The sequence below is a fragment of the Rhinoraja longicauda genome, chromosome 7, assembly GCF_053455715.1.
Source record: "Rhinoraja longicauda isolate Sanriku21f chromosome 7, sRhiLon1.1, whole genome shotgun sequence".
In the NCBI taxonomy this organism is placed as follows: Eukaryota; Metazoa; Chordata; class Chondrichthyes; order Rajiformes; family Arhynchobatidae; genus Rhinoraja; species Rhinoraja longicauda.
The window spans coordinates 32,128,809-32,200,897 of record NC_135959.1 but is presented as its reverse complement, the minus strand read 5'-3'; positions in this window follow the sequence as shown (position 1 = coordinate 32,200,897).

Sequence of the window (72,089 nt, the reverse complement as noted above, 5' to 3'; positions counted from 1 at the left end):
CTGATCCAGGATGGGGAGGAATCTGCCTACAGATGGAATGTGACAGAGCTGGCATCCTGGTGCTATCGCAACAACCTGGAGCTCAATGCTCTCAAGACAGTGGAACTAATTATAGACTTTTGAAGAGATCCCCCTCCCCTCCCCCCACTCACCATCAACAACAACATAGTCACATCTGTGGAGTCATTTAAGTTCCTTGGAACTATCATCTACAGGGACCTTAAATGGGGGCCCACCATTGACTCCACAGTCAAAAAGGCCCAACAGAGGATGTACTTCCTGCGGCAACTGAAGAAACACAATCTGCCACAGGCAATGATAGTCCAATTCTATACTGCTATCATTGAGTCCGTCCTCACCTTCTCCATTATGGTCTGGTTTGGCTCAGCCACCAAGCACGACATCCGGAGGCTGCAACGGATCGTTTGCCCAGCTGAGAAAGGTTGTTGGCTGCAGCCTTCCTCCCATTGACGATCAGTACACTGCAAGGGCCAGGAAGCGAGTGGGCAAGATCATCTCTGACCCCTCTCACCCTGGCCACAAACGTTGAAACACTTCCCTCTGGAAGGCGACTCCGGACTGTCAAAGCAGCCACAGCCAGACATAAAAACAGCTTTTTTTCACGAGTGATAGTTCTACTCAATAACTAAAGTCTGTAGTCTCTTTTTTGCTCTGGTTTATTTTCACCCATGTGTTTAGACCGTAATGGTGTATCCTTATTGTTTTGCTGTGTTTATGCTTTATTCTTAATTGTTAACTGTATGTTTGTGTTGTCATTTGTGAGCGGAGCACCAAGGCACATTCCTTGTATATGCATACTTGGCTAGTAAACTTATTCATTCATTCATTCATTCATTCATTCATTCATTCATTCATTTATTCATTCATGCATTCATATTCTAGAATGGGGTTTTTTAAGTATATGAATGAATTTTACTAATGCTGGCATGTATGTTGGTGTGAGAGAGTGACCCATTGGCTGTCAAGTTAATCAATTGGAGGAGGGCACCACACTACTGGGGAGCTTGCCAATCTTTATCAGCCCAGACTGGGGGTTGGGGACGGGGCTTCAAGTTGGACAAGAATTGGTTCCTGGTGGTGTCAAAAACGTTCTGTGGACGTTTTGGCCTGTTATATTAGTTTACAATGTGCACCCATAAAATGCAGCCTATTGGGCCGAGTTAGGTTCAAACCATTTGTTGTTGGATTCATTCCCATGTTTCTAATCTTTCCACCATCAACACACAACCACCTCCTCTCAAATCTCCGCAGCTGCTTTAACATATATTAGCCAACCATTCTGTTGCTCTCTTAATATGCAATTTTCCCAGACTTGAGTCACATCCGATGATGAACAGTGTAGGACAAATAGCTTATTCTAGCTGATAACCTTCTGGTTTTGGGGTCTGATATTGAGAGTAAACCCTAAGCTTTTATACAGTTCCAAACTGGTTTAATAACCATAGAGGAATTCTGCAATAAAGTGTCTTTGGAAAAGCTGTTATCATACCAAGTACATGTGATGGTGACATTTTGGATATTTCAGACCTCAGGGCATGCTTCTTGTGGCCTTTGTCTGCTCCCTGAAGAGATGTTGAAGCAGCACTGCAGATGGATTGACAAAAGCTGCCCTGTTTCTGCTGTCGCAAGTAGTTTGTTCCTGATCCTTCTGACAGTTCTTTGACACCTGCCATTGCCAATTTGATGAAAAATGACATTTTCCATTGAAAAGCTGTTCTGATGTTGTCCTCAGCCAATGGTGACCATCATTTGAGCTTTTATTTTATGCTGCTAGTTTAATAAATGTGTTTTGATTACAAAAAAACAGCAATAATAAGTTTGGTTTATTTAAACTTACATTAAAATGATGCAGGGTAGAAATCGCAAAGAAAATGCATATTCTTTTCAGAAAAGAAAGCAGATTATTTTGGAAATAAATAGCAATCCAGGCAGCATCTGTAGAGAGAGAAACAGGGTTAATGTTTCAGTTCCATGACATTTCATCAGAACAGTTCCAACGAAAGGTAAACAAAGTAAAATATAAGTGTATAGGAAAGAACTGCAGATGTTGGTTTACACCGAAGATAGACACAAAATGCTGGAGTAACTCAGTGGGACAGGCAGCATCTCTGGAGAGAAGAAATGCGTGATGTTTCGGGTCGAGACTCTACTTCAGACCTAAATCTGAAGAAGGGTCTTGACCCGAAACGTCACCCATTCCTACTCTCCTGAGATGCAGCCTGACCCGCTGAGTTATTCCAGCATTTTGTGATACGTTTGATTTGAACCGGCATCTGCAATTATTTTCCTACACAAAATATAAAGTCTGTTTCTTTCCTTCCCTGCAGATTCCACCTGAATATTTCCAGAATGCTGTGTTTTTATTATGGAATATATTATGATGAGTGCATAACTTGGGTTGTATTGAGTGTCTGAATATTGGAAAGCAAAAATATAGTGGAGTAATTGAATAAAAGGGAGAGAAAGGATTGTTGGACATTCAGGAATATGGTGAGAAGTTTTCATAATAAAAGTCTCTGCAATCTAAATTGCAGCATGGAAACAGAATTGCAATGAATGTTCTGCCAGCCATTTATAAGATCGTAAGGAAATAAGTATATTAAAAAAACTTTCTCTTACATTAGGATGAACAAAATATATTTTGTAATAAAAGAGAAGCAAAAGTCTAAATTACTCTAGACTTTAATATAATAAATAACTATTTCTCCATATGGTTGGGGAAGTAAGACTAAGTTAAATGTGAACTCCATCTCAGTGCATAAAGAGACCCAAACACTTATTAATCACCACAAATTGCTGAATGACCAATACCACTTCAACATTCGCCCTCAGTATCAAGCACTTACCATTGCCCTTCTCTTGAGAGTGTAAAAATCGCTTGGTTTCTGATACAAGTACCAATTAAATTCACAATGGAGAGATGATGGTGGCATTTAAATAGAGTAAAGGTCCTTGTAGTGTTGAGTTTTATGTTTCTGCAATGCTGGTCAACCTTCATTATACAGAACAGGGATAGATGACGCAATGAATTTTGATTCATATAAGCAGCAAATTGCTCCCAGAGTGTATTTAAACTTAGTTTATTCTTTCACTTTCCCTTACTTTCCCTTACTTTGTGGCGCGTCGAAAACGCCCGAAATAAAGGCGAGGAGCAAATGACTTTCAGTACCATGGGCAGCATAGAGCATGCAGACATGAGTGACTGCATCAATGTCTGCAGAATTTCACCACAGGTTCCAGAGACATTACATCGCACAGTATCGTCGCTCCTCCGGGGCCGAGAGAGACATCCTCAAGGCAGAGGCCAGAGATGGCAGTCTGGTAGGCGGGCATCTCCCCGTCCTTTAGCTGGGCCTCCGGCAGGGCAGAATAATCAATGCCGGGCGCCACTTCGGAAACGGCATCGATAGCAGGGCGAGACAGTGGGTCAGCCACCTGGTTTTCCTTCCCCTCGATGAAGCGAATGGAGGTGGCGTACTCTGAAATATATGCCAATTGGCGCTGCTGTTGGGCGGACCACAGGTCGGAAACCTTTGCCGAGGTGAACGTGAGCGGCTTGTGGTCCATGTACGCGGTGAACGGGCGGCCCTCCAGGAAGTAGCGAAAGTGGTGCACCGCCAGGTACAGAGCTAGGAGTTCGCAGTCGAATGCCCTGTATTTCCTTTGGGCGTTGTTGAGGTGCCGGCTGAAGAAGGCCAGGGGGCACCAACCCCTGTCAGTTGCCCCAGCACGGCACCAACCGCCAATTCTGAGGCGTCCACCGTAAGGGTTGTCGGGGCATCCTCTCGTGGGTGAACCAGCAGCACAGCCCGAGCCAGGGCCTCCTTCACGCCATCAAAGGCTGTTACCGCCTCGTCGGTACACACGATGTCCTTATGCCTACCCGCCAGCAGCTCGTACAGCGGCCGCATGATGTGGGCCGCGGATGGCAGAAGCCGGTGATAAAAGCCACCATGCCGATGAACTCCTGTAGGCCTCGCACAGAGGATGGACGGGGAAACCGGCGGATGGCGTGGAATTTGTCCAGCAGGGGAACCGTGCCTTACGAAGTCACACGGTGGCCGAGGAAGTCAATCATGGTCACACCAAAGCAGCACTTGGCGAGGTTGATAGCCAACCCGTGCTGGCTGAGCCGCTGAAAGAGCTGCCGGAGGTGGGCACAGTGCTCCTGCCACAAACGGCTGGCTACCAAGATGTTGTCAAGGTGAATGAACAGGAAATCAAGCCTGCGACACACTCCATCCATCAACCGTTGGAATGCCTGTGCAACGTTCTTAAGGCCGAACGGCATCCGTACGAACTCGTACAATCCAAATGGCGTGATGATTGCCGTCTTGGGCACATCCTCCAGGTGGACCGGGATTTGATTATAGCCCCACACCAAATCCACTTTCAAGAAGATTGTAGCCCCGGCCAAATAGGTGTTGAAGTCCTGGATGTGGGGCACGGGGTATCGGTCCGCGGCTGATGCGACATTCAGCCGCCAATAATCCCAGCAAGGTGTCCAGCCCCGTTTGCCTTGGGGACCATGTGGAGTGGGGATACCCATGGGCTGTTGGAAGGGCGGACGATCCCCAAGGACTCTATCGTGCGGAACTCCTGCCGTGCCAGACGTAGCTTATCGGGTGGCAGTCAGTGTGCTCGTGTGTGGAGGGGTGGGCCGGTAGTTACTATATAATGGACCACCCCGTGCTTGGGGGTCGACGACCAGAATTGCGGGGTAATGATTTCCGGGAACTCTGCCAGAACCCGTGCAAAATAGGAGTCCACAGACGACAGCGGGCGTGCAATGGGCTCATCCAGCCGCAACGCGATGGGCTCCATTGTGGTGGCATGGACCAAGCACTGCTGCCTGACGTCAACCAGGAGAGAATGAGCTCGCAGAAAGTCGGCCCCGAGCAACGGCTGGGAGACGCCGGCGATTGTAAACTGCCATGTGAAATGACAGGAGCCGAAAATGATGTTAACCATGTGGACCCCATAGGTACGGATGTGGCTTCCGTTTGCAGCGGTGAGGACGGGCCCCCGTTTCCCGGAACGAATATCCAGCAGCGAAGGGGGCAGGACGCTCTGCTCCGCCCCGGTATCCACGAGGAAGCGACCCCCGGAGCGCCGATCCCAGGCGAAGAGGCGGTGAATCTGGCCGGCCACCACGGGGACTATTGGCAGCCGGCCCTGTCGTTTCCCGGGAACGTGCACGGCTGGCGGCATTGTCGAGCTGCAGGACCACAGCGCTGGTGGTAATAGCACCTGTGCCTCCTGCTGGTGCTGGCTGGAGCTTGCTGGTGCAGGTGCAGAACCCGCAACGGCCAAGGGGGGGCGATCTCGCAGGCCTCCGGGGAGCAGCTGTCACTCCTTCCACAGCTCCCCCATCCGACCGGAGAAAATCGGGCGCTGCTGGAGTGACGGCCAGCGCGCTGACGTCATTCCGGCGCGCCATCCACAGCACGTCCACGCGCCTGCCGAGGGCCCGGGTGTCATCAAAGGAGGCGTCTGTGACCTGTAGGCGGATGTCGGCCGGCAGCAGGTGCAGGTAGGTATACTCGAACATCAGGCACGGCCTGTGCCCGTCGAGCAGCGCGACCATCTCTTTGAGGAGGCTTGATGGGTGCCGGTCGCCTAGGCCCTGCATGTGGAGGAGCCTTTCAGCCCGTTCCGTTCTGGTAAGTCCATACGTTTGGAGCAGCAGCTCCTTAAGGGCTTTATACTTATCGGTGGTCAGGGGGTCCTCGAGGAACTCTATGATCTCTTCGGCTGTGTCCTGGTCAAGGGCTCCCACCAGGTAGAAAAAGCGGGTGTCATCCATCATGATGCCCCGCAGCTGGAACTGAGCCTCAGCTTGGTGAAACCAAACGCGAGGCCGGGTGGTCCAGAATGTCGGCAGTTTGATGGAAACCGCGTCGACAGATGTGGCGTGGTCAGCCTGTGAGGCGGATGAACGGTCGCCTTTCCATTTTGAGTCCATTATGTCAGCAATGGACCGTCAGGGTTCACCAATTGTGGCGCGTCGAAAACGCCTGAAATAAAGGCGAGTAGCCGGGTATTTCTGGAGGGATGTGTTTAATACTTTCGCTAGACCAGTCGAGTCTGCCAGAGAGCGATCGCGCCTAAAACCCCGTCCTTTATACCCATAGATAAGGGCCGCCCCCCTGGACCAGTCAATTCCCGTGCCGAGGGGTCGGTAGTGGTATGGCCCGACCCTTGGAAGCCGCCACAACATGTTATTTTTGCTCTATCTCTTTCTTAAATGTTCTTTTCCCTCTTATTTTTCATCTTTCCCTCTTATTTTTCATCTTCACCCCACATTCTCTCAGCCATTTATTCTGATTCATTTTCTCTCGTTAAATCTCAATGTTTAAAAAGCTGGATTAGTTGCCCTATAATTTTGCCAAGGACTATGATACCCTAGACCTTAGCAGCATCATTACTGCCTTCCATTTCCTTCAGTTTGCACCACAACATCATTTTTGAGTTGTGGGGTGAAAAGGCTACATTGGAATATTAGTATAGGACCTTACTATGAGATAACATACTCCAGCAAACCTGTACATTATTGTTTCCACCAAAAAAAGTATATTTTGAAAGAAAAGTAAACGGTGTTCAATGAAGTTCAAAAACTTTTCAAGACTGAATAAGAATGTATTTTCAATAATTATTACTTTTATAAAGATTGTCCTTTTTAATGTAGAATCAATATTAATTTTTATAATTAGATTTTATTATAAATGACATAACTCTGATTGATTTGCTCTGTGCATGTCAGCTTTATGTCAAACTGATGAAGCAATGTCTTTAATATTGCCATTATCATGACCTGGCTATCTTTTAACAAGTATTTATTTTAATCAATCTGATTAATATCACAGCATTAATCCACTATAAAAAATGCCTTGATTAATGAATAAGCTCATGAATCACTCCATTTATGTTCAGATATTGTTCCTTTGAACTGACTTCTGCACATTCAATGTGCTTGTCATATGAAACACATGCACTTCACTGGCCTAACTTTCTCTGATCTATTTACTTAGTTATTCTATCACTCCTGCATTGGAATACAGATAGGGTGGTGGAGAATTTGCCTGCACTGATTTATATCAATACAGTGGTTTTAGATTGCAATACTTAAGAATGTAGGTGTTTTCCCACTCAAGGAAAACACAAACTCCCGGAGGAAGTCAGCGGGTTAGACGGCATCTGTGGAGGGAATTAACAGGTGATTTTTTTGGGTTGGAACCATTCTTTAGACCTGAACACAATCCTGACACAAAATATTGCCTGTCCATTCTCTCCATGGATGTTGCCTGACCTGTCGAGTTCCTCCAGAACCTTGTGTTTTGCTCCAAATTCTAAGCTTATTTCCTTGACTGGAGAGCATTAACAAAAGCTTTAATTCTGCTGGAGAAGCAAGATGTAAGGTACGCCTGTATTAATCCACAAGGTAGGAGGTTCAAATGACTTTCAGTACCATGGGTAGCATAGAGCATGCAGACATGAGTGACTGCATCAATGTCTGCAGAATTCCACCACAGGTTCCAGAGACATTACATCTTGGACAATGGAACATGGCTCCCTGTTTACTTTCTTGGGTAGGGTACAGTGTATGAACACGAGACCTGCTTGTCTTTGTTCCCAAAGTTACAGGCCCACAATTGACTTGTGTTCAAACTCATACCATACACCCTGCAGTCATCCAATGAAGCACTGCTCCAAAGAAATCCAGGGTGAATGAGAAACCTAAATAAGAAGGTGGAGGTGGAGATAATGGACATAGATGGGAAGGTGCAGGGATAATATTTCTTTGGGTTGGAGTGTAATGAACCAATGGGTCACTATCTCAGAATAAGGGGTCAGCCTTTGAGGACAGAAATGAGAAGATGTCTTTTCACCGGGAGGGTAGAGAACTCAATCGCTGAATACAGTCAAGATTATTCCATAGATTTTTAGATATTAAAGGAATCAAGGGCCCTGAGGTGAGAACAAATACAAAAAGTCGCTAAGATAAAAGATTAGCTTTAAGCTTATTGAATAGTGGAGCAGTCATGAGGAACTGATTGCCCTTTTCCTGCTTCTACATGTTATGTTACCTAGTGCTAGGAGGTATTTACTGTGGGTGGTGAACAAAGTGTTTGGATAAAAGTCAATCTCCACAGTGTTCTGCAGTAGACTGCAGTTGTTTGAGCACTACATGTGAGTGACCCTTTAACTTGTTTTGCTGTGTTTAATATTACACCATGAAAACATGCTTCTGTTATGACTAGTCCAATTTGGGAACAATTTTTTCCCCTCCCTCCTCAATACTGATGTAAATTTCCGTGTGTTCTACGATATAAACAGGTGCTTCATGATGGGAGGTTCACAAAGATCTGTGTTATTCATTCCATTTAAAAATATATATTTTTTAATGTTAGCCAGTTAAGTAGCCAATTAAAAGGCTCCACTTAACACTAATTTGGTTACTAGTTTCATCAAGAAGCAAGCTACAGTTATAGCTGAGCATTTGCAAATTGCTGAATAATCAATATAAACAGCAGTAAACTTCTCTGAGGAATAGTTATGTAAATAGCCAATCAGCTGGATAGTAATCCCTAAAGGAAAAGAAAATGATTGTAAAGCAGTATGGTTAATTAGTTGGTACTTTAAATGAAACAATAGCTGATTCTCGCTCGATAGAAATATTGTTTCATGCGCCATTGTTGTCATCATTAATTTTCCTTTATTAATCAATAGCCATGTGACACATTTTAGTGCCTGGTTTCTAACCTGCAGATTTGTTTTACTGTAGTGCTCAGTGTGACTGCTTTTCAAACACATTTACTCTTCTCTCCCAAAGGAAATTCTGAATACAATGTCTCTGGGACAAAAAAATACTTCTCCAGAATCTATAATCTCCAAATTGTGGTGGGCACAAAGAACTATGCTGGCGGAAATTAAGTGAGAGGTACAGAGCGTTGTTTGGTTTATACACATTTCCCATTCTGGAAGTTACTTGTGTCAAAGAGTAACTTTGGACAGCAATTTGTGGAGAATTTTGAAGTCAGTTAATTAAGGAACTGGGATAAAGTTGGTAAATGTGTTCTGCACAATATTGCTGCCAGAATGTATCATGTGTAATGTATTCAACGCATTTAGTTTGATCAGCAATAAAAAAATAGCGACCAAAATTAATCTGGGGCATTTATTTAAAGGTGACATGACTGAATAGTTGTTCTGCAGCTTTTAAACCTCTATTCTTTTTGTGAATAACATTCAAATTTCTGGATTGTGACAAAGATTATGCTGACTCAACGAGCACATGAACTGTATGTGACATCAGTACAGCACTGAGCATATTGATCAAAGTCAGCCCAGCAGCCAATATTGAGTACTTCCCAAACTAGCACAGGGCAACTTCAATGTCAAATAGTTTGCTGCTCATTGACATTGCTGTCCATTGAACAAAAAGATCAATGTCTTCAACAAATCAAAAGCAGCAAAATGAGAGCAAAGTGACACCCCTCTTAACAGCTTCATGTTGCAGAGTCCATTCAATAGTTATTATTATACAGGCAATTGGTCCTTCAGTGTCCTTATATGAGACAAAATACAATGTTTCTGAATTGTGCAAAGTATTTAAGGCCTGTTTCCTTGAAAACACTCACTATTCTTTAAGGACACTCCATCTGCAACATCAATATATAGAGTAAACAATGCAAGGATAGCAAAAGGCTAACCTATAAATACGAATGTCACAATACATTTATCGCACAATATTATCGGCCTTTTAGCAGAAACATAAAACAAGGGAAACAAAGTCCCTGTTCTACCCAGATTTAACAAACATATCATTGGTACCCTCACAGAGATGTGCCAGTTGTCGATAGACTTACAATATATTTCCCATTCCTTCAACAAGATAAGTTGCTCCAATGTCCTCAACATCACCACAGGTACTGTATGAGATTATCTGGTAATAGAGTCATAGAGTCAAAGAGTGATAAAGTGTGGAAACAGGCCCATTAGCCCAAATCGCCCACACCGGCCAACAATGTCCCAGCTACACTAGTCCCACTTGCCTGCGCTTGGTCCATATCCCTCCAAACCTGTCCTATCCATGTAGCTGTTTCTTAAACGATGAGATAGTCCCAGCCTCAACTACCTCCTCTGGCAGCTTTTTCCATACACCCACCACCCTTTGTGTGAAAAAGTTACCCCTCGGATTCCTATTAAATCTTTCCCCCCCTCACCTTGAACCTATGCCCGCTGGTCTTCGATTCCCCTACTCTGGACAAGAGACTCTGTGCATCTACCCGATCTATTTATCTCATGATTTTGTACACCTCTATAAGATCAGCCCTCATCCTCCTGCACTCCATGGAATAGAGACTCAGCCTACTCAACCTCTCCCTATAGCTTACACCCTCTAGTCCTGGCAACATCCGTGTAAATCTTTTCTGAACCCTTTCAAGCTTGACAATATCTTTCCTATAACATTGTGCCCAGAACTGAACACAATATTCTAGATGCAGTCTCACCAACATCTTATACAACTGCAACATGACCTCCCAACTTCTATACTCAATACTCTGACTGATGAAGGCCAAAGTACCAAAGCCTTTTTGACCACATTATCTACCTGCGACTCGACCTTCAAGGAACCATGCACCTGCACTCCTAGATCCCGCTGCTCTACAACACTACCCAGAGACCTACTTGTACCATTTACAGTGTAGATCCTGCCCTTGTTTGATGTCCTAAAATGCAAAATCTCACACTTCTCTGTATTAAATTCCATCAACCATTCCGCCGCCCACTTGGCCAATCGATCTAGATCCTCCTGCAATCTTTCACAACCATCTTCACTATATGCAAAACCACTAACTTTTGTATCATCAGCAAACTTGCTAACCTTACCCTGTATGTTCTCATCCAATCATTGATGTAAATAGCAAACAGTAACGAGCCCAGCACCGAACCCTAAGGCACACCACTAGTCACAGGCCTCCAGTCCAAGAAGCAACCTTCCACCATCACCCTCTGCTTCCTTCCATGGAGCCAATTTGCTATCAATTCACCAATCTCTCCATGGATCCCATGCGATCTAACCTTCCAGAGCAGCCTACCATGCGAAACCTTGTTGAACGCCTTACTGAAATCAATGTACACAACTTCTACAGCTCAGCCTTCATCGACCTTTTTGGTCACGTCTTCAACAAATCAATCAGATTTGTGAGACACGACCTCCCACATACAAAGCCATGCTGACTATCCCTAATCAGCCCTTGCCCATCCAAATGCCTGTATAACCTATCCCTCAGAATACTCTCTAGTAACTTTCCAACTACAGATGTTAAACTCACCAGCCTGCAGTTCCTAGAATTTTCGCTGCAGTAATGATCACAATTATATTTATTATACAGAAGTTATACAGAAGTTAGATGAGTTGATGGCGTGAGCCACAGGGTGTTGCATGTGTCTAGTGCCCTGGTATAAATCCAGATACCGTTGGCTAGCAATTTTTGCGAAAAAGGGAGTCGAATGCGTAAGCCTCACCCTGCCAGTACATAAGACTCTCGCAGAGCCTCCTCATGGCAACACATGGTAACTGGGGCCACCTTCGCGAGGATCTCGGAGGAACTCTGGTCCCCAGAGATGCGACGTGCAGGCCCACCGGCGTGTGGACACGTCCTGATGTCCATCAACTAGGTCCCAACTATGGGTTAAATAGCACCCCGCTGCCTTGTGGGTAAGGCTCGGCAGAGCCAAAGGCACTGGAGCTGGAGTCCCTAGAGACGGTCGGCTGATCCCTCGTGCATCTGCCTTCTGGCAACTCCTGCAACTGAGTAGGCCCCAGAGGTAGCACCCACTCCATTCCTCTAGAATCAGCCTAACAGGTCGAGAGGGGAATGCATATCCTGGGCAAGTTTGTATTCCCATTTACCTGCCCAGGCTCAGCGGAGAAATCAAATGGAGAGGACACTTCATCCTTGCTGGGAACAGTGAGATGTAACCACAGATGAAAAAAACCCTCTCCAAGCAGGACAATGCCAAGCCGCACCATCATCTCTTGCAGATGGACGGATGCCAGTACAAAACAGAAATTAGACATTGTATTGACAATAACTCAATAATGATGTTACCTCATAATATTTTATTGGCTGTGAATCACCTTGGGCTATCCTGAAATCAGAAAAGTTGCTTTAGAAATGTACTTCTTTCTCTCCACACTATGGAAGGTTGGAAGCAAAAACTTACTGCAATTAGAAATCCAGTTGTGCAGAATATAATACCATAAGGACATTCTACACAGCTTCCAAAATTCATTTCCACTGAAGTCGACAGTGCTGAATTTTGGAAGTGGAATTTGTAATGCACTTAGCCCGTAACTGCAGGCAAACTGTTTTTGGATGTGTTATATATGCAAACAAAACATTGTGAAAGAAATGGGAAAAACAAACAGTATGTATGTAAAAGATTAGTGTTGCTCAGTTCTCACATGTTGGCTGCCTCTGTGGGAAACAGTTCCAGAAGTTTTATCCACGAATTGAAAGCATCTATATTGTGAATACATTAAAACAAATTGCAATTTACCGTTTATAGCTGAACAACACACTGAAAATCTTTTCAAGATTTGTGTGCATGGTTTAATTCCAAATTGCTGAAGTTTAAAGGCATGGTTCACATTTCACCATGCATGCATAATTTAAAAAAACATTGTTGGCTTCGCTCCATCTGCTCCTTTATTACTTCTTACTTTGAAAGTGTCCATTATTTGAATCTCGCACTCCTGCATGTATTGCTATTCTGTGTCTCCAAGGCAACGAATAACATTCCGGGGCCGATCACCTTTCCTACACTCCGAGAGATGACACCTTCCCAAGAAAACAGCCCTAATAATTAGGCAATCTGTTCATTATTGAAAAAGACCACTGTATAAAAGTTTCAGTTTAGCAATTCATGTGATTGCTTCCCTGGAAGCCAACTTCAATAAGAATGTCTTATTAGTTCACATCATGCATGCTGTCAATTATTATGGTATCCGAGAATCCATTTGTTCTTCTACAGTGAAGGGGGAAAAAAACACGGTAATGAAAGATTCCTTATAGAAAATAAATACACTGGAGTAAACTGGGATGCAGAATAAATGGATATGTGGCAAAAGATGCTACATACAGCAGAATTTGAAGTTTGAAATTGTAGGCACTTATATATTTTCAAAGGATTGAAAAGCTTTGATAAAAGAATTTCATTCAGATGTATTGATGCATTCATTCATTCACTCTGAATGGCTCAATGCCAACTCTATTTGCAAACTCTCAAAGGCCATATACAGCAATAAATCCCTTAGGAAGGTAGACAAACACGGTCCTTCCCAACTGAGTCCACAATAACTGGTATTTATAAGGTTACCATTGTACTAAAATAAATCCCAACTGTCAACTGGTAATCAATCCTGCTATTTTACATCAAATTGCTCATGTGTCTGTGGATTTCTATTTTTTTGTACTTGTTAAAATTAACCTTTTTCCAAACCTAATGTATCCGATATCTGAAACAGTGTGAAAGTTAATTCCTAATTTCTGAACAATTGCAGGGAAATTTATTGTGAGAAATAAGAAAATTATTACACAAATATTATCTTCAAATATAAAATCCAAACAAAAGTACTGGAAATTAGGGATCTAATGACAGTGAAGAACTCAAAATAATTAGTATCATTGAGAATATTAAAGAGTCAGTAATGCAGAAATTAACAGGCCAGAAAGCTGAAAAATCCCTGAAATGTACTGTAGATTTCTCAAAGCTTTGATCCTACAGGTGGAGATCATCTTCCAAAATTCTCCTCTCTGGAATTGTATCGTTACAAATAAAACTGAACTATTCCGGAGCTAAGTTTTGTAGGCAAAAGTTTCCAATTACATTGCGATTTTTAAATATATATATTTAAACCATTTTGTTGTTGGCTTAAATGCATTTTGCTATTGCTTAATATTCCTTTCCACACCTACTGCTTTCTATTTAAAAAAAAAATTCAACTCCAACTGTGCACTGGAATTATATTTCTCTTGGTTTTTATGGGACTAAATTTCATTATCTCGCATATTTATTTATTGACCCTCGTTGCTTATCAACACAAGTGGATGCTTTCCTTTTCAGATATGTATACTGATTTTGTTTTTTTTTCTTCAAACAGTTCTTGAATACTTCTCTTTGACAATAGACAATAGACAATAGGTGCAGGAGTAGGCCATTCAGCCCTTCGAGCCAGCACCGCCATTCAATGCGATCATGGCTGATCACTCTCAATCAGTACCCCGTTCCTGTCTTCTCCCCATACCCCCTCACTCCGCTATCCTTAAGAGCTCTATCCAGCTCTCTCTTGAAAGCATCCAACGAACTGGCCTCCACTGCCTTCTGAGGCAGAGAATTCCACACCTTCACCACTCTCTGACTTTGTGGACCATCAGTTCAATTTTGCTTATTTTCAGTTATCTAATGTTAGTCCTAAAGTTTTGGCTTAAATGCAAAGACTTGCAGGTTTGTAGGTTAATTGGCTTTTGTAAGTTGTCCCTAATGTGTGGGACAGAACTAGTGCATGGGTGTTCACTGGTCAGTGCAGGCCCGTAGGGCCGAAGAGCCTGTTTCCATGCCGTACCTCTAAACTAAGCTCAACTATTCCTTCCACACCTCTGTAAAACTTACTATTAATTGATATAGTCACTATTTTGCAAGAAGTTGCATTATCGTCAAATCATTGACTCAATAAAAATGACGCTGTAGTGTGGCGACATTTTGCCAGCAGTACAACAGGACAGGATCAAATATAAGAGTTCTAAACTTCTATGGACAAAAGAAACAGTACAAATCAGTGCTGTAACTGACAGGCTGCTGGTCCATTTGAATGGATTAGTACAATTACGATCTTCTGACAGCAACAAAGTTACCCAGTGTAGGAATTGCCTGACAGCCGGGGACTCCTGGTAGGTCACACTTACATCCATGTGCAACTGGATTCTCAGCTTCCTCAACAACAGACCATAGTCAGTAAGAATTGGCAACAACACTTCCTCTTTAATAACCATCAGCACATTAGTCACAGCCTCCCAACTCAAAAATTACCTTTGTATCCCTCCTTTGTATTTCCTAATTTTTTTAATCATTTCTCATTCATGCCTGCATATTACCTCCAATGTTTGTGGCATCTTATCAAAGGACCGCTTTAAGTCTTGGTACAGGAAATCCAGTAACTTCCTCTTAACTTTTTGCCAGCTGTTACTTCAAAAAATTGCAAAGAACATTAAACGCTATTTGCTTTACTATGCTGATGCTTCTTCTTTCAAATCCTGTTATTATATTTAAAGAGATTTGTTACCATTTCCTTCTGAAAAGATACCGGTATCTTCAGATAAACAGCAATGCTTTAGCTGGGATTTGGCCAATTCCCACACGTTATGATTTCTGGCTCAGTGCCCACCTTCAATGTTCAACTGGTCAGCCCAAACATTGCCAACCACACACCCTGATAACCATTCTGGGGCAAATCTGCTGCAATGTGGCACAACTAGCATTCATACAACAGTAATATTACAATTGCTTTCATTTACAGATAACTGTTGTAGGTGTGAGATAATGCTTATACAAAGCTGCTCACCACAACCTACCATCAAAATGGTGCAGCCAATGTTTAATGCAAGCTATCATAAACAAGAGAAATTCTAGCCCATTTTCTTTGGCATTCTATGATTCATTACTGGAATTCTCCACCTCTATGTTCACCTTCATTATTGCTTCCAAATCTTTAAACAATTTCCTTGTTCTTTTTTCCTTACATTCTCATCCTGGTCATCCCATTCTTCCTGCTATATCCATCTTTTGCTTCACTATCTTCCTCCTTATTGTAAAATTTCCTTAGCTTAATAATGGTGATTGTGATGGTAGATTTCTGAATATTAATTCATACAAAACTGCCTTTTTTAATGTAGTAATTTGGATATTGTGTGATTAGCTATCAATGGTTGTTATTCTTTGCATTAAATGAATGGAATTATATTTATTTAATTTCATTGCATTGTACATTGAAATTATGATTTCTGATTTTAACAATAAAAATATATTGATACATAAAGGTAAATACATGCAACCATCAAAGGGGGAGTTGTCCATCTTTTGTTTGTGACTAATAATTTTTAGTATTTGTAGCACAGATTTCACTTTCAAGCAGTGGTGCGGTTGAAAGCTTAATGATTTGGCTTTTCCATCTACAACCTCAGATCAGACATGACTGTTGAATTTCAGCATATTATTTGGCAGAGGAAAAGAAAATTGAACTTTAAAAATTATGCTCGTATCTGTGAGGGGAGCTGGTAAAGTCCAGCACTCCCTTTTCGAGTCGGGAAAGTCACTTATGCAACATCAGCTATAAATGCCGCTGCATTCAACTCTGTAATGAATCAGCATCCTTTTGCTGCTGTGATGCAATTATTAAATTGACAATTTGCATTATGAAATTCACAACAAACTGTTGTGGTAGCATCAGGCTTAAAGATTTCTGGCAGAGCATCCCTCTTAAAATCACAACCTTTTGATAGAAACATAGAAACTTAGAAAATAGGTGCAGGAGTAGGCCATTCGGCCCTTCGATCCTGCACCGCCATTCAATATGATCATGGCTGATCATCCAGCTCAGTAGCCTGTCCCTGCCTTCTCTCCATACCCCCTATTGGTATTGGTATTGGTTTATTATTGTCATGTGTACCAAGATGCAAAGGAAAGTTTCTGTTTGCATGCTCCCCAGTCAAATTAAATCATACTATAAATGAGTACAATCAAGCCATACATCTACAATAGGTGATACAAAGTGTAAAATCCTGCAGTGCAGAATATAATGTATTGTTGCATTGGTTACAGAGAAAAAGTTCAATGCCCATAATGAGGCAGATTGTAAGAGCAGGACTACACCATGGATGTGGGAGCACTGTTTAATTGTCTAATAATCGCAGAGAGGAAGCTGTTCCTCCATCTGGTGGTATCTGGGGAGAAGAGGGGATGAGCGAGGTGAAAAAGGTCCATGATTACATTAGCTGCTTTCCCAAGGGAGCATGGTGTAGATGTAGTCAATGATGGGGAGGCTGTATGTATGATGGACGGGTCTTCATGTACAACTGTCTGCAATTTCTTACAATATTGGGCAGAGCTGTTCCAATATCAAGCTGTGATACAATTCAAAAGTATACTTTCTACAGAGCTTCTGTTGAAGTTGGTAAGAGTTGTTGGAAACTGCTGAAATTCCTTGAATGTAGAAAGGAATTGCAGATGCTGGTTTATACCGAAGATATACAGAAAGGTCTGGAGTAACACAGCAGATCGGGCAACATCTCTGGAGAATAAAGGTGAACTTCCTTAGTCTCCTGAGGAAGTAGAAGAGTCCGTGTGCTATTTTGGCTATAGCTTAAATGTATTTGGTCTGGGACAGATTGTTGGTGATATTTACATCTCAGAACTTGTAGCTCCTGTTCATTTCCACTTTAGCACCATTGACGTTGATTGCGGCATACAGTGCACCTCATTTTCTGAAGTTGCTAACTACCTCTTTTGTCTTGCTGACAATGAGCAAAAGGTTGTTGTCTTGATACCATGTTACTAAGCTTTCTTTCTCCTTCCCGTTAATAGTCTAATCATTGTTTGAGATTCAGCCCACTACAGTGATGTCATCTGCAAACATGTAAATGGAGTTAGAGGAGATTTTAGCCACACAGTCGTGAATGTATAAAGATGATAGTAAGGGGCTGAGAACACATCCTTGAGCGCACTGGTGATGAGAATTATGTGGATATTGTGTCACCTATCCTCACTGATCGTGTTCTATGGGTTGGAATGGAAAGAATACAGTGGCAGAGATAGATGTTGAAATTAAAAAGTATTAACTTAATAAGAGGAGCTAACTGCAGATGAAATTTATTGCTGTCAGATAGTTAACTCTTCTGACCAGATTTTCAGTTCTGATGAAAACCATAAGGCGGACACCATAGTCTGTTTCTACCATTTTTGGGAATTTAGAATCAGTTTATTAAAAAAATGAGACACTCATGGAAAACTAATTATATTATTTCAAAATGGTTATGTACGTTTATGTATTCAGCTGGAACTATCAAATGACAGGCAAAGTTTGATCATGTTAATTTAAGTGAAAAGAAACTTAAAACCTTGAAACAATTTTACATTTCCTTAAATTTGTTTCTTTGGAAGTTACATTTGGTCAAAAGTCTTAAATAATTTGGGCTAAAGTTATTATTTTGTCATTGGAGGTGTGTCACCACATTAATTTAAAGTTAAAACTTTGTAAATACAAATCCTTAATTATATTTTAATCATTGATCTGTTCCCAATTAATATTCATAAGTTCTTCATAACAAAGATGAATTTATTCCTTTACTTCAGCCTCATGAGTAATTTTGACAATAGTTTAGTTTTTAGTTTAGAGATACAGCGTGGAAACAGGCCCTTCAGCCCACCGAGTCCGTGCCGACCAACGATTCCCCGCACACTAACACCATACCACACACAACTGGGACAATCTACAATTATACCAAGCCATTCAGGCCACAAACCTGCCCGTCCCCGGAGCGCTGGAGAAAAACCGGAACACCCGGAGAAAACCCACGCAGGCCACGGGGAAAACGCATAAACTACGCACAGACAAGAACCACGGCCAGAATCGAACCCGGGTCTCCGGCACTGCAAGGCAGCAACTCCAATACCGCGTCACCCCGCCCGCCCCACTGTTTACCACAATGTTATGTGCTACTACTATAGTGAGAGTGAAGATTTTTAATGTGGCATAGAGGTGATTTTTACCATGCATTAAAGTTATTAAGTTCTTCTTTTCCATCAGTTCTGGGCATTTATTGCCATTTGCTGTGTAATTGGAAGAGTTGCAGACAGTGAGGTAGGCTATCAGAAGATACAATGGGATATAGATCAGCTGCAGAAATTGGCAGAGAAATGGCAGATGGAGTTTAACTCGAGTAAGTGCGAGGTGCTGCACTTTGGGAGGTTGAATGTAAGGAGTATATAGTTAATGGCAAGACCCATAACAGCATTGATGTGCAGAGGGAAAATGAAGTCCAAGTTCATAGCTCACTGAAGGTGGAAACACAAGTAGATAGGGTGATATACTTGCCTTCATTGCTAGGGCCAATAAGTACAGTTGGAGCTTTATGGGACTGGTTAGGCCACATTTGGAATATTGTGTGCAGTTCTCGTTGATCCATTACAGGAAAGATATGGAAGTTTCGGTGAGGGTGCCGAGGAGGTCTACCAGAATGCTGCCTGAATTACAGAGTTGCAGATAGGGGAGAAGTTGGATTGACTTGTTTGCTCTGAAACTTCAGAAGTTTGGGGGAGACTTGATAGAGCTATAGAAAATTATGAGAGGTATAGATAGGGTAGACAGTCAGAACTTTTATCCCAGGGTGGAAATGTCCAACAGTAGAAGACATAGTTATGTGAGAGGAGGAAAGTCTAATGGAGATGTGAGGGTCAAGATTTTTTAATGCAGAGAGTAGTGGGGCCTGGAATGTGTTGGCAGGGATGGTGGTGGAGGCAGGGAAGAGAGGGATATGGATCATGTGCAGTCATATTAGATTATTTCAGCCAGGTATCAGGTTTGGCACGAACATTGTGGGCTGAAGAGCCTGTTCCTTTCCTGCACTGTTCTAGGTTCTATGTCTTATGGTCAGAGTTCTCAGGGAATAGTTCATCCAAGAGTAAACCACTCCTCATCCCCAATATGCCAAGTTTCCCACAGCACTTACCACCTTTGCTTTATTGAGACCATCAATTACCTTCTTCATTCAGGATTTATTTTGTCTATTTGTTCCAAACATCACGACAAATATATTCATTACTATGAAGTGTATAAAAATAATTTAAATCCATCAATTATCTAATTGAATTACACAATGCAACCCTATGTATGGATTATTTGAAAGGGAAAAAAAAGACTTGCATCATGGTAACATCTACCACAACACTTCTAGATTCCAGAAGACTTTATAGTGATTAAATAATTTTGAAGTGGAGTCACTATTACAAGGTAGGAAACATGATTGATAATTTATGTAAAGCAAGTCTACATTAGTATGATAATGACCAGATAATCAATTTCAGAAAAGTTGATAGAGGATATAAATTGCTCAACGTCAACTGCATAAAAAAATACCCTTTTTGTTCATCTGACATTGCACGTGAAGGTTTGTGTTAATGTCTCATTCAGAAGTGTTGAGCAGTGCAGCACTGCCTCCAAACTTCAGAGAAGTATCAGCCAAAACCCTTATGCTCAAGGTGATAATATGGGCTTGAAACAATAACACCATGATTTGCAGGCATGATTGCCATAGCTGATATTTTTGCATATGTGTTCTTAGGCCCAGTGACAAAGGATTCAGAGCTGAAAGGTTACGGAGCCTCCCAAAAAGAAACTTCCACTGAAGAGAGCAGTGCAAATGTGCTCAGCCATCATTGATTGGCTTGTCTCACTGAATATCGGGCGTTAACCTCTCTGCAAGAAATAGAACACTGTGTTGGTGATCACCATAACATTTATTTTGGAAATAAAATGCAAGTCAAGTTGAATAGCATAGGCATAGGTACAATAGGAATGATGTGAGGTGTGCAGAGATGATAATGGTCATAATGACAAAAGTAAATGGTGTAGAGTAGATGAATGGGAGAAGGAAATAGGCTGAAATAAAGTCCAATGTTTGTGGGAAAGTGATGGAAGCAAGAAATGGTGGAACTGTAGATTTTGCTGATGTGACAAAATTTAGAGTTAGGATTCTTTCCAATGACAACTTTGATGAGGTCTTTGTATTTACTATGCAATGCAGTGATATCCTAGAAACCAAGTTCTTGGCATTGATTCTTGAAGAATTCTTCTCCCATTGCCAGAGAAAGACAGACAGGAAGTGGCATGTGAGGCTGGGAAAGCACATCTCGGACCCGCAGACCCTCAGCATAAGAGCACCGCAAGGCTGCGTACTCTCCCCTCTCCTTTACTCTCTCTACACCAATGACTGCACCTCCACAGACTCCTCTGTCAAGCTCCTCAAGTTTGCGGATGACACAACCCTGATTGGACTGAACCAGGATGGGGACAAATCTGCCTCCAGACGGGAAGCATCACAGCTGGTGTCCTGGTGCCATCGCAACAACATGGAGCTCAATGCTCTTAAGACAGTGGAACAAATTGTAGACTTTCGAAGAGCTTCCCCTCCCCTCCCCCCACTCACCATCAACAACACCACAGTCACATTTGTGGAGTCATTTAAGTTCCTTGGAACCATCACCTCCAGGGACCTTAAATGGGGGGCCACCATCGACTCCACAGTCAAAAAGGTCCAACAGGGGATGTACTTCCTGCAGCAACTGAGGAAACACAATCTGCCACAGGCAATGATGATCCAATTCTATATGGCAATCATTTAGTCTGTCCTCACCTTCTTCATCATGGTCTGGTTTGGCTCAGCTACCAAGCACAACATCCTGAGGCTGCAACAGATCGCTCGCTCAGCTGAGAAGGTTGATGGCTGCAACCTTCCCCCCATTGACGAACTGTACACTGCAAGGGCCAGGCAAGATCATCTCTGACCCCTCTCACCCAGGCCACAAAATCTTTGAAGCACTTCCCTCTGGAAGGCGACTCCGGACTGTCAAAGCAGCCAAAGCCAGACATAAAAACATTTTTTTTTCCCATGAGTAGTTCTACTCAATAACCAAAGTCTGTAGTCTCTTTTTTGATCTGTCTTTTTTTCACCCACATGTTTAGACCGTAATGTTGTGTCCTTATTGATTTGATGTGTTTATGCTTTATTCTTAATTGTTAACTGGATGTTTGCGTTGTCATTTGTGAGGGGAGCACCAAGGCACATTCCTTGTATCTGCACATACTTGGCCAATAAACTTACTCATTCATTCATTCATTCAAATTATGAAGGATTTCCTATGCCATGGCAAGAATAAGATCTCACTCCTTTTACTGGAATTGTACCAACAAGCAATTCCAAATCTGTACAAAAGTCTTTTTTCACCATTTCCAATCATTATATTTCTTTGAAAATAGATCTCTGCTCTCTGCAGGCAGAATGCATCTCTTGTTTGGGAGTTCCATTTTCCATAAGTAATATCAGTGAAGTCAAATTTCCCTCACTACTTCCAAATACATTTATTGCCTATGAATGATATGGTACTCCATGGCTGCATGCCTGACTCATAATAATAAGCTGGCAGTACCACCCACTCTGGGGCTGTGTTTGGTTATGATTGAGTTTCTCGACATATGGTTCATAAATACAATTAGTTTAGCAGTCTCAATTTATTTCTGAATTAACTGGTGCAACTCTAAAACACCCAAAACACACAGTCCATCAGTACGAGCAAATTATACTAATCCCAATCACAAAACTGTTCAGGGTGAGCAATATAAATATCACGTAGGCACAGCAGGACTTTTTCTTCCACGACTGATTAATGCAGATTAAATATCTAGCATACCACATTTCATCTACATTATGTTCGAACAGTACGTGTTATTACTTCCAAGAATGTTGATGTTTATTCCAAATAGGAAAGTAACTAATATGAAACATGTATAAAAAAGATCTCTAATGTATATTTATTTGGGGGGAATATATGCACTGTACCAAAAGACCTTGTCGTTGGGCAACATGCATGATGAGACATCATACAACTCTTGGCAGACATTAATAAACTGATCTACAGGCATGAGTGGATAAACTGAACAGCAATCAATCTTTGACTGTTCTTGTATGCAATTATAGCATTCTTCAGCTTCTTAAGTGTCTGTGGGATTATACTTTAACTCTTGATTCATTATTCAACCACGCTTAGAAACTTCAGATTTAAAATGCCTAATAGGAAGATTTTTTTTTAAAATCTCAGTTTTTCAAAGTGAAATTACACAAAAAGTACAGGTAATCATTTCAAAAGTAAAATGTTTTTGCATTCATAATCCTTCCATAGCCATACTCCAAAAGCTGCCACCTCTTCAGCCATGGGATCATTCTTGTAAAACTCCTCTGGATCCTCTCCAGGGCCAGCACATCCTTCCTCAGACAACTCTTTTATTTCAATTCTGGCCTAAGGTGCGTGCACCATTAAACTATAACATGCAGGTTGCTGGGTTAATGAGTTGATGTAAATTGCTCCCTAGCAGATAGGTGTGGTTGAATCTGGGAGGGATGGGGTTAGTTGATGAGAGAATAACAAATCAGTTTCATTGTTGAGTGTGCCGCTGAGAGGAAGAGCAATGCGATAAATTAAAAAAGCAGTTGTTAGGGTCAGCTCTTCGTGGCCTATAAAAGGAAGGCAGCACAAGAGGAGCAACCTTTTTGAACAAATGTGTTGTGAGAGGCTGTATGTAGAGATGAAGTGCTTTGTTGAGGGTAAGTTCTGAGACAATAGCAACAAGGCTGAGCAGAAAGTAATGGCATGATTGCGTACGGTTTGTATGTTTGTATAACTCTTCTTGGATTATAGAGCAGTAGGATAGTGATATGCTCCTGTAGAATGTGGAAAGTCAGGGAGACATCCAGTATCCAGGTCCAGACTCAACGGGATAGACAGAAGGTTCTGCAGCAGCAAATGTGAGTCCAGGATGGTGCGTTGCTTCCCTGGTGTTAGGGTCCAAGATGTCTTCAAGCAACTGCAGAATATTCTGAAGGAGGAAAATGAACAGCCAGATGCTGTTGTGCACATCGGCGCTTAGAAATAAAAAAATATGATCTCCTTGTTAAGATTGAACTATAGTCCCCCAAATAGTCAATGTTTCCCCCAAATATTAACATTCCCAATAAAGACTGGACTGCCATCGTGCTTAAATGGAGTGAAATTGGTCAAGTGTGTTCAGGAAAGTTTCCTTAAAATTTGCTGAGGTCTCTTCAAGAGGGAGGGCAAATCTTGATTTAGACTTGGGGAAATTGGGAAGGACAAGCGACTGAAGTGTGGGAGGTGAGGCTTTTGGGACCAGGAACCACAGTTATATTAGCTTTAAAATTCTTATGTATAAGGAAAAGGCCATTCCAAAACTTAATGTTCAAATTTCTTTGAGTTTTTGGAAGTAACCAAGATTATTGAAGAAGTAACCAAGCCATACTGACTGTCCCTAATTAGCTTATTCTCTTCCAAATGGAAGTAAATCCTATCCTGAAGGATCCTTTCCAATAGATTCCCTAGCACTGACATTAAACTTTGTGGCCTATTATTTTCTGGATTATCTCTACTTCTCTTTTTAAATAAAGGATCAGCATATTCTCTATCCACAAGAGAACTGGAGAGTAGCCAAATATTTTTATCAAGGGTACTGCAAACTCTCTCAATAAGGATAGATCTCCACAGACCCCAGGGATTTATCTAATTTAAGAGCCTCAACACCACGAGCTTCTTGATCTCAAAGAATCAATGCCCTGGCATATTATTATTCCCCACTCTGGTCTTAGTCTTCCATGTCCTTTTCCTTAGTGAATAGAGAAGCAAAGTACTATTTATTATCTCATGTATATTCCATTCCCTGATTCCAAGCATCAATTACTTCCTTTATCCTTAAGTGGTCCCAACGTACCCCAGGCTAATCTTTTGTTTTTAATGTAGGTATAAAAACCCTTGGGATTTTCTTTAATCTTACTTGCCAATGACATCTCATGGCCCTTTTTGCTGATGGTTACTAAGAGTTATAGCATGATCTTGATCAGCTGGGCAACTGAGCTGATGAGTGTAATTTGGATAAGTGTGAGGTGTTGCTTTTTGTGACATCAAATCAGGACAGGACCTTCACAGTGAATGGTACAGTGCCGGGGAGCGTTGTGGGGCAGAGAGATCTAGGAGTACAGGTATATTGTTTTTAGAAACTGCCATCAAAGGTAGATAGGATGGTGAAGATGACCTTTGGCACATTGCCCTTAATCAGTCTGGGAATTGGTTATGGAAGTTGGGATGTTTCTCTTTCAATTGCACAAGACACTGTTGAGGCTGCACTTGCGTTCAATTTTTGTCACCCTGTTATTGGAAAGATGACATTAAGGTGGAAAGGGTGCAGAGAAGATTTACTGGGATGTTGCCAAGACTCAAGGGCCTGAGCTGCAGGGAGATGTTGGACAGGCTAGGACTTTATTCCTTGGAGTGCAGGAAGCTGAGGGCTGGTCTTATAGATGTGTATAAAATGTTGAGAGGAATAGATAGAGCAAATGCACAGTATTTTCTTTTCCCAGGGCAGAGGAATTATGAACTTGAGGACATAGGTTAAGAGGATAAAGCTTTAATAGGAACCTGAGGGAAATGTTTTTTCTCACACAGAGAGGTATCGGTGAATGAGGTGCCAGCAGAAGTTGAGACATGTACAATAATAACATTTAGAAGACTGTTGGACGGGTACATGGATAGGAAAGATTTAGAGTGATATCAGCCAAACATGGGCAATATGGGACTATCTCAGATGGGGCATCTTGTCGGCATGGATAAGTTGGGCCTATATTTATGACTATGACTCTAAATTAAGGTCATAAGGTCATGTGATAGGAGTAGAATTAGGCCATTCGGCCCATCAAGTCTACTCCACCATTCAATCATGCCTTATCTATCTCTCCCTCCTTACCCCATTCTCCTGCCTTCTCCCCATAACCTTTGACATCTGTACTAATCAATAATCTATCTATCTCTGCCTTAAAAATATCCACTGATAGCCTACACAGCCTTCTGTGGCAAAGAATTCCACAGATTCACCACCCTCAGACTAAATAAATTTCTCCTCATCTCCTTCCTAAAAGAACGTCCTTTAATTCTGAGGCTATATCCTCTAATCCTGGACCCTGCCACTGGTGGAAACATCCTCTTCATATCCACCCTATCCAAGCCTTTCACTATTCTGTATGTTTCAATGAGGTCGCCCCTCATTCTTCTAAACTCCAACAGGCCCAGTGCTGACAAACACTCATCATGGGTTAACCTACTCACTCCTGGGATCATTCTTGTAAAACTCCTCTGGATCCTCTCCAGGGCCAGCACATCCTTCCTCAGATATGGTGCCCAAAATTGGTCCCAATATTTCAAATGTGGCCTTACCCAGTGCCTTATAGAGCCTCAATAATACCTCCCTGTTGTTGTATACAAGTCCTCTTGAAATAAAAGCTAGCATTGAGATTGCTTCTTTACTACTGTTTCGACTTGCAGATTGATTTTTCGGGAATTCTGCACCAGCACTCCCAGGTCCCCTTGCACCCTCAATTTCTGGATTCTCACCCCATTTAGAAAATAGTCTATGCCTTTATTCCTACTACCAAAATGCATGACTCCACACTTTGATACACTATATTCCATTTGCCACTTTTCTGCCCACGCTCCCAACCTGTCAAAGTCCTTCTGCAGAGTCCCTGCTTTCTCTACATTACTTGCCCCTCCACCTATTTTCATATCATCTGCAAACTTTGTCACAAAGCCTTCAATCCTTCCGTCCAAATCACTAATATACAATGTAAAGAGTAGCAGCCCCAGTACCGACCCTTGTGGAACTCCACTACTCTCTGGCAGCCAAACAGAAAAAGCCCCCTTTATTGCGCTCTTTGTCTTCTGCCATCCAGCCAACCTGCTATCAATCCTAGTATGTGCCCTTTGATACCATGGGCTCTCATCTTCCTGAGTAGCCTAACATGTGGCATCTTTCAAAGGCTTTTTGAAAATCTAAGTGAACAACATCTACTGACTGTCCTTTTTCAGTCCTGCTATTTACTTCTTCAAAGAATTCCAGCAAATTTGTCAAGCAAGACCTCCCCTTCACAAAGCCATGTTGACTTTAGCCTATTTTATCATGAACTTCTAAGTACTCCGTAACCTCATTCTTTATAATGGACTCTAAAATCTTACCAATCACCAAAGTCAGACTAACTGGTTATAGTTCCCATTGCACTATATTGTACACTGCATAATTAGATGTGTAAATGTGTTTGATTGGCAGTGAGAAATCAGTGGACCAAAGGCTGCTCTGTACAGAATCATAGAATTGCACAGCATGTAAACAGGTTATCCAGCCCAACACATCTGCAACGGTCAGTGGGCATGCATCCATATTAACCTCACTGTCCAGCTCTTGGCCCACAGCCCTCCATGCCTAAACAGTTCATGTTTTCATTGAAGCACTTTACATCTCCTCAAACTGTAACATTCCTCACAAAATGCCACATTCCTCACAAAAGCTTTCCAGGAAATTTCTAACTTACACACACTCCCTTTGCCAATCTGACCAAAAGGCTTTCTTCCGATTCTTTGCCGACAAAAGCCGAATATTGCCAGGAGTTTCTCCTCATGAAACATATCTCGCCAACGTGCTGTCTCTCCTGATGAAACACACCTCCCTGAACTGGTGTAATCTCTCTGACTGCCTGTACCTGTGATAGTGTCTCGTGGCGTTGTGCACGTTTATACAGACTGCACTTCTCCCTCCAGTTTTTCCACAAGTGTCTTTGTTCTTCATCTTGAACGGGGGTGGGATCAGGTGTAAGGTTGCTGGATCGCAGATATCTTTACGGTGAATCGCAGTATTAAAGACAAAATCAAATACCATGGCAACGCTGCATGGATTTTATTTTATTATGGAAATGGCCTGCACACATACTGATACAATTATACAAAACAGTAATTTTAATCAGGGAGAAGGTAATCATGATGACAGCCTCAAATACATCTGTATGAACAGGGTTCAATGCAGTATCCTACAATGTGGCTGGTCCACCTCTTTGCCTGAGAATCTGTCCCATTGTCAAGCCTGATCAGGCTCTGAACCAGAAATATGGCTACTTCTGTTTGCTGGGCAAGTAGCCAATTCGTTGGAATTTCTACTTGGAGGGCAAAGGCAATTTTCAAATTGCACCAAAGACATGGTTCCCTTAACTGATCTGCACATTTGTGTCTCTGAGTGTGTGGGAAAGGTTGCTTGGGGGAAAAGAAGGTGAGCCTGTCTCAGAGTGTTGGGGGCTTCTGCCAGGATGTTGCAGCTGAGCTAAGCACATTTGGTATGAATTTCAAAGTGTTAGTAATCTCATTCTGCTCTGCGTTGTGAGGTCATGATATTCATTGTGACCTCACTCCACATTGCAGTGTGTACCACTTCTCACAGTTGGTTTAGTTTAATTTAGTTTAGTTTAGTTTAGAGATACAGTGCGGAAACAGGCCCTTCAGCCCACCGAGTCTGCACCAATAAGCGATCCCTGCACATCAATAGTCAATAGTCAATATATAACACTACCCTACACACACAAGGGACAATTTACATTTGTACCAAGCCAATTAGCCTAAAACCTGTACATTATTGCAATGTGGGAGGAAACCAAAGATCTCGGAGAAAACGCATGCAGTCATGGGGAGAATGTATACACAGCACCCGTACTCAGGATCAAACCCAGGACTCTGGCGCTGTAAGGCAGCAATGCCACTATGCCGCCCCTAGTTCTGCAGCCACTTTCTTCCAAATTTCCCGATCTGTGGTTTAGGGACTCCATCTGCATCCCTTGGCGTAAAGCAACACCTTCCAAATATAGATTACATTCAGCAGTCTGACTGATAAAACAGCAAAAGATGCTAGGTGTTGCCTATATGTTGGCATTCTTCAAACACCAAATGAAAGATTTGCTAAAACATACTCGCTGTTTAAAAATCTTTTAGTTTTAGCTGTATATCGTTGACTTTTCTATTTAGACACAAAGAGGACCAAATCAAATAGCTGCCAGAAGCAAATGTAAGGATCATAATGCACAATTAACTCATCCCAATTGATTTAAAATAAAGCAGCATGTTGTCTGCTTATTAACATATTTGCTCATGTATTCAACACTAATCGTTCTATTTATTTGCTACAGACATCAGCAGGGGACCTGAAATTGTGAATTCTATTTAAAATTAACCTGCACCTCTGATAAATTAGATTGCTGGAGCAGTTTTCCTGTCAGTTTTTGTACCAATGAATATGACTTGGGAAATATGAGAAAATGCCACAACATGGCAGAGAGCAGATGCCAGCATTACAGGTGCTGAATTAAAAGGTTGACTTGGTACAAACCAGATATTATGTGCACTGGATTAGAGACATCAGTTAAAAAGCTGATGAAACAGATAAATATATCCACACTTTGAGAAGCATCTGCCTCAGCCACATCCAGTTCACCAGCAGCTTAAAATTTATCTCAATCAGGAAAAAAACTTCTACTCAGCCATACCTGTACATTTAGCGACTGCAAGACCCACAGTGACATTTCACAGGTTGAACAAACTGCTGGTGATTCAACCATGATTGCCACATCACCTGAATAATTGCATGAAAACTTACTGACCCCCCTCCCCCCTCCCCCCTCCCCCCTCCCCCCTCCCCCCTCCCCCCTCCCCCCTCCCCCCTCTTCCCTCCCTCTCCCTCTCCCTCTACCTCTCTCATGGCAGGCCAGATCACAACTAGAGCAACAAATGCTAACAGTATGGGAATAAACACATTTATGGTTCTATCCCACGTTGGGGAAGCCAATGTTGGGCAGGTTTAGTTTGGTTTAGAGATACAGTGCGGAAACAGGCCCTTCGGCCCATCGGGTCCTCGCCGACCAGCGATCCCCGCACATTAACACTATTCTACACCCACTATGGACAATTTCTACATTTACCAAGCCAATTAACCTACAATCCTTTCCGTCTTCGGAGTGTGGGAGGAAACCGAAGATCTCGGAGTAAACCCACGCAGGTCACGGGGAGAACATATAAACTCCATACAGACAGCACGTGTAGTAGGGATCGAACCCAGGTAGTTGATGGGGGTATACACATTGACTATGAACAGTGTCTTCCATTTCACTTTCTTCTCATCTCATACTTAAGCTGAGGCATTTAGATGGTGTGCATATGCACCTCTTCCACAAACCCCTCCTTCTTTGTCTTTCTCCTTTCAGAGATCCATGAAGTGAAATCTGACTTGGTAGCAAAGGGGAACAAAAGCTTCAAGACCTTAAAGGTATTGAAGGGGCAGGCTCCAGAAGAAGTCTGAGTTTACACAATGAAATGTTTGGTGCAAAACAGGGAGGCACAAACTTGCCTCAGGTTATTGTGCAGAGTTTGGACCCCATTCTATCCAGCATGACACAGGAGGCAAACTCCAATAGTACAAATGGATCAAATAACAACATTGTCTCATGGATATTGACGGGTTTCAATGAGGCACAAGTGGTTTCCAGCAGATCTTGAGCGGAGGGCAAGGCTGAAACTGTGCCAGGTTAACCCACTTTCCAGTGATCTCATCATGACTTTGAGTACAGCATAACCTGCAGGGTTACTGTAATACACCAATCTGTCCTCTAACAGAATGCAAGGATCGATGAGGTACTACAGTGTGGGAGTGACAGCATCTTTATGGACCATCAACCTGCTGTCTCCCTCAGCGTCACACTATACATATTCACACCACAGTCACACTGCCACTGCCATAAGCTTGCCAGCCAGACAATACTTTTGTCAGCCCTACTGACATGATGTCATCTGAACCCAGGAAATCCAGGTCTCCTCGGTGCTAACCTCTTCAGCATTGTCCCTCAAGGCCATCTGCTGCCTTCATCAGTGAGAGTCAGCAGCCTTCCGCCAGCTTTGATGCACCTATTAAAGGTGGAGGGAGGTTGGAGAACCACATAAGAGACTTAGGCAGAGAAAAGCAAACAGATCTTACCCTTGCAAGAGTGATTAGTTTAATTTTGGTTCAATGCGGTGTGATTTCATTTATAAATGTGACTTTGAATGATCAATATTGCTGTGAGACCAAATGTATGTGATGATCACTGAGAGTCATGGGAGGGTACATATGATGTCCAGGGAGGATTAAAGTTCAGGTAATGTCTCACTTAAATTAGCTCCAGATATAGTTCAGTCAAATGGAGCTGTCTCTGTGCTGCCTTCTCTCTCCTTCTTTCTCTCTATTACTCCCATTCTAAACTGTCATATGAGTATTTCCTTTTGTTCTGTTTCCATCTGCTTTCCCCTATTTCTTGTGTAAATATTAATTATCTATGTCAAAGTATCTCTCAGTCTGCTTAGCTTGAATGAAAACTGATGCAAAAATCTTATTCTTGCTTTACCTTAGTATTTTTGTAATACTGGGAAGATTATAATACATCCTAACTCTTCTCCTAGTGTAGAATCGACACTGGTGAGTATCTGGAACACGCTGACAAGAGCAATGTCTGAGGCAGGTATGACAGTGGCATTTAAGAGACTTTTAGATAGGTATATTGATATGCACGGAATGGAAGGATATGAATTATGTGCAGGCAGACAAGATTTGGTCTTGTCATCAGACATTGTGGGCTGAAGGGCCTGTTCCTGTGCTGTACTGTCCTATGTTCTATCTTCCCTGTTCTAATAGCAGCACACAGTATTTTGCTTTTGCAAAGATTTTGTGATCTGCACCATTACATTTCTATGTTTTATATTTCTATATTCTTGTGATAAAACCAAGTGTGTTATTTTAACCTAGTATTTATTTCCTTACGACTCTACCAAAAAGCTGCTCTTTGTTAGTCAGAACTATTCTTCTGCCCTCAAATAGAAAATGATTACCAGATTCGTCCCATTTGAAATATTGTTATGCATCTCTACGTAACACCTCCTCCAAAATTGAATCATATCTAACACTTTTACTGCCACTCTAATCTGTTGTATCAATATATCCCTGCAGCTTTCCTTTTGCCCACAGAAATACTATTTTGTTCCTGGATTATTTTCAGAGCTGCTAGGCCCAAAATGTAAAAGAAGCTTACTTATTTTCATAACCATATTTCCATTGTTACAAGAATGGAGGAGAACAGTGATTCCTGCACAGATTCTGTGCATATAATAATAATAATAATGCATTTTATTTATATAGCGCTTTTCATATACTCAAAGACGCTTTACAGAGATTTAGAGAACATAGGGAAATGAATAAATAGATAAATAAGTAAATAAGTAAACGAATAGAGAAAGGAGACAGAAGGTGAGGTGACCTTCAGTGGTTGAAGGCAGTACTGAACAGGTGAGACTTCAGCGATGTTTTGAATGTGGTGAGTGTGGAGGAGTCTCTAACGGTTTGAGGTAGTGAGTTCCATAGGGTGGGGGCAGCGATGGAGAAAGCCCTGTCCCCCCAGGATCTGGCTGCAATATGACTATAAGGAGCAAAGTTAGATATTGTTTTCATTGGTTCTGCCTCCAGATTACTGAAATGCATATTTAATTTAGTTTAGCTTAGAGATACAGCATGGAAACAGGCCCTTTGGCCCACCGAGTTCATGCCGACCAGCGATCCCTGCACACTAACTTTATCCTACACACTAGGGACAATTTACAATCATACCAAGCCAATTAGCCTACAAACCTGTACGTCTTTGAAGTGTGGGAGGAACCCAGAGACTCCAGAGAAAAACACACAAATTAAAGAATACAACACCTTCAAAACAGTCATTTATTTTAAAGCCAAGACTGAGTGGAGCAGAGCCTGGAAAGATGCCAACATCTACAATGGAGAGGTCATCACAGACCAAACAGTGAAACCAGTGGGATTTGACCTCCATCGCAAGCAATGGCTAACCCTGAACAGAATCCGCACCCTCCATGCAAGAACAGCCCATCACCTGCATGTGGGGGATGACAGACAGCCCTACTTGTGATTGCGGATATCCAGACCAGACCATCCCACACATCGTGAATGACTGCTCACTGAAGCTTTTCCCTGGTGGCATCAAGGCCATCCACCCAGCAACTGATGCTGTCCTGCCCTGGATATCTACCCTTGACCTACGACTTTAGGCTGTGCACGCCATATGCAAGAAGAAGATTTTAAAGCCATTAATTCCAAATCTATTTTCTTCCTTTCTAAACATTTTTAATAATTTGCCATTGTCTCCCTAGGTTTATCCCCTTAATTTATCAATGGCTTTCCTAAAAGGCTTTACTGAAGTCAATCTAAACCCCATATGATTTATTATTTCATCCTTTTTATTTGTCTTATCCGATGCCCTATCTTGTTAATAGACATAAATTGCTGGAGTAACTCAGCAGGAAAGGCAGGATCTTGGGAGAAAATGAATGGGTGATGTTTCGGGCCGAGACCCTTCTTTAGACCTTCTGCAGTTCCTTCCTACATGCCCTATCTTGCTGGCTAACTTTAATTATTTTTTTCTTAATCTGATTTCAATGATGAAAATTTTAATTTTTCTGGCCATCAAATTAAATTTACTAGCTTATAATCATTGCATGATAGCATAAAAGTGATAAAAAGGAGATTGGGGTAGAGGAAAAGAGAACCAAAGGACATGAAAACAAATACATTGTATAGAGAAATACCATAAAATGCTCAAATATAAAATTTCTGTTCAGGCCAGAAAGAGAGGAAAAAAATCTGAGTTTACAGAGGCCAAGGCAATAACATTATTTCTATCAAAAAGCAACTGTGAGAATACTGAGATTGCGAAGGACACTGAAAAACATCAAGTGATCAAAATATGGATATAACTCCGTGATTTATTTGCACCTGTGTTCGTGAATCAAATTTTAATTAGCTTTGAGGTGGAATACGAAGGTAAGATGATAAGATACGGTTGAAAAATATGTGACTAATAAAGAGTTAACACCGAGGCTGAAAGCATTGAAGGAAGCAGTGGCCTGATTATAACCCGGATCACAGCAACTAATGCTATCAAGGGAACATTGCAAAATGTGATTGGCTGATGATTCGAAGAAAAATAATTCAACATCAGTTCAAGGAAGAGATAAAGAAGGAAGTATGTCAACTAGCCTGTCATTCATTTCACCCAAAGAACAGCAGGCTATCCACGAGCAAAAACATGAATTTTCCAGGGAAATAGAGTGCTCTGGCAATCAAATTTTCAGTGTGGCACAGTGGCACAGTGGTAGAGTTGCTGCCTTACAGCACTGACGGAGACTCGGGTTCGATCCCGACTACGGATGCTGTCTGTACGGAGTTTGTACGTTCTCCCCGTGACCACATGGGTTGTCTCCGAGATCTTCGGTTTCCTTCCACACTCCAAAAATGTACAGGTATGTAGATTAATTGGATTGGCATAATTGTAAATTGTCCCTAGTGTGTGTAGGATAGTGTTAATGGTCGGGGATCGCTAGTCGATGCGGAGTTGGTGGGCCAAAGGGCCTGTTTCCGCACTGTAACTCTGAACTAAATTAAAAGAAGGAAAACCATGCCTCAGAGTTTTTAGGGGTGGGGTTTCTCTGCTTTTCAAAAGTGTCTCCAGCTGATTGTGATGTATTTTGGGATAACGTGACAAATAATAAACATTTCTAAAAATGGATCAAAACTTCCCTGAAGCAGGGAATTTAAAGAATAACACAACCTAATTATAGATCTCAAATTATGATGGAAGAATGCAATGAGCACTTTAGATTTTAGATTTTAGAGATATAGCTTAGAATCAGGGCCTTCAGCCCACCGAGTCTGTGCTGACCAGCAATCACCCTGTAAACTTACACTATGCTATACACTAGGGACAATTTACAATTTTACAGAAGCAAAATTAACTTACAAACCTGTCAATTTTTTTAATGTGGAAGGAAATTTCAACACACGGAGAAAACCCACGCAGTCACAGAGAGAATTCCGTACGGACATCACCGATAGCCAAGATTGAACTTAGGTCTCTGGAGATGTAAATCAACAACTCTACCACTGCACTCTTGTTGGTAGTTGAGCTTGATAAACCAGATGCAGTTTGATGTGTGCACATTCATAATTCATATGTTAGGAAAAGATAATGAACACAATGAGGCATTATTTCTCATACAAAATTTGAGATAATAAACAAATTTATCATGGTGATGTATCAATCATCCAAGCTGTGGACCCTGAATGCCATTGTGGTACAGGAAGCAAATAGCATATTGAGTTTTATAACTACTGGAATATCTCAGCAAGTGATCCTGAGTTTTACAAAACATATCAAATCCCCACCTGCAGCACTTAGGTAATTGTCATCACTCTATTACTGAAAAGACTGGTCAGGAACTGGCGAAGTGCAGCTCAAGGTAATTAAATTGATAAATTAGATTAAGTACTTGATTTGTGTGGCAGAGGTTGCAGAAGATAGGAGTGTTTCATTGAATCAACGACACAGGGGTGATCTTGTGGAAACATTTAAGATACTAAGTGATAGAGACAAGATTGATTTAAAAAAAAGGCCAAGTCCTGCAATGCCAGAAATGAATCAAATCAGCTGGTCAGTTTAAACCTTCAGAGACGAGAGTAAGGTAATATTTCAGCTTTGTTCCTTCCTTCAAATCCCAAAAGAAGCAGGCATTGTAATAGGTTCAGCCACAGTCAGAAGAAGGAAGGAAATTAGAAATAAACTCAATTGAAACAATTGTTAGACAATTGAAGATGTGACCAGGCAGAAATGGACAGTGAAGACGGCAGAGCAATTCGACCTCAATGTGCAATTTTATATATATAATGCAAAGATTTTATTTTCAAAGCTTACCATGTCATATATAGAGACTATTTAACATAATCAACTGCAGACAACTCTACAGCAATCACACCAACTTCACACTTACTCTGATGTCGGAGGTGGGACAAAGGAAGGATATAGGTGTCTCCACCTATATCCTTCCTTTGTCCCACCCCCGACATCAGTCTGAAGAAGGGTCTCGACCCGAAACGTCACCCATTCCTTCTCTCCCGAGATGCTGCCTGACCTGCTGAGTTACTCCAGCATTTTGTGAATAAATCGATTTGTACCAGCATCTGCAGTTATTTTCTTATATTCACACTTACTCTGGCAGGTTTTAATCAAAGGGTAAATGAATTAAAGAGCCAGGCCCCATCTGATCTTCTGCAAGGTATTCAGAGACACCCACCTTCATCCAGATTCATTATGTTTTCATTGTAGTAATTTTACTACCTTTTCAAACAACCACCATCCCCTTTCCACCATCATTCCCCCAGTCTCCCACTATCCTCCCATTCTTCCCTTGATAACGTTGTTGCTTAAATTGCTGCACAGAGACTCAAGTCTTCTGATCACATCCATGACAACTTGAACTTCCTCCCATCCTTGATCGTGCCTTGTCCAGTCAATTGTCCCAGTGCCTGACGTACAACACCCCAACACCTTCATCTAACCAAATGAATTTCCCTGAAGGTGTTTCCTCATCAACATTGTCACTAAAATTATGTGTGGCATAGATAGCACAGACACTCAGAATCTTTTACGTAGGACAGGGGATTTTTAAAAAAGTGAGCACAGATTTAAGGTGGGAGAGGAGAAATTTAAAGGAGATCTGTGGAGTAAGATTTTCACACAGAGGATAAACACAAAATGCTTGAGTAACTCAGCGGCAGCATCTCTAGATAGAAGAAATGGATGACATTTCAGGTTGAGACCTTCCTTCAGACTCTGAAGTCTGAAGTTGTAGTTCGGAGTCTGAAGAAGAGTCTCAACCTGAAACGTCACCCGTTCTTTCTATCCAGAGATGTTGCCTGTCTCACTGAGTTACTCCAGCATTTTGTGTCTATCTTCAGTGTAAACCAGCATCTGCAGTTCCTCCCTGTACATTCACCCAGAGGACAGACACAAAATGCTGGAGTAACTCAGCGGGACAGGCAGCATCTCTGGAGAGAAGGAATGGGTGACATTTCGATTCGAGAACCTTCTTCAGACTGAGTCTCGACCCGAAACATCACCCATTCCTTCTATCCAGAGATGCTGCCTGTTTTGCTGAGTTACTCCAGTATTTTGTGTCTACCTTCGATTCAAAACCAGCATCTGCAGTTTTTTTCCTACACATTTCAGCCAGAGGATGGCAGTTATCGAGAACAGGTTGCAAGAGGAAGTGGTAGAGGCAGATCAATCGCAACATGTAAAAGGCACTAGGATCGATACTTAGGAAAGGTGTAAATCGGTACAGGCTGAATGCAGGTAAATGGGATTGGCACAGAGAGGCATCATTGTTGGCATGAATGAGGTGGGCTGAATGGGTCTGTGTCTGCATTGTACGATTCTATAATTAGCACAAATAAAGGGTGTACCTATTTGCATTCTGCAATGAAAATTGAGCCCATTCCTCCTGAAGCATGTTTGAACATTAACAATATATTATAAGAAAGCATAGCGAAGGCTGAGAATGGGAAGGGAGTTGGCAGGGCCTGAGTAACAAGGCAGGTCACAAGGTGCTCGATATCATACTTACATGCAGGACAGAATTAAACAATAAACGCTTCACATGAATTGTGTTCTTTTCTTATTGGATGATGTAGAGTGACGACAGTGCACTAAACCAGTTTAACGCTGACAATTATAATTTCCTGCATAGAAGCAGCACGTTAAAATAATGGTTAGTAATTTGCCCCAATCAGACCTTGATATTTTGAGCTGAACCAAGAGTTCAGTAATATTTCAAACAATATTATGCTCTGTTCTTGCTGATCAATGAACTGTGACTGGATCTTTCCAATTTGAATTGATTTATACAGGAATGACCCACAAGTCAAATGTGATATTACCACAGGACTTTGATTTGCTTCCCCTGCACAGGGAACTTGATTGAGAATGTCATGGACTAATTTTGTATCAGCATCCTTACAGCCATCAGTGAAATGTGGTTTTGATTCAGTCTATCCAAGGGTACAAGAGGAATCAAACATTTCAATCACTATCCATTTATAATGTGTTTGCGAACAAAGAGTTGGTAATTCCAGGTTGCATCACCATTAGATAACACATGGCACAAAGATAAAATAGACAATCCATAAGTAAAGACATTCAAACTAGCTGCTCCAATGGCAGAGTGTATGAAGAAATTCAGGTAGGTTCAAAGCTGGGCCTAGATCCAGAGACTGGAGTTTCATAGGAGAGTGGAAAGAGTCTTGAATCTGTAAAGTGGTGACTGGGTGTGGGGAAGGGGTCGCAATGGTCAGGAATTTCAGGATGAGGTATGCCAGCTAGTTGCTAGAGGATTCAAGCAAGGTAAAGATTGACAGATTGGTAAGGATAAATTCTGAGAATGGAAATTCCCACCCAAATCGGCTCCATCCCTGATGCTTTCCCTTGCAACCGCAGGAGATGTAACACCTCTTCCCTTACATCCATCCCGGCACCCATTCCAGATGAGACAGAGGTTCACACGCACCTCCTCTAATCTCATCTGCTGCATTTGGTCCTGTCCATATGGCCTTCTTTATATCGGCGAGACCAAACGTAGACTGGGCGTGCATTTCACTGAAAATTTGCACTCGCTCCACCAAGGCCTGCTGGATTTTCTGGTTGACAACCACTTTAATTCCCCTTCCCATTCCCAGACCAATCTTTCTGTCCTGGGCCTCCTGTGTTGCCAATGCGTCCACATGCAACCTGCTGAAATAGCACCTCATATTCCGCTTGGGTATCTTACAATCCAATGGTCTGAACATTAAATTCTTCAATTCTTCAATGACATCAGTGGTGGGGAAGATGCTGGAGTCAATTATAAAAGACGAAATTGCGGAGCATTTGGATCGCAGTAACAGGATCGTTCCGAATCAGCATGGATTTACGAAGGGGAAATCGTGCTTGACTAATCTACTGGAATTAGGAAAAATTAGGATGTAACTAGGAAAATTGACAGGGGAGAGCCGGTGGATGTGGTGTACCTCGACTTTCAGAAAGCCTTCGACAAGGTCCCACATAGGAGATTGGTGGGCAAAATTAGAGCACATGGTATTGGAGGTAGGGTACTGACATAGATAGAAAGTTGGTTGACAGACAGAAAGCAAAGAGTGGGGATAAATGGTTCCCTTTCAGAATGGCAGGCAGTGACTAGTGGGGTACCGCAAGGCTCGGTGTTTGGACCGCAACTATTTACAATATACATCAATGACTTGGATGAAGGGATTAAAAGTACCATTAGCAAATTTGCCGATGATACAAAGCTAGGTGGCAGTGTGAACTGTGAGGAAGATGCTATGAGGTTGCAGGGTGACTTGGACAGGTTGTGTGAGTGGGCGGATGCATGGCAGATGCAGTTTAATGTAGATAAGTGTGAGGTTATCCACTTTGGTGGTAAGAATAGGAAGGCAGATTATTATCTGAATGGTGTCAAGTTAGGAAAAGGGGACGTACAACGTGATCTGGGTGTCTTAGTGCATCAGTCACTGAAAGGAAGCATGCAGGTACAGCAGGCAGTGAAGAAAGCCAATGGAATGTTGGCCTTCATAACAAGAGTATAGGAGCAAAGAAATCCTTCTGCAGTTGTACAGGGCCCTAGTGAGACTGCACCTGCAGTACTGTGTGCAGTTTTGGTCTCCAAATTTGAGGAAGGATATTCTTGCTATTGAGGGCGTGCAGCGTAAGTTTACTAGGTTAATTCCCGGAATGGCGGGACTGTCATATGTTGAAAGACTGGAGCGACTAGGTTTGTATACACTGGAATTTAGAAGTATGAGAGGGGATCTTATCGAAACGTATAAAATTATTAAGGGGTTGGACACGTTATAGGCAGGAAACATGTTCCCAATGTTGGGAGAGTCCAGAACCAGGGGCCACAGTTTAAGAATAAGGGGTAGGCCATTTAGAACAGAGATGAGGAAAAACTTTTTTAGTCAGAGAGTTGTGAATCTGTGGAATTCTCTGCCTCAGAGGGCAGTGGAGGCCAATTCTCTGAATACATTCAAGAGAGAGCTAGATAGAGCTCTTAAGGATAGCGGAGTCAGGGGGTATGGGGAGAAGGCAGGAACGGGGTACTGATTGAGAATGATCAGCCATGATCACATTGAATGGCGGTGCTGGCTCGAAGGGCCGAATGGCCTTCTCCTGCACCTATTTTCTATTGTCTATTGTCTATTGTCAATTACAGTTAACATTCTCCTCCCTTTTTTTCCCCTCTCTGTTTCCTTTACTCTCCTCACATTATGTACACATTTTTCACAGTATCCATCCCCCATTTATTCCCTCCACCCCAGCCCCTTCCACCTATATCACTCCCTCTGGGTTTATATTTCACTCCTCTATCACTCCTTTTCTCCCCTCACATGACACCCCTTTGTTTCATTGTCTCATTTTAGTCTCCTTTTGTCCCCTTTTGCACCCTTTCCTTTTAGAGGCACGGCGCTGAAACAGGCCCTTTGACCCACCAAGGCCGCACCGACCAGCGATCCCCGAACATTAACACTATCCTACATACACAAGGGACAATTTACACGTACTCCATGCCAATTAACCTACATACCTGTACGTTTTTAGTGTGGGAGGAAACCGAAGATCTCGGAGAAAACCCAGGCGGTCACGGGGAGAACGTACAAACTCCGTACAGACAGCACCGCAGTCGGGATCAAACCTGGGTCTCCGGCGCTGCAAGCGCTGTAAGGCAGCAACTCTACCGCTGTGCCACCGTGGCGGCCCAGTGCCTTCTTTTGCCTCCTTTTCATCTGTCATCTTCAGAGCTATTTTTGTGTTGTGTATCTCATAACCACATTGTTTTCTTGCAGGTATTCAGGTTCACATCCTAAAAACCTGTGAGTAGGTAGGTTAATTGCCCACTGTAGATTGCCCCTATAGTGCAAAGTTTTTCATATAATCTGAGATTGGGGAGGGGGAGGGGGATGGGAACATAGGAAGTTTCAAATAGGATTACATTTTTACAGAAACCAATTAACCTACAAACCTGCACAGATTTGTGGTCTCGTGTGGCGGTGCCTAACGGCTGCGGCTCGCTGGCAGTCTGTTTGTCTTTTTTCCTTTTTGTTTGTGTGTTGGTGTTGGGGTGGTTTTTGTTTTTGGCTGTGTATGTGTGGGGGCTTTGTGGGGGTGGTGGGGTGGGGTGGGGGGCTGGTGGGGTGGGGGAAACCTTTCTTTTTTTAGAAACCAGAGCACCCAGAGAAAACCCACATGGTCACGGGGAGAATGTACAAACTCCGTATTCACCCCGGTGTTTTCTTTCAGAGATAATACAGCACTCAGGTCCCATGGGAAGATGACAAAAGGCTGTGAGAGAAGGAGAGAAGTGCCACAAAATGTGAAGCCAGAGGAAAATAATTAAGTGGATGGGGATCGGGAAAGGGGAAAGTGCACGGTGAGATAGTGGGAGAAATGGGTGAGCATACAGGTGGGACACAAGGAAAAAGGGGGGGGGGGGGAGGAAGTTTTGTTGGTTATCTAAAATTGGAGAATTCAATATTAACACTGTTGTGTTGTACGCTACCCAAGCAGAATATGAGGTGCTCCACTATTTGAGTGGCTTAACTCTGGCAATGGAGGAGGCCCAGGATAGAAAAGTTGGTATGGGAATGGATAGGAGAGTTAAAATGTTTGGCAGCTGGAAGATCCGATAGGCCTTGGCAGACAAGAACATATGTTTTGCAAAACATTAGCCTGGTCTTCACTTTGTCTCGCCGATGTAAAGGAGGCCACATTGGGAGCACCGAATGCTTTGGATGAGGTAGAGGAGGTGCATGTGAACTTCCATCTCTTGTCCTCCAGAGATAATGCCAAATCGACTGAGTTACATAGAAACATAGAAAATAGGTGCAGGAGTAGGCCATTCGGCCCTTCGAGCCTGTTCCTCAAGTTTCTATTGTTTCTAGAAAGTTAATCCTGCGCTGTATTATGTTATTTTTCAAATATTGATTCTTACATAATGTCAGCTTACCAGTATATTATTGTAAATAACAGATGAAACCGCAACAGAACTTACGTGCATTTCATTCCATCTTTTATTTTATGTGAAAGCATTAGAGGTTATTCTGGCAATCATTCCAGCATGTATTTTCTTTCGGAGTATTGAACTTAGAATATTGGTCCATCCAGCAAATTACATCTTGGAAAACCAGATTAGGTTGATTGGTGGAAGATTACACTCTGAATCAGCCATCTGTATCTCTTTGAACTATTTATTATGAAGTTTAAATGCAAATAAATCAAGTTCAGGATTATGGTGACTGATCAATGCTGATTTGCACATACCATGCTTAATCAATGTAGTGTTTCTTGGGACAAAGGGCCACGTACCCAAACACAGTGCTTCATCTTGTCTTGTTTGCCCACAATTTTTTTTAAACTGTGTTGACAATTGCCACCACAGTTGAGTAAATATCTGGCTTTGCTCTATTCCACTCTTTTATATCCTGGGCTGTTTCCTAATTGCACTTCTCACTAATGGATTACTGGTCTCCCTTTTCAGTCAGTCAACTGTGAAGAAGATGCCACACGAAGACTTGAGAGCAGTAGGATGCCAATAACACAGCAGGGGAAGAGAGATAGAAATAAATCGAGGTGGGGAAACTGATGTGTTCACATTTAATTGAACATATTTGAACTGTATTCACTGCTGAGCAGAAATAGAACACACACTACGCTTGCAACAAAAAAAAAACTGGATCTGCTGATGCACTGTTTGAAGGTCTAAAAAGCATTTTGGTAGCCTGATTTTTATGAACTCACCCCAAAAGAAATAGCAATAAAACTATAAGCTATAAAGGAATAGCACACCCTCTATATGTACCTAGTTTTAGGCATGTGCAAGGCACTATCATTTACACGAGAGTTATGACTAAGCAAAAGCAATTCTTCTATTTTTTTTTAGATAAAACTTCTCACATATGCCTCAGAAAATTGTTCAAGTGCAAAGAACTCTGAGACATCAGGGAAACTTTTTATTCCAAGAAAGGTTTCCCAGCCTAATGACCCGGAACCATCAGCCACCCCAGTGCATTTGAAAGTATACTGGCTTCAAGCATTTTTCAAATGATGCACTCTGATTCTCTTCACTGATATTATATACAATTCTGACCAAGACAATCTATCTCAACTAGTTTTTTTTGACCAGTCTGTAGATTTTGACATGGCTGATTGCATTGTCCTTTAATGCCCTCCCGACAAATTGGATGGCATATAGTCAAGGCCAGTCAATGGATAATAATGGCATCCACACCAGTTGTGGGCTTCAGTGAGCTTTCCTTGTCCAAAGCACATATGCAGTGACCACAGTGACCATGAGGTGGAGTGACCACCTGGTGGCGCCACCAGCAATGACTGCCTCGCCAACAGTCTGTCTGTCCTTTCTTCTGTTTTTGTTATTTTAAGTATGTTAAAAGTATGTTTTAGTGTTCCTTGGTTTGTTTTTGGTGGGGGGTGGAGGGGGGAGTTGGGGGAAACATTTTTTCAATCTCTTACCTCGACGGAGATGTGATTTTTTTCCATATCGTATCTCCGTTCCCACTGCAGTCTAATGTTGAGGAGTTGGCGGCCTTTCCTGGAAACATCACCCATTCCCTCTCTCCTAGATGCTGCCTGACCTGCTGAGTTACTCCAGCATTTTGTGATAACTTCGATTTGTACCAGCATTTGCAGTTATTTTCCTGAACAAAGGGGAAGTTGATTGAACTTTATTACCTTCCATCACAGTGAGGAATGTGGAATCCGCTGTGGTGGATGTTTATGTTAAATGTTATTTTATGTGGCTGTGTGTCTTGTTGCTTTTCACAGTATGGCTGTATGATAACTCAAATTTCACTGTACCTTAATTGGTACATTTGACAATAAATTGATCTTGAAATCTTGATATGCTATCCCTCAATATTGTCAACCCCTCTGCAGTGCTCTATCATGTGTGCATTATAGAGTCCCAACACTGAAAAATTCTGCATTATCCCATTCAACTATCACTCCCGTGGTTGCTGGCATACATTAGCTTCCCTCTGCGCAACCCTCAATTTTTAAAAAATCAACAGTAATCTCCTGCAGTCAAACTGAGGTAACCACTTCCCCTACTTTTCTCATCTTGATCGTTCTAAAAGTTACTCTGACTTGTAGTGGAAACTTGGACTTCATCTACTCATGTGTTAAATTAGATTTCCACTCCTAAATCTCCCTTCCTTAATTACTTCTCTTTTGACTTGAAAATATTCCTTAAAATGTTAGCCAAGCCATTTACAACTTTAGACAAGTTATTTTGTTTAGTAGCACTCCCTTAAAAGGTTTTGAGATACTTTAATTTATATAAAATGCTGTATTGATAGAATTAGTTGGACCATTACCTGATGCAATGATGCAAGAATATTGCACTCTGTAATGTACACTGGATGGCTTCATAAATTACTTTAACAAGGAAATACTTGCGGCATTACGATTTTAGGGTTAAATGACATAAAACAGAAAATGCTGGTAATACTCAGTAGTACAGAGAGCTTCTGTGGATGGAAGCACAGTCCTAATATTTCAGATCAATGTGCTGTTGGTTCTGAAGGATCAAATGTTGACTGTTTATCTCTCCAGAGATGCTGCCTGACCTGCTGTATATTTCCAACATTTACTGTTTATATTTCAGATGGCGCGTTTTCTAATAATTTTCTTTTGTTCTTCAAAGGGATAACTGAACATTATTTCATCCTTTTGTGCAGTAAAGAGGAAACCATTTCATTCCAGATGTAATTAGTTCCAATGAGGCACTAAAATGAATGAATGAATGAATGAATGAATACGTTTATTGGCCAAGTATGTGCATATACAAGGAAAATGCCCTCTCTTATGGTCACGTTCAATGAAGAAGCACAATAATTAATGCGGATCAATTGTCAAATGCACTGAGCGTCATTTTAATCCCTTGAATCGGCGTTCAGGAGCAACTATTGATATTCCCTGCTATATCTGGTTACCAACCATTTTAGGTTCACATCCCATTCCCATAATGACCTTTCCGTCCTAAGCATCCTCCTTTGCCAGTCTAAGGACACAAGCACACAAGAGGAATCAAGACCTCATTTTCTGGTTTGGTAGCTTACAACCTAATGGTATGAATATTGAATTCTCCAATTTTAGAAACTAACCTACAAACAATTCCCCACTCTCTCCCTGCTTTCTCCCTACCCCCTTCCCTTCCCTGTGCCTGACACAGACTCACACCCATTACTCCCTACCCCCTCCCCTTCCACATATTCCTTCCTCTGGCTTCAGAATTTGCATGTCTACTATGCTTATCTCACACCTTTTGTCTTTTCATCTCTGGCTTTAGTCCAAACATTGGTCTACTAACCCCCCCCCCCCCCTCACCAATATCCACCTATCACTTGCCAGGTTTGGTCCTCCACTCCTCCCTTTCAGTTTCTCCCCTCCCACCAGAATCAGTCTGAAGAAAGGTCACATCCTGAAACATCACCTATCCATGTTCTCCAGAGATGCTACTAGACCTGTTAAGTTAATTTTGCAATTTCCGTTTTTGTAAACTAGCATCGGTTGTTCCTTGTGTCTGTTGATAAAATATGTGCCTTGTGTCTGTTGACAAAATAAATGTACTCAACAATGTCAGTTTCTGGAAGTTTACCACTCAGGCATTTTAATTTAGTTTAGAGATTTTGCGTGGACTCAGTCCCTTTGGCCCACTGAGTCCACATCGACTAGTGTTTTCCATACACTAGCCCTATCCTACACAGTTGGGACAATTTACAATATTTTTCAAAGACAATTAGCCTACAAACTTGTATATCTTTGGAGTGGGGGAAGAAACTGGAGCAACCAGGGAAAACCCATGCGGTCATTGGGAGAATGTACAAACTCCATACAGACAGCAGCCATAGTCAGGAACAAATCCAGGTCTCTTCTGCTGTGCCATCATGCCATTTGTATACTAATAGTTAGGAAACATATATTAAGCTACTTCTCAAGTCCGATCCATAAACTCCCAAGGCAATAAGAAAGGAGAAAAAGTGAAAGGCCCAAGTTTACTTTTGAAATAGAAACATAGAAACATAGAAAATAGATGCAGGGAGGCCATTCGGCCCTTCGAGCCAGCACTGCCATTCAATAATACAGAACTTTATTGTCATTCGGTACCGAGATACCGAACGAAATTACATTTCCAGCAGTCACAGAACACAACAAAAAAGAAAAGAACACAGGACACACGACCCCAACACAAACATCCATCACAGTGACTCCAAACACCCCCTCACTGTGATGGAAGGCAACAAAACTTCCACTCTCTTCCCCCCACGCCCACGGACAGGCAGCTCGACCCCTACCGAGGCGAGCGACACGCACAGCCCCCGCAAGGGGATGGAAGGCCCCACGGCCGAGCCGCACCGGGCACTGAAACGTCCCGAGGCTGAGCCACACCGGCGATGGTAAGTCCAGCGGCCGAGCCGCGCCGGGCGATGGAAGGCCCCGCGGCCGAGCCGCACCGGGCACTGCTAAGTCCCGCGGCCGAGCCGCGCCAGCGATGTTCAATCCAGCGGCCGAGCCGCGCCGGGCGATGGAAGGCCCCGCGGCTGCGCCGGGCGCTGAACCGTTCCGCGGCCGTGCCGCACCGGGCGCTGCTAAGTCCCGCGGCCGAGCCGCGCCGGCGATGTTCATTCCAGTGGCCGAGCCGCGCTGGGCGATGGAAGGCCCCGCGGCCGCGCCGGGCGCTGAACCGTTCCGCGGCCGAGCCGCGCCGGGCGATGGAAGGCCCCGCGGCCGAGCCACACCAAGCGCTGAAACGTCCCGCGGCCGTACCGGGCGATGGAAGGTCCAGCGGCCGAGCCGCACCGGGCACTGTTAGGTCCCACGGCCGAGCCGCGCCGGCGATGTTAAGTCCAGCGGCCGAGCCACGCCGGGCGATGGAAGAACACCGCGGCCGAGCCGCGCCCCGGGGAAGAGACCTAAAAAAGAAAGGTTTCCTCCACCCCACCACCCCCCGCCCCACCCCACCCCCCACACATACACAGCCAAAAACAGAAACAAAAACCATCCCAACACCGACACACACAAAAAAAAAAAAAGGAAAAAAGACAAACAGACTGCCAGCGAGCCGCAGCCGTAAGGCGCAGCCACATACATTGTGATCATGGCTGATCGTCCACAATCAATAACCCATGCCTGCCTTCTCTTCATATCCCTTGATTCCACTAGCCCCTAGAGCTCTAACTCTCTCTTAAATCCATCCAGTGATTTGGCTTCCACTGCCCTCTGTGGCAGAGAATTCCACAAATTCACAACTCTCTGGGTGAAAAAGTTTCTTCTCAACTCAGTTTTAAATGGCCTCCGCTTTATTCTAAGACTGTGGCCTCTGGTTCTGGACTCGCCCAACATTGGGAACATTTTTCCTGCATCTAGCTTGTCCAATCCTTTTATAATTGTATATGTTTCTATAAGATCCCCTCTCATTCTTCTAAACTCCAGTGAATATAAGCCTAGTCTTTTCAATCTTTCCTCATATGACAGTCCCGCCATCCCAGGGATCAATCTCGTGAACCTCCACTGCATTGCCTCAACTACAAGGATGTCCTTCCTCAAATTAGGAGACCAAAACTGTACACAATACTCCAGATGTGGTCTTACCAGGGCCCTATACAACTGCAGAAGAACCTCTTTACTCCCTATACTGAAATCCTCTCATTATGAAGGCCAACATGCCATTAGCTTTCTAATGAATTAAGGAAAAAGCTAACAAACTTAAAGAAAGATAATAAACTATAATTACATTTGAGCATGATAAATTCCTACTTGTATAAATGTGCAAAAGCTGTTTTGTATAATAAACTTATCTTGTAATGCTAGAAATCTAAATTGTAATGTAAAGTTACTGGATGCAACAGAGGCATGCAGAGCTGAAAAGTAATTTATTTAAACTGGGCAACTTGTTTTGTACATTATTTACATCCTGATCACAATTATGCCTATGGGTCCTGTGTTTGTGACAATCATTTTTAAAGTAACTTAACAGAAGAAATATATATCTATGCCAGCAGCAAGGTGTTGAAGTAGTATTACTGTACTATAATATTACTGCACTGTGCACTCTCTGCTTCTCTGCTAACAATGTTAAAAATAATATTGCCACGGGGTCATCAATGAATTGAAAGTTCCCCAGAAAAAGAGATAATGACACTATGTGTACGTTTTGCACATTCACACCAGTTCCATAATGTAACGCCCTGGGTGATTATCACAATGGCACATTCTGCACTTGAATAACATGTCTTCAAGTTGGCCTTCAGGTTCCTATTAAATCTTTCTCTTCTCGCGTCAAACCTACGTCCCCTGGTTCTTGATACCCCGACTCTGGCTAACTGACTGCACATTTGCCCTATTTATACTCTACATGATTTTATAAACCTCTATAACATCAGCCCTCAGCCTCCTGCACTCCCAGGAATAGAGTCCTAGCCTGCCCAACTTCTCCTTATAGCTCAGACCCTCAAATCCTGGTGACAATTTCATAAATTTTTCTTTCCAAATTAACATCCTTCCAGTAGGAGGATGACCAGAAATGAACACTTCAAACATGGCCTCACCAACATCTTGTACAACAGTAATGTAACATGCCAACTTCTGTACTCAATAACCAGCCAAATTAAGGCAAATGCATCAAAAGCCTCTCGACTACCCTATCTACCTGTGATGCCACTTTTAGGGAACAATATACTTGCACTCCTAGATCCTTCTGCTCTATAACTCTGCGCTACTCCCTCTGCTGCCATAGGGGCCTACCATTCACTGTGAATGTCCTGCCCTAGTTTGACTTCCCAAAATGCGGGTCCTCGTACTGACCTACATTAAACTCCATGAACCATTCCTTAGTCCACTTGCCCAGCAGATCAAGATCCTGCTGTCATTTTCATTGACCACGTTCTACAATACCACTTACTTTGGGTGGCATCTGCATACTTACTAATCATGCCTTGTACATTCTCATCCAAATGATTAATATAAACGAGAAGCAGCAAAGGGCCCAGCACTAATCCCCAAGGAACATTAATAGTCACAGTACTCCAGTCGGAAAAACAACTAGAAGTTGGGACATTATGTCACAGTTGTACAAGACATTGGTGAGACTGCATATGGCGTATTGTGTTCAATTTTGATTGTCCTTCTATAGGATGTCATCAGGCTGGAAAGAATATAGAGAAAATTTAGGAGGATATTGCCAGGACCCGAGGGTCTGAGCTATAAGAAAGGGTTTGGCAGACTAGGGTTTTAGTTCTTGGGGCACAGGATGATAAGGGGCGATCTTGTAGAGCTGTGTAAAATCATCAGCAGACTTTATAGGGTGAACGCACAGAGTCTTTTACTCAGGGAAGGGGAATCAAGAACCAGAGGATGCAAGTTTAAGGTAAGAGCAGCAAAATTAAAAAGGAACCTGAGGGGCAGCATTTTTCACTCAGTAGGTGGTGGATATACAGAACGAGCTGTAGAGGAGGTGGAGGTAGTTGAGGCAAATACGATAATAACATTTCAAAGGCACATGGACAGGTAAGGATAGGAAAGTTTTAGAGGGAAATGGGCCAAATACGAGCAGGTGGGACTGGCCTTGATGAGGCAACTTGGTCGACATGCACGAGTTGGGCTGAAGGAGCTGTTTCTCTGCTGTGTGATTCTATGACTCTATGACTTCATATCTTCATCTAAAATTACCTTCCAACTGTATTTTGGGTAAGCAGCATGCTCCTGGAAAGCTTTAAATACTTATTAATAATGCTTGTATATTGATAGCCCTGAATTTTTAATTCCCCTGCAAGTGAAAATATATTTTCCGCGTATTTCGAATCTTTCAGAAATTCCAGGTCTACCACAATGCCCTATCCGGTTCTACACCTTTAAAAAATAACAACTCTATTCAGACTGGCTTAATACTTATAACCTGATTTCATTCTCGCAATTTTTTTCTCAACTTTTCCAGCGCTTATATACAGTATATCCTTTTGTAGTACTTCGTACTGAAACAGTAAATGCTCTATTGTCTATGGTTCACTGGTTATTGATTTCAATCCTCAAAAATGAACTGCATTGATTTGTTTGCAATTTTATTACAACAGTGGGCACTCTTCAACATTGCTTCATTGGATGAGAATTGCTTTGTGATGTACCAAAGGCATGAAAGTGCAATTTAAATAGAAGTCTTTCTTTTCTTATCTTATTATTTCCAGCTACAGTTTGATTTCTTCTATTTTTGGAAGATGCACAGGCTCCTGCCACAGTTAATGGTCCAGAAAAATCATAATCTCACAGCACCCAGCACTAAGACCCCAGGATCTGTCAAACACATGCACTAAGTACATTGGTCCAGCAGAGTTCTGACATTGATTGCAATACTTTGAAGTTCAGACTTTGCTTCTTCTGCTCATACATGGCAACTGCAATCTGAGCAAAATCAAGAACGAGTGTTATTTTTACCAACACAAACCATATTGTTGGGTCTGAAAAGGAACAGGTGGGGGTTTGGAACTGAAATTTGAATCATCACAAATGAATGTTTTCTGCTATGTATGAAGAGATGAGAAATGTTTGCATATTTATAGCACCCCACTCAGAAGCACAGGAGTCAGCACTGTGGGAGTACCTGTCACAAATAATGTCCCTGCTTTTATGGAACGACTGGGTTCCCATCCCAAGTGTATTCTGTGGCATCCTGTCCATTCCGCAAACCCATCAGCTCCATGCTGCATTTTCCCAATGTCCTCAACACTAAAAGCAATTTACATGAGCTGATTAATTTATCAGCCTGCACATCTTTTGAAATGCGTGAGGAAACTGGAACAAATAGGGGATATCCTATGCTATCACCGGTACAACATGCAGGCTCTAAATAGACAGCATCGGAAGTCAGGGTTGGGCTCAGTGGCGCTTCCTATTGTGCCATGGTAATGCCACTGTTGCACTAACGATGCCACATTCATTCCATCAAACATTCCAGTGCAATGATGGATGTGTCAGAGCTAGCAGCAACAACTTGAATGTGTAACGGACCGCAGGTAGACCCAAATGCAGCACATGGAACCAAGGAAGTAGTTTTAGAATGAGCTTTATTTCTACCTGCTCGTGGTCGGGGACAGAAGACTGAGGCGTTCACCAGGGCTACGACGAGGCATGAAGGTCGGGAGCAGGCAGGGTCGGCAATGGGAAATCAGTCCAAGAGAGAATGCTGGAGAGTCTTGCATGAGGGCTAAGAACAATCTGGCAAAGAGTGTGTGTGCAGGAAGTGTTTATATACTGGCTTGATTGGTAATCTGGAGCAGGTGAGTGAACAGGTGAGGGGAGTTGGCTTAACGTGGTGGGCGTGGCTGGCAGGTGAGTGAACAGGACAGACTATGACAGAATGTAAGCAATTCAAAGTTACTGGCATTGCCAGCCACACGACCAGAAGGTTAACAGACACCAAAGGCCTTGTTGTTTATTAATGGTTTTACAGAGTTCTATGTTTACTCATCTGTCGTGCTGCTGCAAGTAAGAATTTAATTGTTCCGTTTCCGACATATGACAATAAAACACTCTTGACTTGATTCTCTTGATTTTCCAAACCAAACCCAAATTAAAAATAGTAATTTCCACATCTGATCAGTTATGAAGTTTATTGCCAGCATGTATAATCCTATCCTATCACCACAAGCAATTAATATGGCTGGTTCAAAACACTTCATGAGAAATGTTCTCTGGCACTGAACAGCATGCATGAAATAAAAAGGAAATTGTACTGCTTACACTTGATATTCCTGCAGTAATCCTAATAACCACCAAATAAGTGCACATAATCAGTAGTGGTCTGAAGACTTACATACTATCAGGATGGAATATATTGCAATGTGTTTTCTCATTCCCTATAAAAATATTGTTTATTGTATAAATGAGAAACACATTGTATTTCTTACTTGGAAATTATAGTTGCCCACTTTGGATACATTAAATAATTTTGAAAGATATTTATGTTAAAATTGAATCAGTCCTAAATAGAAGAGTGAAACCTTCATTGTTTGATTAACCTACACGTAACGCTTTCAGTGCAGCTTGGTAGTGAAATGCAATCACGATTGCCAAGGCAATGTAAATTCATACTTTTAGCAACCTGCAATACCTTTTAGGTCAAATTGCTCACTCCCCCATAACTATACCTTCAATACAGTGCAGCCATCACTGTGTTCCACACTAATTGAAGGCAGTGGTTCATGGGTTAAATTCTGCATTCACCACTGAGCAACTAGAAGTATACATGTGCTGCATTTGAATCAAAGTTGTTGCATGAGATAGTGTTTAGTTGAGGAAGTATGCATCTAATTGCTCTGATTTGGACATCTACGTCCTTGTTCAAGGAGGCATGGCAGTGAGAGCAGGTGCTCTGCCAAAAAAGCAGGCATATGAATCAGAAGAGGTGCAAAGAGCATCAGAGATAATCAATAGAAATTATTGTTTAAAATCCTGGGATTAACACTGCAAAACGTGCCCTGCCTTCATAAAGTAAATCAGAGTGAGTGGTTGGATATTTTAGGCTATACTTTACTTATGCTGTGTTCAAATGCAATGGTCTGCAATGTGTGTAAGTTCCTGTGCAACATTCACACCTGGAGGTGGAATTGTTACATTATATTGAATTAATCAGTGTAAATTGGGATTATGATCACCAATTACTTAAATTGTGTGATCTTCTGAGTTCATGTAATTCTTCCTGTCCTTCCTCATCACAGTGGCAAATTCTCAGAGGCAACCATTTCGCAAGGTCATCCCTTTGGTTTGTGAGACATTTTGGAGAGCCACATGTAATGAATAATTGCATGAAGATCTAAAGACAAAGGCATCTGAAGGAAATGAGACCAGCTAAAACTAAGAGAGACAATCCAAGCATCGGCATCAAGATGTGTGTTTATTCATATCATGCTGAAGACATATCTTGAGATGTTACTCACTGTGAAAGCTCAACTCCTCCTTCCGTTCATGCATGAGAAATGGGCATCACTCTTCAAAGCTTCTGCTTTCAGAACTTTAGCATGTCTGGATTCAGAACATATTCAGTCAATTAGCCTGGCCTTAAAAGCTTGGAATGCTGACAAAGGGTTTGCCATCAGCTCTATACAATGCTGCTTTATTTTGTTTCAGCGCTCTGTGCAGTGGTAGTATCACAGTCTCAAAATTCCTTCAGGCAAAAGATTCCTCTTGATAAAATGCTGCAATCTGATGGCTATTTAAATTAGGTGGGACTTATGTGATTTAGCTGAGGTATATTTCTAAAGAATTTTAGGCTTAAACATGAGTGATATTGGCAATGTTAAGGATTGCATCTCTATTTCTAGTGCATAAATCTAAATCACAGAACTTATTTTTATAAATCCTAAATAAATCTACTTCATTGATTTGAATGATTCCGCTGCATACCGTAAAAAATCCTCAGGAGCATGCCTCACGATGAAGCTATCTCAATGATGCTATTCATAACACTGAGCGATCAAGACCGACTAGCCTTTTAAAACAGAGAATTTTTTTCAAGGTAAGAATGCAGCCATTGATTCCCCTGAGGTAGGCTGAAGAATGTTTTGTCCCTCAGAAAAGGCTGGTCAGATTCTGCCAAGAATCAAGCCTGCGTATCAATTTGCATTGTAAAGGAGCATGCAGAGAAGATGCGGGGTGATGTAGACAGGATAAGTAAGTGGGTAAAAAATTGGCAGATGGAATATAATGTGACAAAATTGTAAGGTTACCCAATTTCTAGAAAACAGAGAAAACCTAATATGATAATGTTCAGAGAGATCACTGAAAGTTAAAAGACAACTTTAGCAAGCAGTTATGAAGTAAATGATATGTTGGCATTTATTGAGCGGATGAGTAAAATACATTAGTTGTATTAGTTTTATGCAATTCTGGCGCAGCCTCATTGGAATGTTGTGTTCAGGTTTGGTCGGCTTCATTCAGGAGGGATGTACTTGCAATAGAGTAAGACAGCACAGTGACACAGTAGTAGAGTTCTGCCTTACAGCGCCAGAGACCCAGGTTGGATCCTAACTACGGGTGCTGTCTATATGGAGTTTGTACCTCTCCCTGTAACCACGTGGGTTTTTTCTGGGTGCCTCGGTTTCCTCCAACACTCCAAACACATACGGTTTATGGGTTAATTAATTTTGGTTAAATTGTAAATTGTCCCTAGTGTGTTGGATAGTGCTAGTGTACTAGTCGGCATGGACTCGGTGGGCCAAATTCCGTTTCCACATTGTATCTATCTGTACTATGAAGTCTAAAGTAAGTTGAATGAGGTTCACCAGATTGTTTTCTGGGATATATGCTTGTCAAATGTGGAACATCTATGTTGGCTGGGCCTATACTTTTGTGAGTTTGGAAGAATAAGAGGTGATCTGATTAAAATGTATAATTAATTACAATTTTATGAAGCTTCTAAGGCTTGACAGAATAGATGTGGGGATATTGTTTTCCCTAAACTGTTTCCAGAATCAGGGGTCACCATCTCAAAATGAAATTTAAAAAATAGCTATGCTAAATTGAGATTAGAAGTAATATGTTCTACCAGGACCACTCATATTCAAGAAAATAACAGATTTATTTTTAGATATTAAGCAAGAACAGAGATAGGGTATTAGAAAAGGAGAGTAATGCTGAATTAATTAAAAAACCCACAAAGTGTTGGAGTATCTCAGCGGGTCAGGCAGCAACTCTGGAGGACATGGATAGGCAACATTTTGGGTCAGGCCCATTCTTTAGAAATGTGTATGAAGGAACTGCAGATGTTGGTTTAAACCAAAGATAGACCAAGATGCTGGAGTAGCTCAGCAGGACAGGCAGCATCTCTGGAGAGAAGGAATGTGTGACATTTCAGGTCAAGAAAGGTCTGAAGAAGGTGTCAACCCGAAACGTTACCCATTCCTTCTATCCAGTGATGCCTGTCCCGATCAGATACTCCAGCATTTTGTGTCTACCATTTTTTAGAATGCTGAATTAGTGATCTGCTATGATTTTATTGAATGGCAGAGCCATTCCATTTCCATTTCAGTAACATCCGTAGATTAATTGATCGGCAAATGAATATTCCAATTATCTCTGATTATAACCGGCTTTGTTTCATATTACTGTAGCCGTGACTTGCTTGTGTTTCCACTTTCTTTTTTTTTGTAATCCTTGTGTCCTAGCTTCTGGACAGAATTGATAGGTCGTTTTAGGTATTAAGCAAGAACAAAGATAGGACCTTCGAACAGGAGAGTGATACTGAAATAACAAAAACAAAACACAAAGTGCTGGAATAATTCAACGGGTCAGGCAGCATCATTGGAGAACATGAATAGACAACATTTTGGGTCAGGACCATTCTTTAGAATGCAAAATTAGTGATCAGCCGTGATTTTATTGAATGGCAGAGGCAGCAAGAGGGAATGAGTGGCTTACCCCTGGTTCTTTTTCTTATGCTTGCTGCAGATTTCATTATAGAGAAAGGTTAAGGCTTCAAGGAACAGCTGTAGCTGTAAACAGGCACACAATCTAATCTCTGATCCACAAGGTCGTGGGCAAGCTGTAGACATTATTATTTCCATTTTAGTAATATCTGAAGATTAATTGATCAGCAAATTAATATTCTAATTATCTCTGATTATAACCAGCTTCTTTTCATGCTGTACAAATGAGGCTCCCACTGATTGTCGCCGGAAACTTGTGCCCTTTTCAGGATGGACGATGATAGTGATGTGACATTTGAATGATGGACACAAAAGAAGAAGACTGCAGCTGTGACTTGCTTGTGATTCCACTTCCTTTTTTTGTTGCAGTTCTTGGGGCTTAGTTTCTGGAAATAATTTCACCATTAAACAGCAATTTCCTTTTAATAGATTAGAAATACTGATGAAAACACTTGATGAGATGCATCGATACTCACCTCTGTGTCAAAGCACATTAGCCAACTATATAATGGAAAAAAAATTGCCAAATATGCTGAGAAATAAATCCTGGAAATGTTGAAATAGGAGGTCATAAAATTGTGAAATGAGTGTGAAATAACACATGAACAAATTTGTCAAACATGATTTACCTTTCATAAATCCATGTTGTCACTGCTCTGTCCTATATTTATTTTCTGTTTCCATTCCTTCATAGTACTGGTGATGCAAAGAGCTGCTGCCTTACAGTTCCAGTGAACTGGTTAAAATTATCAGCATTGTTACTCTGTGAGGAGTTCATGCATTCTCTCTGCGACTATGTAGAATCCCACCCCAGGGTGTAGGCGGCTATTGCAATGATCACGAGGGGGGGAGGGGGTATGTGTGAGAGTAGTTTACAGTGAAATAAGTATGAGGAAATGGGTGATGGGATTGCTTTGAAGCTGGCTCAGACTCATTGGGTTTAGCTTAGTTTAGTTTAGAGATACAAGGCGGAAACAGGCCCTTCGGCCCACCAGCGATCCTGCACACTTAAACTATTCCTACACACACTGAAGGACAATTTACAATTATACCAAGCCAATTAACCTACAAACCTGTGCCTCTTTGGAGTATGGGAGACAGAAAAAACCCAAACAGGTTATGGGGAGAACGTACAAACTCTGCATGGACAAGCACCCATAGTCAGGATCGAAGCCAGGTCTCGGCCCTGTAAAGCAGCAACTTTGTCGCTGCACCACTGTATCGGGTTGTATGGCGTTTCTCTACGTCATCAGGAAGGACTGTATCAAGATGGTAGCTTACATTATCAAAGACCCACAGCACCCTGGTAATCCTCTCAACTCACTTCTACCATCGGGAAAAAGGTACAGGAGTCTGAGAACCATTACCTCCAGGTTAAAGAACAGCTGCTTCCCATCAACCACCAGGCTCTTCAGCCACCATCCATAACCCTGACCACAACCCACCCTCAGCACTAAACTACTATGGACTTGATATAAGGTTGCACTATGTACCTTGGCTTGCACCACTAATATAACATGTTTTTTGTATTTTTGTTTATTATATATTTATCTGTTGTGTTGTTGCCTTATCGTGCCTATAAAGCTGCAGCAAGTATGGATTTCACTGTCCTGGTCTTGGTGCATATGACATTTAAACACATTTGATTCTTAAATCTTGAAAATCAAAAATATATTTGAGCATTTTTTTAACAACTGATATCAGAATTTCTGGTCTGCAGTTTCCCAATTGCTTTCACAGGTCTTTAAGCGCCTCATCGGCTATGCTCCAAACTGCGTGAATCAATCCAGAATCAATAGATTTCTGGAACATGACAACCAGTGCATCCACTATCTCCTTTGCCGTTTGCTTTCAAGCTTTGGGATAATGGTCATTAGAATCTCACCATATATTGGCTTTTCATCCCATTAATTTCACATTTTTCTGACACATGCTAACCAAAGCAAATTACACATCAGCACTGACCTGCAAAGGTTGAGTTCGCATGAAAATTACAATCACTGCAGGGATAACATTTTAATTAAAAATGATATGATGCTTTGAAAGAACACAAAATATATTGATCTCTTATTGCACCTGCACAAATTCATAGAATCGTAAACATGGAGAGCAGAGAGAAAGGCTCCCAGGGCCCAGTTTGTACTTACCGACTATATGGTAATCTCATTTGTCCATGTTAGTTCCATATCGCTCTTCTCCTTTCCTATCGAAGTACCTGTCCAAATTTCTTGAGTTTTTTGAAGAGGTTACCAGGAGGATTGATGAGGGCGGGATGGTGGACATTGTGTCTATGGGCTTTAGCAAGGTCTTTGATAAAGTATACGTGGTAGGTGAGTATGAACAGATAGATCACGAAGGATCAAGGGTGAGCTGACCAATTGAGTTCAAAATTAGCTAGGTGGATGGGATCAGAGGGTGGAAGTAAAGAGTTGCTTTTCTGATTGGAGACCTATGACCAGTGATTTGCTGTAGAGGTCTGTGCTTCAGTGACTGTTGCTAAACATCTATATTAATTTGGATGACAACGTAGTTAATGTTGAGAGCAAATTTGCACCCGACATCAAAATTGGTGGTAAAAGCAAGGCTATTTAAATTTGCAAAACTCTGAATTAACTCTGAATTTTGGTAAGACAAACAAGGGCAAAAGACACAGACAATGTATAAACTCCATACAGACAGCACCCCTAGTCAGGATTGAACCTGGGTCTCGGACGCTGTAAACCAGCAACTTGACTGCTGCGCCACTGTGCTAATAACATATTGCAGTTGGCATGTGACAAATTAACAAGCCTCTCAGAATATAGGATACCCATTCACATCATGGATAATGACACATCTATACAACTCACCACCCTTCAGCAAAACATTCTGTATAATAATATACGCAGGAAAGAGAAATCTCACAAATATGTCACGGACATTCTCAAACAATTTTTGGATATTTTGGGCCTCTCTGGCTTTTAGCACAAATCCATCTTCAATGATAGAGATGAAGAGCATACTTACTTATATAAAACTCTGCAGCAGAGTTGTATAATTCCTGCTGAGATCCAAGAAGAAGTACTAGCATGGAAGGTGGGGAAGACTATCAAGATAGAGCAGGTTCTGCAAGCTGTTCTACCTTATGGTATTCTATTATTGTTAGCTGCATTTGTTTCATTTAAATTTCTGTATCATTCAGTCCTCTGGATATATTCAGTTGTGATACTAAAGACAATTTGAAGGGAAGTAATGATTTTAAAATTGTTGCATTTATTTAGAAACAGAGGAAGTATTGTGTGTGCATCTCTTTCTAGTATTTTAGAATTGCTAGAAAAATCCTCATAACAGCATTAAAATTATTGCAGAAGGGTCAATTCTATGAATCCTTGGTTCTCAAATTCATTCCCAGTACTCTCCCAATGTTGTTGCAGAATAGTGCAATGGCTTCAAACCTTGAACAGCATTTCTGGCCAATAGTTTCTGCTTTCGGCATAATTTGTGACTTCATTTATAACCATTTTTGAGATATTCCAATCAAACTCATTGGCATTTCACCAAATATAAGAGCTAGTGTGAAACAGCACAATTGTGAAATGCTTGGAATGTTTTTTTGAATTTGAAGATTCTACTTTAAAAAATATTCCTACACTTGTTAATAGGTACAGTTTGATTAACACAACTGAAATTGAAATTTTCAAAAAGTCTCTGCATTTGTAGTAAGAGTGCCAAATTACTATGAGTGAATAATGTCATAGGAACATTACCCACAAGATGTACAAATGATTTAATCATTTTGTTCAGGTGCAATGTTCCATTTCTTCAGTAAATGTAAAAAAAGTGAATTGGATTGAAAACCTGATCCTAAATGATAACTTTATGGGTCTTCTCAAAGGTTTGGAAATGGGTGCAATTACTCTATTTCAATAGATTTTTGGTCGTATTCAATTAGATTTTTTTGTACTTAATATTTTAATACGTTATGAATATTCCTGAGTGTAAGAAACATTTCTCTTCTTTGTCAGCTTTGGTAGCCGGTCCAACAGGCTACAGTGGCTCAGCTGGATTTCAAAGCATTTCAGTTGAGTTAATGGAAAGGCTTGTTCATATTCTCCTTCTTGTGCATGTGATTCCCCCATGTCCTTTGTTGCTATGAAGAGGCTTATATAATGGAAGAAGTTGGCAACAAATGAAAAGTATGCACTGGGGTCTATAGTAGCTAAGTGTAAATGTTCCTTGCAGCTGACTGCAAATTCAGGACAAAGGTCATGGAACTTCTCATTTCTATTCATGAAAGATAAACAACTTCAAGCAATGCAGAATTAGCTCAACTCTATCCTGCAGGATTAGTTCAATGTATTTGTCTGAAATCTCTGCAATATGCTGAACCTTCTGAATCAGGGTTAAAGGTCTACCAAATGAACCAAAACAAATATAATGGACTGATATGTAACCCTGGATGGGATAGAGAAAAGTGGTTACATTTATCAATGTCGGAAATCTGACCCTAAACTGACCAACAACCATTGGGCTATTGAACACGAGGAACTGCAACTAAAACAACTGCCTTGATTGGACTAGGAACTTGGAGGCATCGTTTTTGTTTTTGAACTCTATTGTTTACTGTTTATGTATTGTACTTCATTTTATTATTCATTATGGTGTCCACTGATTACTATGTGAACATATCTGTTATGCTGCTGCAAGTAAGAATTTAATTGTTCTGTTTCGGGGCATATGACAATAAAACACTTGTGTCTCTCTCGACAGCTTCTCGTTTGACTGGGGGTTGGTATAGGGCAATCATATGATACACACGAGTAACCGTTGGGTATAAATTTTAGATTTTGTTAACAAAATGTGATTTCCCCAATGTCAAGCTTTCACAAAAAGGCATCTGCCACTATTTCAGCAGCTTCACGAAAAAGAGACGCTGCCATTTGTTTATTTTTTGCCGGGTGTCTGATCAATACCAACATAATTTGCTGATCTGCTGTTAGATTCCTGGCAGGCATTCTGTGCGCAACATTGCATGAGAGTATTCCAACCTCTTGATCATTGAATCAACATTAAAATGTTGAGGCAGGTTGATTGAAACAAGGACTATCCCCTCCATGAGCATCCCCTATAGCCCCTCTATGAACTATGATGTTGTGGCCATTATAAAGACTAGATTATAAGAGGGAAAAGGCTGGCAGATTGACATTCTAGGGATTTCATGTTTCACACTTGATAGAGTGAGGGGAAAAGAGGTGGAGGAGTTGCTTTCTAATCAGGAAGAATGTCACAGCAGAACTTAGAGATGACATCCTGGAGGGTTCTCCACTGAGGCAATATGGGTTGAGCGTAAAAAATACAAAAAGAGCAATCAATCTAATGAAATTATACAATAGGCTTCTTTACAGTGAGCAAGATATAGAGGAACAGATATATAGACGGATTACAGAAAGATGCAAAGGCAACAGAGTTATTTCAGTGAACAAATTTAGATTCCCCAACATTGACTGGTTCTTACTCAGTGCAAAAGGCTTAGATAGGGCAGAATTTGTTAGGTGTATCCAATAGAGTTTCCTGAAACAGTATGTGAATGGTCCAGCTTAAGGAAAAACCATCCTTGACCTTGCATTGGGAGACAAGCCTTGCCAACTGACTGGTATTTCAGTGGAAGAGCATTTGAGAAAAGTGATTTCAACACCATAAGTGTTTAAGATTATTATGAATAATGGTAACTGTGAATATTGGGGTAAGGTAGATTACAGCTTTACCAGATAGGAGCTAGGGAGAGCAAATTACATGCAATTGCTACTAGATAAGTTTACATAAAGGCTAGCTGATCAGAGTTCAGGACTGGCATGTTCCAGTAAGGAGAAAGAAAAGGTATTGCATGGTAAGGGAATCTTGGATGATCAGAGAGGTTGTAAGGACTGTCTCAAAGTGTCCCTCAAAGACTTGGACATCAACCTCAGCACTTGGGAGTCTCTTGCTCTGGACCGTCCAACCTGGCATAGCAAGCTCACCACAGGAGCCCGTGCAGCAGAGAACAGACGCACTGCAGAGGCCCAGAGGAAATGCACCGCGCGCAAGGCCCGGGCTACCTCCACTTCCACTGCAGCAGCCATCCACTTGTGTCCTACGTGTGGGCGTGCCTTCCGGGCCCGGATTGGCCTCACCAGTCACTTCCGGACCCACAGTCACCAATCCTCCAACTGAAAGTGAAGTCATGGTCATCTTCGAACCCGAAGGACGAACAACAACAACAAATTTGGTGAAAAAGTAAAAGGAGATTTATGTAAGGTTTAGAAAGATGAGATCAGACAGGGCCTTTGAGGAATATAAAGCAAGTATAAAAAAGCTCAAGCAGGCAATTGAAAGACCAAAAGGGGCCAGAAAATGTCATTGGTGAGAAGGATTAAAGAAAAATTCCCAGGTTTTTTATATACACATTAAAAACAAGAGGGCAAGCTCAAAGTTAAAGAAAGAAATTGATGCTTGGAGTTGAACAATGTAGGCAAGGTTCGAAGTGAGTATTTTGCATCTGTATGCACCAAGGAGAAGGTCATGGAGGACAGTGAAATTAGTGTGGGGAATAATAATATACTAAGGCAGTTTGAGATCAAGAACAAGATTGTGCTGGGCTCATGAAGATCATTAATGTGGATAAATCCCAAGGGACTGATCAGATCTTTTCCGTATTATTGAGACAGAGAAGAGAGGAGATTGCAGGGCCCTAACAAAGATTTTTGAACCTTTTTTCGCCACAGGAGAGGTCCCAGAGGATTGGAGAGTAGCTAATGTTGCTCTTTTTTTAAGAAGGGAAGTAGACATAATCCAGAACAATATAGGCTGCAAGTCAGTGGTAGGGAACAGACCTCTTTAAAACGGATTTTGGTTATAGCAGACCAAATCTGTTGTAGACTGAGATCGTTGTTTGACCACTAGGCGATGCGGCGTGTGCGAATGGTGTCTATGAACCATTTTAGTTTAGTTTAGTTTTGGAGATAGAGCGTGGAAACACCAAATCTGCACCGCCCAACGATGACCCCATATACTAGTTCTATCCTATATGTAAGGGACAATTCACAGTGTGTAGGATACTGCAGTGGTTCTACCTTTCCTTCCACATTGTATTGATAATGACATTGTGACAGCGTGAGTTACACTCGCCCCCTCCTCTGCCTCCCACCCATCACAAAGATGTGCAGGCCTGCAGCACAAATGGCCTCTGCCAACCGCCGCTAGAGCCGCCGCCCCACAAAGGCAGATACCCGGGCCTGACCCTGACCCTGACTGCCCCCGAGACTGCGTTCACTGGCACAATAGGTCCACCTCACACACTAGGGACAACTCACAGTGTGTAAGATACAACCAATGCACCGGAGCACCTGGAGGAAACCCACACAGCCACAAGGAACACTTGAGGCCAGGATCAAACCAGAGCCCTCAGCACCGGGAGACATTGACTCCACCAGTGACTCACAGAACCCACATAACCCGCAGAGTCACCCATATAACCCACAGAAACCAACCAAACCACAAACTTGCATGCTTCCACAACGCGGAATGAAACTCGAGCACCTGAAGGAAACATATATTGCTGTGGTCTAAGTCAGGATCGAAGATAGCAACTCTGCTGTGGCGCCACTGTGCCATCCCAATGTAATGTATTTTGTGTTTTTTACTGTTTATTGTGTAGTGTATGTATAGTCACTATTTTCATTGATACTGTGCATATTAACTCCCTTATTCGGTTTTGGAGCAGACGATTGGTAATAATGGATACCATCTCCCCCTGTGTGGTCCGTTTCAGCGAGGGTTTACTGCACTTGTATTTGGAAGAGAATGGGCTAATTAGAGGCAGTCTGCATGGCTTTGTCCACTGCAGGTCATGGCTTCAGAACTTGTTTGAATTTTTTGTGAGGCGACGATGGACAGTGGATATTTCTATTTGGATTTCATTAAGGCATTTAATAAAGTCCATCATGGTAGGTTGATCCAGAAGATTAAGGTACTTGGGACCGATGGTGATTTGTTTGTTTGGATTCACAACTGGCTTACTCATAGAAGAGAGTTGTGGAAGGGCGTCATTCTGATCCATGGAGTTCCAAAAGGGTCTGTGCTGGGATCCCTTTTGTTTGTAACAAATGATTTGGAACATAATATAAACAATTTGGATGTAAATGTAGACAGGTCAGTTGGTAAGTTTGCTAACAATCCCAAACTTGGTAGAGATGCAGACAATGAGGAAGGCTTGGAAAGATATCAGCTAAAGACATTGGTGCAGAAATGAAGATTTTGGGTGGTCAAATGTAAAGGGAAAATATTCAGTTAATGCCAAGACCCAGCATTGATGTACAGAAGAATATTTGGTTCCAAGTCCATAGATCTTTGAAAGTGGCAACATAAGTAGATAGAGTGGTAAAGACGGCAGATATTATGTTTGGCTTCATCATTCAGGGCATTGAGTATAAGAGTCAGGAGTCATATTGTGGCTTTTGTTAGGCTGAAGTATTGCATGCAGTTCTGGTCGTCCCATAGCAGGAACAATCTGGTGGCTTTGGAGAGGGTGGAGAAGAGATTTACCAGAATACTGCCTAGATTATAGGGCATTACCTACAGTATTAGGAGAGATTAGACAAATTTGGATTATTTTCTCAGGAACATCGGTGGTTGGGGGGAGACCCGATAGTAGTATATAAAATGATGAGACATTAGACAGTCGGAGCCATGTTCTCAGGGTGGAAATGTCAGGGAAGGTTTTTTATACATAGAGTGATGGATGCCTGGAATGTGCTGCCAGGTGTGGTGGTAATGTAAGATCCAATAGGTAATTTAAAAGGCTTTTCTGTAAGAACATAGATATGCAGGGAATGGAGGGATATGGAGGGTGTGCAGGCAGAAGAGTTTAGTTTAACTTGACATTACGTTCGGCACAGATGTTGTGGGCCAAAGAGCCCATTACTGCACTGTATGTTCTCTGTTTTAGGATCTATGTTCTATATCTGAGTTCAATGCATTGCTGAAGTCATTCAGCAATTTCACCTAAACCTTGATGCCAATCATGAAGCAAACCTTTGAAATGCTAAGAATGCATTTTCAGTCGATACAGATCAGGAGGTAATACAGTATAGAAAGGAAAGTCTAATCGGAACAGTAAGTATTCTTAGATACTGACTTGTTATTCAACAATCTGTCACTGCAGAAACTATGCTCTAAATTGTTAAACATCTAGATTATTTTGAGTATTATCAATAAGTATTTTGCGTGAATCATTTAACTTTATTTTCAAACTTTTGATCAATTTCTCAATCATCTCATTTCTATATTTATGTTGGGAATGCATACATTATAGAGCAGATTAAGTGTCAGTGAATAAAATGACTCCAACTAACACATTTGACCACTGTGACTTAGTTTGTTTGCCATAAATAGCAGCCGATGGATTGTGCAACCTTTAATGTAAAATGATTATTGTCGTTTTATTAATTACTCTTTTTGAGCTTCTATTAAATAGTCGGATTTTTTACCCCGAGGAATTGGTTCATTTTACATTAGAAATTTCAGCATACAACAGCAGAACATTAGTGGAAAAATATCAAGATAAAACAATTAATCATAATGGTGAAAAATGTCCTTGGAGTTGTTCACATCCTTTTACTACAATTTTGCAAAAGGATGTGGCAGAATGCTCATTTACAAGCATTAACCAGGCTTCCACTGTATCTCTGGCAATGTTATAGCAAAACATCAGGATATGCTCGGAAACATTTTGCAGCTAGAATATTTCACAAATAATAGGTTTCCCAACAATCGCTGATGAGGAACCTGTTTTTTCATGTGAAATGGATTACAGTAGCTATTAATTTGATATAAACAATACTTGCAACTTCAAATCTGTGGATTTCAGCATTTAATGTGTCTTCTAGTAGTGTCACATCTTGCGTAGTATTTGCTCTGTGGATGACTTGGCTAATGAGAACTAAATTCTAACTTTTAAATGGCTTGTTTACATGAATGGCTAATGCTATGTTCCAAATACTAAGTTAATATATTTTGTTTTCATATTCAGTTGACCAAGCACTTTTCTTGATGCAATAAGCAAATTGTGTATTGATTATTTATTTAGCAGAATCCCAAAGTAAGAAGTGAGGGAATAAATATTACCCAATGGAAACAGCAAACAGAACCTGCTATGATTCAACAAGCAGTTAAGTGGTGTGTGAGAATGATAAAATGGATGACATAGTGGTGCATCTAATAGCCTCCATATTCCACCAGAAACCCTTGTTTAATCATGACTTCAGGTGTTGTCTGTAAGACTATGTGGGCTTCCTCCTGGTGCTCTTGTTTCCTCCCACATCCCACAGAAGCACACCTTAACAGGCTACCTTGGAAGGAATTAGCATAATGAGACTGTAGGAATTAGCATAATGAGACTGTTGGAATTTCTCTGCTGGGAACTGTTATAATCAAATGGTCCTCTTCTGTGTTATAATAAGTAAGTGAAAGCTGGCTTCTCAACGTATTGCAGACATTTGTAGACATTTGCACTTTCCTTCTATGGTATGTTTAAATCTAGCCTAGGTGCTGGATCAAAGTTTATTATTTTTGTTGGCTGTTAAACAAATAAGATAGATTCAGTTTAATTCCTACTGGGCAAAAGACTGCAATAAGTAACTGTCACTAACCCATGACCTAATAGCAAGTTCACTGATAAATACTATGGGTAATGCTGCAGCAAGACATTGAGTGGCTTACATTGCATCCAGCTAATAATTTTGATGGGAGTGAAAAATAAGGATTTCACTAGCATCTTTGTGAGTTCAAAATTAAACTAATAACACGATGGAATGTAATAACACTAGCAGTGCAGATAGTCTACTCTGTTCCCATAAGTATATTTTGAACAGTAAATGACACACAAAGAAAGCAGAATGCAGGAGAAAGATCCTAACATACATGTTGCCATAATTCTGGCATCCAACAGTGTCCTTTCTCTGCCCATTGGTGTCCAGTGTTGGCATGCAAATAAAAATAGCAAGTGTAGGAAACATTCAGAAGGTAAGACAACGTCTGTGAGGAGAGAAAAAAAAAAGACATTTCTGGCTAATAGTCCATCATTAGAAATTAAGAAGGATCATTGACCTGAAATATTAATTTTGCTTCTCTGCTTCTCTCTCTACAGATGCTACCTGACCTGATGAACATTGTAACGCATTCTGATTTTATTACTGATTTCCAGTATCAGTAGGTTTTTGATTTCCACTCAGTGTTGACTTTATTCTGATCCAGATTACTAATCTTATCTTTCTCTGCCAGGGGAATGGACATTTCAGAAGCAGCAAAAAGGTTCTGTAAAATGTTTCAAGCAGTAAATGGTAAAATCATAACCTTATCATTTCTTTCTTTACTGGCAGAGTGGAACTGATCCAGATATTACTGGTGATTTTACTTTTCCATGCTTTAATGTCATTTATTTTATTCCTTTACATATTTTTGCTTAAGCTTCACAAATTGTTTAAATAATTGCAATTTTCTGTAAAAGAGTACAGAGTAAATATAATAACCTGCTGAAATTGTATATTTTGTCTTCTGCATTGGAAATCATTTAATTTTAGCCTCCCATTGATTTTTATACCTTCATGTGCAATATATATTGTATAGTTGTAAGGTTGATTTTAATATATTGTTTTTCTTTAATATTTAACATAATAATTTTGAAATATATTGAGGGCTTATCTTAGAGTTCAGAAATTGACTCCTATCATTCAAGTACTTCGCTAATCAATTTTCTGATAAGGCTTTAGCTGCATAAGTCTTAGAATTGTATTGCAGTTCATGAAATCCACTGAGAAGTTTAGTTAATGTGTTACAATCAATGTGCAGTATTGGTCATAGAAGTACATTATTTTACAATTCAGTTAGATTTGCAGACATGTAGTTACATGAATGAATGTAAGCTGTGCTTTATTATTTCTAAGTTGGTGAGCAGTTAGTCTTCAAAATCTTTGAAAGCACAGCCAGGTTTGGTAATTCATCTATATTTCTTGAGTGTTGGTGCCAGGTCTTTATTTGAATCTATATTCTCCAATTCCATTTATCCAAACTTTGCCCATGATTAATAAATGCATTTCTATGAGACCACTAACATTGTAAAACAACATAAAATCTTTATTTGCGCTGATTTCTTTTAAATAAAACCTGAGAGAAAGCCAGATAAAGAGATCTTAAACAAAGGGATAGGTTTTAATAAGCTTCTTAAAGAAAAGGGAGAAAGCCAGAGGACATCAGATTGATGGAAGTTGTGTAGCATGCTGCTACTTGCTAGACGTCAAATAGTGACAAACTTACCTCTTTATGAAATGCCTGTAGCACATTTTACCATAACCAACAGACTGATTTGTCCAAAAACAGTTTTTACATCCCCAGCAGCACGTTCAGTCGAGATAATATTCCATCCCATTGTCTGAGTGAGAAATCACAAGGATATTCATGTCACCTGCGTTAGGGCAAATGCTGATGGCAGTATAATAGATTTAGATTTAGAGATACAGCACAGAAACAGGCCCTTCGGCCCACCGGGTCCGCGCCGCCCAGTGATCCCCACACATTAACAATATCCTACACCCACTAGGGACAATTTTTTTTTTTTTACATTTGCCCAGCCAATTAACCTACAAACCTGTACGTCTTTGGAGTGTGGGAGGAAACCGAAGATCTTGGAGAAAACCCACGCAGGTCACGGGGACTACGTACAAACTCCGTACAGTACAGCACCTGTAGTCAGGATCGAACCTGAGTCTCTGGCGCTGCATTTGCTGTAAGGCAGCAACTCTACCGCTGCACCACCAAGATCACTTTCTATTGCACTGCCAATTTGCAGCAGCCTGGTTTCTAAACAACAATGCCTGCAGAAGGTTTCAGCAAGAAAATCAATCAACATCTCAAGGATCTTGAAAGCTCCTTCTCAGTCAATTCTTCATAGACTTTTCCAATAGGAGCTGCAGACTCCACAGTGCAAGATTCTCCTGAAGTCCACTCTATTGAGCATCCATGAAAAGTGCTTTGGATTGACTGCTTGAAAATGCAAGGACTGATTTGATGAGAACAGCCAGAGTACTCAGGAGCTGTAAAACTATAAGTACAAAGTGTTCTTAGAATGAAACTCGGTTTCATCTCAAAGGAGAAATGAAACCGATCCACAGACACTTGAAAGATAAGGTCCAAAAAACAAAAATGGCCACAGGTAGAGAACGGATGGTAGCTGGAAAGAGCACAGAAAATCACACTAACTATGATGTATGGTATTCTGAGATTTGTTAAAAGCATTTACGGGCCAAACACCTTCGGGACTGCACTGCTATGGAGCAGAACTCACCAAGAACAGTGACCATTGGATCATTTTTAACAACTCTTTTAATGAAACTCTCTTTGACTACGTCCCAGAATACATAACTCAGATCAGTCTTGCCATTACCTCAGGCTGACAAGAAGTTGAAAGGCTCATATATTAGTTTGGAAACAAGACCTTGGAAACAGATAACATCCTTGCTTGGCAGAGATGAACTTGTGGGGAGAGACATTAGCTTGGATGCTGTAGAATCGGTTTGGGTAGAACTGCGAAATAGCCAAGGGCAGAAAATGCTTTTTGGACTTGTATACAGACCACCAAACAGCAGTAGGGAGGTTGGGGATAGCATCAAGCAGGAAGTTAGGGATGCGTGCAGCAAAGGTACTGCAGTTATCATGGATGACTTTAATCTACATATAGATTGGGCCCACCAAATTTGTAGCAACGCTGAGGAGGAGGATTTCCTGGAATGTATACAGGATGGTTTTTTAAACCAATATGTAGAAATACAGGCTAGAGGGCAGGCCATCCTAGACTGGGTATTGTACAATGAGGAAGGGTTAGTTAGCGATCTTGTTATGCAAAGCCCCTTGGGCAATAGTGACCATAATATGGTAGAATTCTGCATTAGGATGGATAGCGACACAGTTAATTCAGAGACTAGTGTCCTGAACTTAAAGAAAGGGAACTTTGAAGGTATGAGATGGGAATTGGCTAGGATTGACTGGCAAATTATACTTAAAGGGTTGACGGTGGAGATGCAATGGCAAAGATTTAAAGACCGCATGGATGAATTCCAAAAATTGTTCATCCATGTATGGTGAAAAAATAAAACGGAGAAGACAGCTCAACCTTGGCTAACGAGGGAAAGCAAGGATAGTGTTAAATCCAAGGAAGAGGCATATAAATTGGCCAGAGGAAGCAGCAAATCGGAGGACTGGGAGAAATTTAGAACTCAACAGAGGAGGACAATGGGGTTAATTAAGAGGGGGAAAAAAGAGCATGAAAGAAAGCTTGTGGGGAATATAAACACTGACTGTAAAATCTTCCGGAATTTTTTGAAGATGTAACAATTAGAATGGATAAGGGAGACCCAGTGGATGTGGTATATCTGGATTTTCTGGACTTTCAAAAAGCCTTTGACAATGTCCCACACAAGAGATTAGTGCAAAATTAGAGCACATGGTATTGGGGGTAGGGTATTGACTTGGATAAAGAACTGGCTGGCAGACAGTAAGCCAAGAATAGGAATTAACAGGTCTTTTTCAGAATGGCAGGCAGTGACTAGTGGGGTGCCACAAGGCTCGGTGCTGGGACCACAATTATTTACAATATATATTAACGATTTAGATTTGACATTTCCAAGTTTGCGGATGACACAAAGCTGGGTGGCGGTGTGAGCTGCGAGGAGGATGCTATGAAGCCATGAAGCTGCAGGGTGACTTGGGTAGTTTCAGTGAGTGGGCAGATGCATCTCATCTTAGCTTGGTGCTGGCTCGAAGGGCCAAATGGCCTAATCCTGCACCTATTTTTCTATGTTTCTATGAAATATTGCAGACAACTCTAATTGTGGTCAGGTCAGAGGTACTTCCATGTTGTCTGCCCTTTAGGTAAGTTGCCAAGAGAGACCTCCAGAACTAACTCCTCCAGAAGATGCAGAACTATTCCCTGAGTAACAATGCAGATTCCATCCTTTAAATGTACAACAAACACGATATTAATGGTGTGACATCTCCAAGGGAAATGCAAACAGTTGTATCAATCATTGCATTGGATCTTATCAACCCCAGAAACACTTCAACTCTGTCAATAGGGTGGCACGGTGGCACAGTAGTCGAGTTGCTGCCTTACAGCACTTGCAGCGCCAGAGACCGGGTTTAATGCCAACTGTGGGTGCTGTCTGTATGGAGATTTACGTTCTCCCTGTGACCGCGTGAGTTTCTCCAAGATCTTCAGTTTCCACCCACACTCCAAAAAATGTCGGTTAATTGGATTGGTATTAGTGTAAATTGTCCTCAGTGTGTGTAGGATAGTGTTAATGTGCGGGGATCACTGGTCAGTACGGACCCGATGGGCTGAAGGGCCTGTATCCACGCAGTATCTCTAAACTAAATAGGAACGGACAATGGAGGAAGCGATTCAAATTTGGCTGTCCTCAGCAAATGGATTTCATTCCCCATATGCTACAAAATGACATTCAAGCAGTGACGCAAATGAATCGATCCAATCTCAATGCAGGTATTAGTCAAGTAAGATTGTATCATTTCCCCAATCTTCCCCTCACTCTTCCTCACAGTGATACAGTGCCTCACCTCCAACATCTTCCTACTTGAATGCAACAAGTCTAAATAATGAATGGGGAACTCTTCAACCTTCATTCACTCCATTCCAGAAGCAGGGTCATTCTGTCCTCAGTCAATGAGCTGCAGCTTGCAAATAAAACGTGTGTCTGTGCATACTTGGAGACCACCTCACAGCCATTATTCATTTGTTCCTCGCAGCACAAGAGAAAATGCATTTGATACTGTTATGGCAGTTTCTATACCATCTCAAAGTCCCACTTCGATAGCCATTACTACTCGGGGATTAAATGTAGTTATAGCTTACGCACATGTCGCACCCTGATATGACAAAACAAATCTTCAAACGTCCTTTCTTAATTAATTGGTTTTATTAAAGTAGCACAAATCAAAGAGTAATTCATCACTTTCCGCACTATATCAACTGATTCTTCTTCAAACAATATCTCAGAATTCTTAGTTATTACCGTATGGTTCTTACAAATATAGCTGATACAAGCGTATGGTACAAGCACGTGTGGTAAAGAACTGTATGCTCACCATCCTCCGAGTCTAAACTGACCCACAATCTCTGTCGCCACGCGAGCCACCTCCCATCTAGACACTCCCCATTATGCATTAAGTCACACCCACAAGCAGACAAAAAAGACATAAACTAGAAACATTAAAACGTAGCCACAACACAACGACAGTAATTGAATTAAGCATAAATGGCTCCTACATACCGGCCCCTAATTGTTCTGGTACGGTAGCGCAGCGGTAGAGTTGCTGCTTTACAGCGAATGCAGCGCCGGAGACTCAGGTTCGATCCTGACTATGGGTGCTGCACTGTAAGGAGTTTGTACGTTCTCCCCGTGACCTGTGTGGGTTTTCTCCGAGGTCTTCGGTTTCCTCCCACACTCCAAAGACGTACAGGTATGTAGGTTAATTGGCTGGGTAAATGTAAAATGTAAAAATTGTCCCTAGTGGGTGTAGGATAGTGTTAATGTACGGGGATCACTGGGCGGCACGGACTTGGAGGGTCGAAAAGGCCAGTTTCCGGCTGTATATATATGATATGATATGATGATATGATATGTAACAAAGCAATTACTAATAGATATCAAAGGAGCTATAAAAGCTTAATATTCATCAAAAAACAAAACAACATGCATTATATACATTGGCGTACAAATTTCTTTCGTAATTCTTCAATCTTCCATTGTTGAGACTTTGTAGTAATAACTTGATCTAGTTCTGCTATTCTGGATTTAGCTGCTTGCAGCTG